This window comes from Somniosus microcephalus, unplaced genomic scaffold (genome assembly GCF_052327205.1).
Source record: "Somniosus microcephalus isolate GS21.2 unplaced genomic scaffold, FLI_Smic_1.0 unresolved_chr5, whole genome shotgun sequence".
Lineage (NCBI taxonomy): Eukaryota > Metazoa > Chordata > Chondrichthyes > Squaliformes > Somniosidae > Somniosus > Somniosus microcephalus.
In genome coordinates this window covers 24,129,218-24,201,306 of record NW_028225183.1, presented here as the reverse complement: position 1 = coordinate 24,201,306, position 72,089 = coordinate 24,129,218, and the positions used below count along the sequence as shown (strand labels likewise).

Here is a 72,089-nt window from a genome sequence, read left to right as displayed (position 1 = left end):
ATTGGAATGGAATTTCACTTTGCAATATAATTGTCAATGCAATGCATTGGAACATTGCAATGGAATATCACTTTGCAATATGATTGCCATTTGCAATGCAATAGCATATTGCAATGGAATATCACTGCAATATAATCATCAGCTGCAATTCAGTAGAATACAGCAGTGGAATATCACTTTGCAATATCATTGTCATTGCAATGCAATGGAACATTGCAATGTAATATCAGCTTGCAATATAATCATTATTTGCAATGCAAAGAACCATGCAATGAAGTATCAGTTGGCACTAAAGTAATTATTTGCAATGCAATAGCACATTTCAATGGAATTTCGCTTTGCAATATAATAGTCATTTGCAGTGCAATAGCACATTGCAATGGATTATCACTGCAACATATTTGTCACGTGTAATGCAGTAGCACATTGCAATGGAATATCACTTCGCAATATAATAGTCATTTGAAATGAAATAGCACATAGCTATGGAATATCGCTTTGCAAAATGATCATCATTTGCATTGCAATATTACATTGAAATGTAATATCAATTTGCAATATAGTATCCATTTGCAATGCAATAGAACATTGCAGTGATATATCAGTTTGCAATATAATAATGATTTGCAATGCAATAGAAAATTGCAATGAAATATCGTATTGCAACATGATCATCATTTGCAAAGCAATAGGCCTTTGCAATGGAATATCGGTTTGCAATAAAGTAGTCATTTGCTATGCAATAGACCATTGCAATATAATATCACCTTGCAATATAATAATCTGTGGCAATGCAATAGCACATTGCAACGGCATATTGCCTTGCAGTTTGATCGTCATTTGCAATGCTATGGAACATCTCAATGGATTATCACTTTGCATTTTAATAGCAACTTGCAATGCAATAACACTTAAAAATGGAATATCCGTGCAGTATAATCATCAATTGCAACGCAATAGCACATTGCAATGGAATATCACTTTGCAATATAATTGATATTTGCAATGCAATAGAACATGGCAATGGAGTATCACTTTGCCATATAATCATCATTTGCAATGCAATAGAATTTTGGAATGAAATATCATTTAGCAATATAATAGTCATTGCAAAGCAATGGAACATTGCAATGGGCTATTACTGTGTAATATAATAGTCATTGCAATGCAATAGAGCATTGTAATGGAATATTGCTTTGTAATATGATCATCATTTGCAATGCAGTAGAACATTGCAATGCAATATCACTTTGCAATATAATCATCATTTGCAATGCAATAGCACATTGCAATGGAATATCACTGCAATATAATAGTAATTTGCAATGCAATATGACATTGCAATGAACTATTGACTTGCAATATAATAGTAATTTTCAAAGCAATAACGCATTGCAAAGGAATATCGCTTTGCAATATGATCATCGTGTGCAATGCAGTAGAACATTGCAATGGATTAGTGTGTTGCAAAATAATTGTCATTTGAACATAAGAACATAAGAAATAGGAGCAGGAGTAGGCCAATCGGCCCCTTGAGCTTCCTCCGCCATTCAATAAGTTCATGACTGATCTGATCCTAACCGCCAATCCACTATCACAGAACCATCTCCTGAATCTAACAGAATTAGACACACAAAATAGGAGCAGGATCAGGGTACATGGCCCCTGGGCCCGCTCCGCTACCCAAAGGGCCATGACCGATCCGAATCTAGACTCATGTCCAAATTCCTGCCCGCTCCCAGTAACCCTTAATGCCCTTTACTTCTAGGAAACTGTCTATTTCTGTTTTAAATTTATGTAATGATGTAGCTTCTACAGCTTTTTGGGGCAGCATATTTGATGGACCTACCACCCTCTGAGTGAAGTAGTTCCTCCTCATCTCAGTTTTGAAAGAGCAGCCCCTTATTCTAAGTCTATGCCCCCTAGTTCTAGTTTCACCCATCATCGGGAACATCTTCCCCGCATCCACCCGATCCAACCCCTTCACAATCTTATATGTTTCAATATGATCGCCTCTCATTCTTCTGAACTCCAATGAGTAGAGTCCCAATCTACTCAACCTCTCCTCATATGTCCATCACCTCATCCGCGGGATTAAGCGAGTGAACCTGCTTTGTACTGACTCGACAGCAAGTATGTCCTTTCTTAATATGGACACCAAAACTGTACGCAGTATTCCAGGTGCGGTCTCACCAATAACTTGTACAACTGAAGCAATACCTCCCTATTTTTATATTCTATCCCCCTAGCAATGAAAGCCAACATTCCATTGACCTTCTTAATCACTTGCTGCACCTGCATGCTAAACTTTTGAGTTTCGTGCACCAGGACCCCCAGATCCCTTTGTACTTCAGTATTTTCCAGTTTCTTGCCATTAAGATAATAACTTGCTCTTCGATTTTTCCTGCCAAAGTGCATAACCTCACACTTTTCAGTATTGTATTCCATCTGCCAAATCTCTGCCCACTTATTTAGCCTGTCTATGTCCCCTTGCAGGTTTTTTATGTCCTCCTCAATCTCTACTTTCCCTCCCATCTTAGTATCATCTGCTAACTTTGATATGTTTCACTCGGTCCCCTCCTCCAATTCGTTAATATAGATTGTAAAGAGTTGGGCATCCAGCACTGACCCCTGCGGAACACCACTAGTTACTGATTGCCAGTCTGAGAATGAACCATTTATCCCAACTCTCTGCCTTCTGTTAGATAGCCAATCCTCTATCCATGCCAGAATATTACCCCCAATCCCATGATTTTTTATCTTAAGCAATAATATTTTGTGTGGCACCTTGTCAAATGCCTTTTGGAAGTCTAAATTCACTACGTTCACTGGTTCCCATTTATCCACCCTATATGTTACTGCCTCAAAGAACTCCAGCAAATTTGTCAAACATGACTTCCCCTTCATAAAACCATGCTGACTTTGTCCTATTAAATTATGATTATCCAAATGTCCTGTTATTGTCTCCTTAATGATGGACTCCAAAATTTTACCGACCACAGATGTTAGGTTAACCGCTCTATAGTTTCCAGCCTTCTGTCTACTGCCCTTTTTAAATAAGGGTGTTACATTAGCAGTTTTCCAGTCTGCCGGGACCTTTGCCAAGTCCAGGGAGTTTTGGAAAATTATTACCATTGCATCCACAATCCCTACCGCCACTTCCCTCAAGACCCTAGGATGTAAGCCATCAGGTCCAGGTGATTTATCCGCCTTGAGTCCCATTATTTTACCGAGTACCACTTCCTTAGCGATTTTGATCATGTTTAGCTCCTCCCCCCCCTTTAGCCCCCTCTTTGTCCAGTGTTGGGATATTCTTAGTGTCTTCTACTATAAAGACTGATACAAATTATTCATTCAGTATTTTTGCCATCTCCATATTTCCCACCATTAATTTCCCGGTCTCATCCTCTAAGGGACCAACATTTACTTTAGCCACCCTTTTACTTTTGATATAACTATAAAAATTCATACTATCTGTTTTTATATTTTTTGCTAATTTACTTTCATAATCTATATTCCCTTTCTTAATCCATCTTTTTGTTATTTTTTCTGTCTTTCAAAGTTTTCCCAATCCTCTATCCTCCCACTAGATTTGGCTACCTTATATGCCCTTGTTTTTAGTTGAATACTATCCTTAATGTCTTTACTTATCCACGGATGGCTGTCTTTTCTTTTACACCCTTTTCTTCTCAGTGGAATATGTTTTTTTTTGGAAGTTGTAAAATAACTCCTTAAATGTACACCACTGATCATGTATCGTCTTACCCTTTAATCTATTTTCCCAATCCACTCTACTCAATTCCACTCTCATACCTTCATAGTCTCCTTTATTCTAGCTTAGCATGCTTGTTTGAGATCCAACCTTCTCACCCTCTAATTGAATATGGAATTCAACCATGTTATGGTCACTCATTCCAAGGGGATCATTTACTGGGACATTTTTAATTAATCCTGTCTCATTACACAGGACCAGATCTAAGGTTGCTTGCCCCCTGGTCGGTTCAGTTACATACTGCTCAAGAAACCCATCCCTAATACACTCAATGAACTCATCCTCAAGGCAGCCCTGCCCAATTTGATTTGTCCTATTAATATGATAGTTAAAACCCCCCATAATTGCAGATGTCCACTTATTACAAGCCTCAAATGCAATAGAACATTGCAATGGAATTTTACCTTGCAATATTATATTTTTTTGCAATGCAATAGGAGGTTGCAATGGACTATCAGTTTGCAAAATAGTAGTCATTTACAATGCAACAGAACATTGTAATGGATTATCACTGCAATATAATCATCAGTTGCAATGCAATAGCACATTGCAATAGAATATCACTTTGCAATATAATAGTCATTGCATTGCAATGGAATTTTGCAAATTAATATCATTTTGCCATATAATTGTCATTTGCAATGCAATAGAGCTTTGCAATGGAATATCAGATTGCAATGAAATAGTGATTTGTAATGCGAAAGAACATTGCAATGGAATAGGACATTGCAATGGAATAACACTTAGCAACATAGTAGTCATTGGCAATGCAACTGCACATTGCAATGGAATAGCACTGCAATATCATCGTCATTTGCAATTCAATAGAGCATTGGAATGGAATTTCACTTTGCAATATAATTGTCATTGCAATGCATTGGAACATTGCAATGGAATATCAGTTTGCAATATGATCGCCATTTGCAATGCAATAGAATATTGCAATGGAATATCACTTTTCTTATAAAATTCACTGCAATGCACTGAATCATTGCATTGGAATATCAGTTTGCAATAATTAGTCATTTTCAATGCAATAGAGCATTGCAATGGAAAATCACTGCAAAATAATATCACTTTGCAATATCATTGTCATTGCAATGCAATGGAACATTGAAATGTAATATCAGCTTGCAATATAATGGTTATTTGCAATGCAAAGAACAATGCAATGAAATATCAGTTGGCACTTAAATAATTATTTGCAATGCAATAGCACATTTCAATGGAATTTCACTTCGCAATGTAATAGCCATTTGCAGCGCAATAGAACATTGCAATGGATTATCACTGCAACATATTCATCACTTGTAATGCAATAGCAGATTGCAATGGAATATTGCTTTGCAATATGATCATCATTTGCAGTGCAACAGTGCTTTGCAAAGGAAAATCACTGCGATATAATAGTCATTTGCAGTGCAGTAGCACATTGCAATGGAATATCACCTCACAATATAATAGTCATTTGAAATTAAATAGCACATAGCAATGGAATATCGCTTTGCAAAATGATCATCATTTGCATTGCAATATTACATTGCAATGGAATATCACTTTGCAATATGGTACCCATTTGCAATGCAATAGAACATTGCAATGGTATATCAGTTTGCAATATAATAATGATTTGCAATGCAATAGAACATTGCAAAGAAATATCGCATTGCAAATGATCATCATTTGCAAAGCAGTAGGACTTTGCAATGGAACATCACTTTGCAATAGAGTAGTCATTTGCAATGCAATAGAATATTGCAATATAATATCACCTTGCAATATAATAATCAGTGGCAATGCAATAGCACATTTCAATGGCATATTGCCTTGCAGTTTGATCGTCATTTGCAATGCAAGGGAACATTGCAATGGAGTATCACTTTGCATTTTAATAGCAACTTGCAATGCAATAACACTTAAAAATGGAATATCCATGCAGCATAATCATCAATTGCAATGCAATAGAGCATTGCAATGGAATATCACCTTGCAATATAACAGGCAATTGCAAAGCAATAGCACATTGCAATGGAATATCACTTTGCAATATAATTGATATTTGCAATGCAATAGAACATGGCAATGGAGTATCCCTTTGCCATATAATCATCATTTGCAATGCAATAGAATTTTGGAATGAAATATCATTTAGCAATATAATAGTCATTGCAAAGCAATGGAACATTGCAATGGGCGATTACTGTGTAATATAATAGTCATTGCAATGCAATAGAGCATTGCAATGGAATATTGGTTTGTAATATGATCATCATTTGCAATGCAATAGAACATTGCAATGCAATATCACTTTGCAATATAATCATCATTTGCAATGCAATAGCACATTGCAATGGAATATCACTGCAATATAATAGTAATTTGCAATGCAACATGACATTGCAATGGACTATTGACTTGCAATATAATAGTAATTTTCAAAGCAATAACGCATTGCAAAGGAATATCGCTTTGCAATATGATCATCGTGTGCAATGCAGTAGAACATTGCAATGGATTAGCGTGTTGCAAAATAATTGTCATTTGAACATAAGAACATAAGAAATAGGAGCAGGAGTAGGCCAATCGGCCCCTCGAGCTTGCTCCGCCATTCAATAAGTTCATGGCAGATCTGATCCTAACCGCCAATCCACTATCACAGAACCATCTCCTGAATCTAACAGAATTAGACACACAAAATAGGAGCAGGATCAGGGTACACGGCCCCTGGGCCCGCTCCGCTACCCAAAGGGCCATGACTGATCCGAATCCAGACTCATGTCGAAATTCCTGCCCGCTCCCCGTAACCCTTAATTCCCTTTACTTCTAGGAAACTGTCTATTTCTGTTTTAAATTTATGTAATGATGTAGCTTCTACAGCTTTTTGGGGCAGCATATTTCATGGACCTACCACCCTCTGAGTGAAGTAGTTCCTCCTCATCTCAGTTTTGAAAGAGCTGCCCCTTATTCTAAGTCTATGCCCCCTAGTTCTAGTTTCACACATCATTGGGAACATCTTCCCCGCATCCACCTGATCCAACCCCTTCACAATCTTATATGTTTCAATAAGGTCACCTCTCATTCTTCTGAACTCCAATGAGTAGAGTCCCAATCTACTCAACCACTCCACATATGTCGATGGACCTCATCCGCAGGATTAAGCGAGTGAACCTGCTTTGTACTGACTCGACAGCAAGTATGTCCTTTCTTAATATGGACACCAAAACTGTACACAGTATTCCAGGTGCGGTCTCACCAATACCTTGTACAACTGAAGCAATACCTCCCTATTTTTATATTCTATCCACCTAGCAATGAAAGCGAACATTCCATTGGCCTTCTTAATCACTTGCTGCACCTGCATGCTAACCTTTTGAGTTTCGTGCACCAGGACCCCCAGATCCTTTTGTACTTCAGTACTTTCCAGTTTCTTGCCATTAAGATAATAACTTGCTCTACGATATTTCCTGCCAAAGTGCATAACGTCACACTTTCCAGTATTGAATTCCATCTGCCAAATCTCTGCTCACTTATTTAGCCTGTCTATGTCCCCTTGCAGGTTTTTTATGTCCTCCTCAATCTCTACTTTCCCTCCCATCTTAGAATCATCTGCTAACTTTGATATGTTACACTCGGTCCCCTCCGCCAATTCATTAATATAGATTGTAAAGAGTTGGGGACCCAGCACTGACCCCTGCGGAACACCACTAGATACTGATTGCCAGTCTGAGAATGAACCATTTATCCCAACTCTCTGCCTTCTGTTCGATAGCCAATCCTCTATCCATGCATGGATATTACCCCCAATCCCATGATTTTTTATCTTAATCAATAATATTTTGTGTGGCACCTTGTCAAATGCCTTTTGGAAGTTTAAATTCACTACGTCCACTGGTTCCCATTTGTCCACCCTATATGTTACTGCCTTAAAGAACTCCAGCAATTTTGTCAAACATGACTTCCCCTTCATAAAACCATGCTGACTTTGTCCTATTAAATGATGATTATCCAAATGTCCTGTTACTGTCTCCTTAATGATGGACTCCAAAACTTTACCTACCACAGATGTTAGGCTAACCGCTCTATAGTTTCCAGTCTTCTGTCTACTGCCCTTTTTAAATAAGGGTGTTACATTAGCAGTTTTCCTGTCTGCCGGGACCTTTGCCAAGTCCAGGGAGTTTTGGAAAATTATTACCAATGCATCCACAATCCCTACCACCACTTCCCTCAAGACCCTAGGATGTAAGCCATCAGGTCCAGGTGATTTATCTGCCTTGAGTCCCATTATTTTACCGAGTACCACTTCCTTAGTGATTTTGATTGTGTTTAGCTCCTCCCCCCCTTTAGCCCCCTGTTTGTCCAGTGTTGGGATATTCTTAGTGTCTTCTTCTATAAAGACTGATACAAAGTATTCATTCAGTATTTTTGCTATCTCCATATTTCCCACCATTAATTTCCCGGTCTCATCCTCTAAGGGACCAACATTTACTTTAGCCACCCTTTTTCTTTTTATATAACTATTAAAATTCATACTATCTGTTTTTATATTTTTTGCTAATTTACTTTCATAATCTATATTCCCTTTCTTAATCCACCTTTTTGTTATTTTTTCTCTCTTTCAAAGTTTTCCCAATCCTCTATCCTCCCGCTAGATTTGGCTACCTTATATGCCCTTGTTCTTTGTCGAATATTATCGTTAATGTCTTTACTTAGCCACAGATGGCTGTCTTTTCTTTTACACCCTTTTCTTCTCAGTGGAATATGTTTTTTTTTGGAAGTTGTAAAATAACTCCTCAAATGAACACTACTGATCATGTATCGTCTTACCCTTTAATCTATTTTCCCAATCCACTCGACTCAATTCCGCTCTCATACCTTCATAGTCTCATTTATTCAAGCTTAGCATGCTTGTTTGAGATCCAACCTTCTCACCCTCTAATTTAATATGGAATTCAACCATGTTATGATCACTCATTCCAAGGGGATCCTTTACTGGGACATTTTTAATTAATCCTGTCTCGTTACACAGGACCAGAGCTAAGGTTGCTTGCCCCCTGGTCGGTTCAGTTACATACTGCTCAAGAAACCCATCCCTAATACACTCAATGAACTCATCCTCAAGGCAGCCCTTCCCAATTTGATTTGTCCAATTAATATGATAGTTAAAATCCCCCATAATTGTAGATGTCCCCTTATTACAAGGCTCAAATGCAATAGAACATTGCAATGGAATTTTAACTTGCAATATTATATTTTTTTGCAATGCAATAGGAGGTTGCAATGGATGATCAGTTTGCAACATAGTAGTCATTTGCAATGCAACAGAACATTGCAATGGATTATCACTGCAATATAATCGTCATTTGCAATGCAATAGCACATTGCAATAGAATATCACTTTGCAATATAATAGTCATTGCAATGCAATGGAATTTTGCAAATTAATATCATTTTGCCATATAATTGTCATTTGCAATGCAATAGAGCTTTGCAATGGACTATCAGATTGCAATGAAATAGTGATTTGTAATGCGAAAGAACATTGCAATGGAATAGGACATTGCAATGGAATAACACTTAGCAACATAGTAGTCATTGGCAATGCAACTGCACATTGCAATGGAATAGCACTGCAATATCATCGTCATTTGCAATTCAACAGAGCATTGGAATGGAATTTCACTTTACAATATAATTGTCATTGCAATGCATTGGAACATTGCAATGGAATATCAGTTTGCAATATGATCGCCATTTGCAATGCAATAGAATATTGCAATGGAATATCATTTTTCTTATAAAATTCACTGCAATGCACTGAATCATTGCATTGGAATATCAGTTTGCAATAAATAGTCATTTTCAATGCAATAGAACATTGCAATGGAATATCACTGCAATATAATCGTCACTTGCAATTCAGTAGAATACTGCAGTGGAATATCACTTTGCAATATCATTGTCATTGCAATGCAATGGAACATTGAAATGTAATATCAGCTTGCAATATAATCGTTCTTTGCAATGCAAAGAACAATGCAATGAAATATCAGTTGGCACTTAAATAATTATTTGCAATGCAATAGCACATTTCAATGGAATTTCATCTTGCAATGTAATAGTCATTTGCAGTGCAATAGAACATTGCAATGGATTATCACTGCAACATATTCGTCACTTGTAATGCAATAGCAGATTGCAATGGAATATTGCTTTGCAATATGATCATCATTTGCAATGCAATAGAGCTTTGCAAAGGAAAATCACTTTGCGATATAATAGTCATTGGCAGTGCAGTAGCATATTGCAATGGAATATCACTTCGCAATATAATAGTCATTTTAAATTAAATAGCACATAGCAATGGAATATCGCTTTGCAAAATGATCATTTGCATTGCAATATTACATTGCAATGGAATATCACTTTGCAATATGGTACCCATTTGCAATGCAATAGAACATTGCAATGGTATATCAGTTTGCAATATAATAATGATTTGCAATGCAATAGAACATTGCAATGAAATATCGCATTGCAAATGATCATCATTTGCAAAGCAGTAGGGCTTTGCAATGGAACATCGCTTTGCAATAGAGTAGTCATTTGCAATGCAATAGAATATTGCAATGTAATATCACCTTGCAATATAATAATCAGTGGCAATGCAATAGCACATTTCAATGGCATATTGCCTTGCAGTTTGATCGTCATTTGCAATGCAATGGAACATTGCAATGGAGTATCACTTTGCATTTTAATAGCAACTTGCAATGCAATAACACTTAAAAATGGAATATCCATGCAGCATAATCATCAATTGAAATGCAATAGAACATTGCAATGGAATATCACCTTGCAATATAACAGTCGTATGCAATGCAATAGCACATTGCAATGGAATATCACTTTGCAGTATAAAGGTCATTGCAATGCAATGGAAAATTGCTTTGGAATATCAGTTTGCATCATAATCATCATTTGCCCTGCAAAAAAACATTGCAATGAAATATCACTCTGCAGTATAAAAGTCAGTTGCAATGCAATAGCACATTGCAATGGACTATTTCCTTGGAATGTGATCGTCATTTGCAATGCAACTGAACATTGCAAAGGATTATCACTGCAATATATTCGGCATCTGTAATGCAATAGCACATTGCAATGGAATATTGCTTTGCAATATGATCATCATTTGCAATGCAAAAGATATTGCAATGGAGTAAAGCTTTGCAACATAGTAGTCATTTTCAATGCAACAGAACATTGCAATGAATATCACTTTGCAATATAATAGTCATTTGTAATGCAGTAGAACATTGCATTGCAATAGAACGTTGCAATGGAATATCACTTCACAATATAAAAGTCATTTGAATTGCAATAGCGAACTGCAATGGAATATCGCTTTGCAAATGATCATCATTTGCATTGCAATAGGATATTGCAATGGAATATCACTTTGCAATATAGTACTCATTTGCAATGCAAGAGAACATTGCAATGGAATATCACTCCAATATAATCTTCCTTCATTTGCAATGCAATAGGATATTGCAATGGTATATGATTTTGCAGTATAATAATCATTGCAATGCAATTGCACATTGCAATACAATATCACTTTGCAATATGATATGCATTTGCAATGCAGTAGCACATTGCACCGTACTATTAACTTCCAAAATAATAGATATTTCAAATACAGTAGAAGATTGCAGTGGAATATCATTTTGATATATAATAGTCACTTCCAATGCAATAGTACATTGCAATTGAATATCATTTTTCAATATAGTACAATTTGCAATGAAGTAGAGCATTGCAATGGAATATTAATGCAATAAAATCGTGATTTGCAAAGCAATAGAATATTGCAATGGAATATCGCTTTGTAATATGATCGTCATTTGCACTGCAATAGAATATTGAAGTGGAATATCACATTGCAATATAATAGTTATTTGCAATGCAATAGCACATTGCATTGTAATATCACTCTGCAATATGATAGTCATTTGCAATGCAATAGCACATGGAAATGAAATATCACCTTGCGATATGATCGACATTTGCAATGCAATGCAAACGATTGTGTGGCTGTTCATGGTTCCAACACCATCATCAAGTTTGTGGATGATACCACGGTAGTAGGCCAGATCGCCAACAATGATGAGTCAGCCTACAGGGAGGAGGTCCAGCATCTCGTAAAGTGGTGCGCCGATAACAACCTGGCCCTTAACATCAAGAAAACCAAAGAAAGCATTGTGGACTTCAGGATGTCTAAAGGTGGAAGTCACACCCCCATCCACATCAATGGGGCTGTGGTGGAAATGGTGGCCAGCTTTAAGTTCCTCGGAGTCCACATCACGGAAGACCTCTCCTGGTCCCTCAATATCTCCTCTCTGGTGAAGAAGGCCCAGCAGTGCCTATATTTCCTAAGGAGGCTGAAGGGATGTAACCTGTCACCCCTGATCCTCTCTAACTTTTACCGCTACACAATAGAGAGCATCCTGACGAACTGTACCACAGTATGGTATGGCAGCTGTAGCTACTATGACCGGAAAGCCCTGCAGCGGGTAGTCAAAACTGCCCAACGCATTCACGGCACCCAGCTACCGACCATAGAGCACATATACCAGAAACGCTGTTTACCGAGGTCACGGTCCATCATCAAAGACCCTACCCACCCCAGCCACAGTCTGTTCACCCTCCTGCCTTCTGGGAGATGCTACAGATGCATTCGCACCAATACGACCAGATTTAGGAACAACTTCTTTCCCAGGGCTGTCATCCTACTGAACTCCACAAATAAACTCCAAAGCCTGCACATCTGCCAATGCACTTTATTATGGTTATGTTTATGTTAATGTATTTCAAGCCAAATGTATGTTGAATGTTTAAATGCCTTAATCTAAATGTACACTCTCAGGAGCCGCAAGCCTAAATTTTGTTGTGCTGCACTTGTGCACTAACAATGACAATAAAAGTTGATTTGATTTGATTTGATAAAATTGCATTGGAATATAACTTCACAATATAATAGTCATTTGCAATGCAATAGCACATTGCAATGGAATATCACTTTGCAATATGATACTCATTTGCAATGCAATAGCACATTGAAATTGAATAGCACCTTGCAACAAGATCGTCATTTGCAATGCAATAGCACATTGCATTGTAATATCACTCTGCAATATTATAGTCATTTGCAATGCATTAGCTCATGGAAATGGAATATCACCTTGCAATATGATCAACATTTGCAATGCAATATAAAATTGCATTGGAATATATCTTTGCAATAAAATAGTCATTTGCAATTCATTAGCACATTGCAATAGAATATCACTTTGCAATATCATAGTAATTTGCAATGCAATAGCACATTGAAACGGAATATCACCTTGCAATATGATCACCATTTGCAATGCAATATAAAATTGCATTGGAACATAACTTTGCAGTATAATACTCATTTGCAATGCAATAGCTCATTGAAATGGAATAACTTCTTGCAATACGGTCGTCATTTACAATGCAATATAAAATTGCATTGGCATATAAATTTGCAATATAATAGTCATTTGAAATACAATAGCACAATGCAATCGAATATCACTTTGCAATATAATAGTCATTTGCAATGCAATAGCAGATTGCAATGGAATATCACTTTGCAATTTAATGTTCACTTGCAATGCAATAGAACATTGCAATGGAATAATAATTGGCAATTTTATAATTGCAAAATACTGTGGATGCTGGAAATCTGAAATAACAACAGAAAATGCTGGAAATACTCAGCAGGCCAGGCAGCATCCGCGGAGAGAGAAACAGAGATAACATTTCAGGTCTGGGACCATTCATCAGAACTGGAAAAAGCTGGAGATGTAACAGATATTAAGCAGGTACAGAGACAGGGGGGAGGGTTAGCAGGGGAGGAAGAAATAGAAAGAGCATCCTGTACTTGTGTAAGAGGCAGGAAAGATAAAATGTTGCAAATGGAAATGGCAAAAATCATACTGCATGAAAAATGGGGGCAGGGTTAATTATCTGAAATTGTTGAACTCAATGTTGAGTCCGGCAGGCTGCAAAGTGCCCAATCGAAAGATGAGGTGCTGTTCCTCGAGCTTACGTTGAGCTTTATTGGAACAATGCAATAGCCTGAGGACAGAGAGATCAGAGTGGGAGTGAAGCGGTGAATTGAATTAACAGGCAACCGGAAGCTCAGGTCACCCATATGGACTGAACGGAGGTGTTCTGCAAAGCGGTCGCCCAATCTGCATTTGGTCTCCCCAATGTAGAGGAGATCGCATCATGATCAGCGAATACAGTATGTTGCAAGAAGTACAAGTAAATCGCTGTTTCACCTGGAAGGGGTGTGTGGGGCCCTGGACAGTGGGAAGGGAGGAGGTAAAAGGGCATGTGCTGCAGCTCCTGCGCTTGCACGGGAAGGTGCCAGGTGAAGGAACAGGGCTGTTGGGTGTGATTGAGGAGTGGACCAGGGTGTCACGGAGGGAGTGGTCCCTTCGGAATGCTGAAAGGGGAGGTGAGGGGAAGAGGTGCTTGGTGGTGGGATCACGTTGGAGGTGGCGGAATTGGCGGAGGATGATCGGTTGAATGTGGAGGCTGGTGGGGTGAAAGCTAAGGCAAGGGGAACCCTACCGTGGTTCTGGGAGGGAGGTGCAGGGCTGAGAGCAGAAGTGCGGGAAATAGAACGGACACGGTCAAGGGCCATATAAACCATGGTAGAGGGGAATCCTCGGTTGAGGAAAAAGGAAGACATGTCAGAAGCACTAGTATGGAAGGTGGCATCGTCAGAACACATGCGGCGGAGACAGAGAAACTGGGAGAATGGAATAGAGTACTTACAGGAAGCGGGGTGGGAGGAAGTGTAGTCCAGGTAGCTGTGGGAGTCGGTGGGCTGTTAGTGGATGTTTGTTGAAAGCCGATCGCCGGAAATGGAGAGGGAGAAGTCAAGGAAGGGAAGGGAAGTGTCAGGGATGGACCATGTGAAGGTGAGGGAAGGGTGGAAATTGGAAGTAAAGTGAATTAACTTATCTAGTTCAGGGCGAGAGCAGGAAACGGCACCAATGCAGTCATCGATGTATCAGAAAAAGAGGGGAGGGAGGGGACCTGAGTAGCACTGGAACAAATTTTATACTCATTTGCAATCGAAAAGCTCATAGCAATGGAATAATGGTTCGCAATATGATCGTCATTTGCATTGCAATATGACATTGCAATGGAATAGAACATTGCAGTGAAATATTACCTCGAAAGATAATACACATTTGCAATGCAATAGCGCATTGAAATGCATAATCGACTTGAAATAACATCGTCATTTGCAGTGTACTTTAAAATTGCATTGGAATATAACTTTTGAATATACAAGTCATTTCCAATGCAACAGAACATTGCAATGGAATGTCGCTTTGCAATATGATATTCTTTTAAAATGCAATAGGACTTTGCAATGAAACATGACTTTGCAATATTGTTGTCATTTGCAATGCAATTGCACATTGCAATGGAATAGCACTGCAATATAATCGTCATTTGCAATGCAATAGAACATTGCAATGGACTATTAGCTTGCAATATAATAGTCATTTGCAATAGAATAGCACATTGCAATGGAATACTAAACTGCAACATGATTGCCATTTGAAATGCAATAGGCCATTGCAATGGAAGATCACTTTGCAACTTAGTAGACCTTTGTAATGCAACAGAAAATTGCAATGGAATATCGCTTGGCAATATAATATTCAGATGCAATACAATAGCACACTGCAAGTGAATCTTGCCTTGCAAAGTGATTGTAATTTGCAATGCAATAGAACATTGCAATTGAGTATCAATTTACAATATAATAGTCATTTGCAATGCAATAGAACATTGCAATAGCATAGGAGTTTGCAATGTAATAGTCATTTGCAATGCAATAGAAAATTGCAATGGAAAATTAACCTGCAATATTATATTCATCTGCAATGAAATAGCACATTGCAATGGAATATCCCTTAGCAATATGATCGTCATTTGCAATGCAATAGGACTTTGCAATGGAACATCACTTTGCAATACAATAGTCATTTGCAACATAATAGAACATTGCACTGGAATATTACCTCGCAATGTAATAGTTACTTGCAATGCATTAGCACATTGACATGGAATATCGCCTTGCACTTGATCATCATTTGCAATGGACAAATCATTGCAATGGAAAAGCACTTTGCAATATAATAGGAATTTGCAATGCAATAGAACATTGCAATGGAATTTGACTGCAATGTTATTGTCAATTGCAGTGTGATAGAACATTGGTATGGATTTTTAATTTGCGATACAATAGTCATTGCAATGTCATGGAACATTGCAACAGAGTATCAGTTTGCAATATAATCGTCATGTGCAAAGCAATATTACATTGCAATGGAATATATCTTCGCAATATAATAGTTATTGCAATGAAATGCAAAATTGCAATATCAGTTTGCAATATGATTGTAATTTGCAATGCAATAGTATTTTGCAATGGAACATCGCTTGGCAATATAGTAGATATTTGCAGTGCAGTAGAATTTTGCAATGGAATATCACTGCAATATAATAATAATCTGCAATGTAATACATCATTGCAGTGTAATATCACTTTGCAATAAAACAGTCATTTGCAAGGCAATTCCACATTGCAATGGAATATTACTTAGGCAATATAATAGTCATTTTCAATGCAATAGGACATTGTAGTGGATGATTAACTTGCAATATAATAGTCATTTGCAATGCAAGGGAACATTGCAATGGACTATCAACTTATAATATTTTCATTTGCAATGCAGTAGCACAATGGAATAGACTATCACTGCAACATAAACATTATCTGCAATGCAACAGAACATTGCCATGGAATATCACCTTGCAATATTTTAATCAGTTGCAATGCCACAGCACATTGCAATGGAATATTGCGTTGCAATGTGAACGTCATTTACAAAGCAATAGAACATTGCAATGGAATATCAGTTTGCAATATATTAGTAATTTGCAATGCAATAGAATATTGCAATGGAATATCGCTCTGCAATTTAATAGTAATTTGCAATGCAATGTAACATTGCAATGGAATATCACTGCAACATAATCGTCAAATTCAATGTAGTAGAACATTGCAATGGAATATCGCTTTGCAACATAATAAGTCATTTGCAATGCAATAGCACATTGCAAGATCACTTTGCAATATAATTCAATTCCAATGCAATAGCACATTGCAATAGAATATCACTTTGCAATATAATTGACATTTGCAATGCAATAGAACATTGCAATGTAATAGCACTTTGCAATATAATATTCATTTGTAATGCAAAAAGTTATTGCAAATGGAATATCACTTTGCAATATAATAGTATTTAATGTAAAATAAAATTGAAATGCAATATAGTTTTGAAATATAATAGTCATTTGCAATGCAATAGCATATTGCAATGGAATATCGCTTTGCAATATAATAGTTATTTGCAATGCAGTATAGAACATTGCAATGGAATATTGCTTTGTACTTTGATCGTCATTGGCAATGCAATACAACATTGCAATGGAATAGCACTTTCCAATATAATATTCATTTGCAATGCAATAGGCGTTGCAATGGAATGTTAACTTGCAATATTATATTCATTTGCAATGCAATAGCACATTGCAATGGAAGTGCAGTTGGCAACACAGTAGTCATTTGCAAAACAACAGAACGTTGCAATGAAATATCACTGCAAAACAATCGTCATTTTCTATGCAATAGAACATTGCAATAGAATATTTCTTTGTAACAGAATAGTCATTGCAGTGCAATGGTATATTGCAATGGAATTTTAGTTTGCAATATTAATGTATTTTGCAATTCAATAGAACATTGTAATGAAATGTCACTTTGCAGTATAACAGTCATTTGCAATGCAACTGCACATTGCAATGGAATATCACTTTCCAATAAAATAGACATTTGCAATACAATTGCACATAGCAATTGAATATCACTTTGCAATATGATCGTCATTTGCAATGCAAAAGCACATTGCAATGGAATATTGCTTGGCAATATCATCGTCATTTGCAATGCAATAGGACTTTGCAATGGAGCATCACTTAGCTATACAATAGTCATTTGCAATATAATCGAATATTGAAGTGGAATATCGCCTTGAATATCGATCCGCGCATTGTTTCAATACCTGTGTTAGAAGGCGCTGGTATAACTGTTGAGTTTGTAGTGAACACGAAGCAGGCAGGATGGTGTTGGCCAGCTTCAGCACCACTGACACTAATTCAGGACGCACGTTATCATACAATATATCCCCAGGTCGGGTGAACACCAGCCCACTAGCAGGTCCCTTTGTCATGGGGGGGCATGTCAGTGGTTCGCGCTCCGGGGAGGGTGGTGTCACGGAAGCCAGTGGGGGTGTGGGTGGGGCACCCCGGTAGCATTCAATCACAGGAGGTTACCCGGGATCCTCGTATTGTTCTGTAATCCTGAAAGTTTCACATCTCTAGGGTGTACGTACATAAGGGGTCCCAACGCCCGGCATTATTCTGGCAGCATATCCTGTCCTTCCTTCCTGTGATTTTACTGGTACAGACCCCCTTGTGTGTTTTGTGTGGACCAGTAGTCATCTCACAGAAAAACGGGGCTCCCGGCCGGTCGACGCTGAACCCCAGCACCATGGAGGGTGTTGTTTGTTGGCTGAACAGTAACCCTATCATTCCCAAGATAAGCCACCCCATCGTTATTCTATACCACCGCCATGCATAAGGAGTCCAGTTCATTTAGCATTCTCGGCACTAGCTTGTGGTAACTAACAGGCTCTCCCTCTCTCACCCTCTGTCTGCCTCCAAGCCCCTTTCGGTCTGTCCTGCTATTAGCCGTGGGCGCAAGGCTCAGAGCGATGTTAAGGCTACTGCATACCTGGCATTGCGGCAGAGGCGGTGGCGTTGTGACAGTGGCTCAATATAACTTACTTGACTTTTCGTAATTCGGTGAGGGTTAGCAGCCATCAGACGGGAATGTGTGAAGACAGGTTGCACTGCCCTCCTTCGGAGGCAGGAGGGCCTTTAAAATGGAGTGGATATCCCCTCGGGAACGTCCTCCAGTCCCGACACCAGCAGTTCCCAAAGAGCAGCTGTGTGTCGGAACCGGTCTATCTCCTCTGTGCGGGGTAGGGTAAATAAAAGATTCTGAGTTCTGTTGGGATGTATAACGAGGGGTCCGGTAGTGCTACGAAAAAAGGGAGATAATCGGAACTCTAGAGTGAAGGGGTGAGTTCCGAGGAAGGTTGGAGTCGTATAGTAGTGAGAGTTCGCAGGATCTCTGGTTAAGTCAAAAAGCTGGACTGCAGAAAGGTCGACATCCCCGGAAGTGGTGGCAGTACTGAGGTCGGGCCCGCTCATCTGTAAGAAACAGACAGGTAAAATAGCGACCCGAAGAATCGAATTAGTTCTTCGAAATCCGGCCCTGATCAAATATAGGGGAGAAAAGAGAGGTCAATACTCGTTATTATTTCCTTTTAATCATAGGGTCCCCAAGAGATGAGGAAATCTCTTCCCCGGGCTCCATCACTGGCTTGCTCTGGCTCCAGTGTCTCCATTTTTCATCCAATTTTTCCTGTAGGCAAACGGTGGATCCTGTACTTAGGAGGCACTGGAAGGGCCGATCCCACCGTGGCTCAAAGGTACCTGGAACCGGTCGCTGAACTATCACCCACTGTCCTACACGAGGGGGCGCTTCCCAAATTCCCCTTTGTCTTTTGGCATCATGTGCCTCCTGTAAGTGTTGAACCCGAAAGTGGGTGGCCTGATTTGCCTCACTGATCAAGCATAGATATGTCAGGAGAGTTGTCTGGAATTGGGAAGTGTCCCCGTACCCTGACGAGGTGCGTCATGTGGTGACACCATAGCTCGTCCTGTCATTAGTCCAAACGCGGTTAAGCCAGTGCCTTTGGCTGGCGTGGCTCGTAAGCCACAAAAAATGGCGGGGAGGACTGCGTACCATCCCTTTCTGGTCTGTAAATTGGTCTTAGTCACAGACTGAATTAAAGTGCGGCTCATCCGTTCCACCATTCCTGAGGATTGTGGATGGGATGTGGACCCGTTGTCAAACCCCCAGGAGGGCTAAAGCCTGTTTCATGGCCTTGCCGGTGAAGTGGGTTCCCTGGTCGGAATCTATCTGGTAAGGCACCCCCCCATCGGGGAATGTCTTCCATCGCTAGGATTTTCGCAGCTGCTTCGGCTATATTACTCCTAGTGGGGAAAGCCTCGGCCCAACGGTTAAAAAGATCGATGACTACAAGGACATGGTTATACCCGCCGCTGGGGGGTAGGGGTCCTGTGAAATCCATTTGTAACTGCGTCCAGGGTCCCCTGGGACACCGGGCGTGCCCCCTACGTATACATATGTGACTCCCGATTCCCGTTTGGAGGCAAGGTAGACATAGGCGCCCATACTCGTGGAACTTTCTGGCCATGCTGGGCCACCACCAGGTGTCAGCTATAATCTAATATAACTTATACCCTCCGAAATGCACGGGCTCGTGGTAAGATTGTATCAGGGCATGTTGAATCGATGTAGGAACCACGTACTGGGCCTCGTGACGCCAAAACCCACTAGTGTCCGTTGAGCTTCTGATCGGAGCGCGGATTGTCGGTGGGCGTCGTGTTAGGGACCGTGGAGCCTCACTGGATCCATCACTGCTCTACCACAGTCTAATTTGTGAGTGGCCCATGTAAGTGTGTAAGCCTCGCAAACTCTCCCCAATGGTCCTTCCTCCGCCCATGTGCACTTAACCGGGTGGAGGGCTTGGAATCTGCCTTGACCCACCAGGTATGAACTCATAGCGACAGTTGCCGGGGAAGTGGAACACTCCGATGGAGGATCACCCTTTCTCCACTAACCCCAGTTATCTGAATGCTTTGAGCTAAGGTGGGAAATTCTGTGACAGTTATCGACACCGATGCCCCCGTGCCTAAAATGGCGCAGTACTGCCGGCCTCTTAACAGTACATTTAGACACGGGCGTTTGGACTTCGATTCCCCGGCCGTGGAGACCGTCACGTCCTAGTAGCTGGCGAGGAGGGCTCGGAACGCCTCCATCTCTTGGTGAGACAAGCCTCTCTTGGTTATACCCTGGGGGGCCTAAAGCGGGCCGGTTCGATCTCTGCCCCTCTCTCCCTCCACCCTGTCGGTAACAGTCGGCCTGTTGAAGCACTGTCCGCCCGCAATTAGTAAACCATCTCTCGGCTGGTGCATTCCTTAGCCAGGTGGCCCGGTGCATTATAATTGTAACAGAGTCGAGCCTCTTGTATGACTGCTACAGGTTCTGTTTTAATGCCCGGGGCTGCTATGGTGGACCATAGTACTGATTTGTACTGGTCCAACCTCCCCCAGAACCGATTCCCATGTCCCAGGAATTTGCAACCCTCCCCCTTGCACCATTCCTCTAGCAACGTATTCATCTGAAATATCCTTCTATTTCTACTCTGACTGGCACGTGGCACTGGTAGCAATCCTGAGATTACTAACTTTGAGGTTCAATTTTTATTTACCTCCTAACTCCCTATATTCAGCTTTTTGGACCTCGTCGCGTTTTTACCTATAAAATTGTTACCTATATGCTCCACGACAATTGGCTGTTCATCCTCCCCTTCCAAAATGTTCCGCAGCCAATCTGAGACATCTTTGACCCTTGCACCAGGGAGGCAACATACCATCCCGGAGTCACGTTTGAGGCCACAGAAACGCCTCTCTATTCGCCTTAAATTAGAATCCCCCATTAATATAGCTCTACCCCTCTTTTTGCTCCCGTCCTGTGCAGCAGAACCATCTGTGCCAGGAAGTTGGCTGCTGCTTCCTTCCCCTAATAAGCCATCCTCCCCAACAATATCCAAAGCGGTATATCTCTTTGAGAAGGGGCTGGTCACAGGGGACATCTGCACTAACTGCATGCGCCTACTACTCTGCCTGGAAGTCACCCATTCTCTTCCTGCCTGTGCAGCCTTTACCCGCGGTGTGATCAACTCCCTAAACGCTGAACTGTGGAACGCTGCACTTGGAATATTGGTGTAAGGGAAGTAAAAAATCCCGGCTGCCTGGCAGGAGACTGATCGCTGAAGCGATTGTTCCCATTGGAAGCAGGAAGGCAGCAGTAGTATGCTCACCACCGTTCATTTCACGGAATCAAAGGCTCTATTTTTATACAATAGATAATAGAGTATATTTGCACTCCTAATCACAAGTTCATCAGATAAATGGAATGAAAAACAAATCTGACCCTCATCCTGAACACAGGTTCCAGCTCACCACCTGTTTATAGTGAATGGATCTTCTCTTATCGTTGTCTTATTGTAACGTTCACTGTCTGGATCGGACAGGTTGAGAATATATTCTTGTTATACTAATCAGATTGGGCCGGAGCAGCAGGTGAGCTCCGCTGTTCAACAGGGAAGTTTGGAAGGGCGAACGAGGAAGCGGCTGTGAGATGTTGGGTGCAAGAGTGGCAGCAAGCGTGGCGCGGTCGATAGATTATAAGGACTGGAAAAAAGGTTTAACCTGGGCCTCAGATTCTGGAACGCCTAAAACAACATTTTGCCGAAAAGGAAGCTGTGAGAAACAACATTTGGAAATGCTGGGAATTGAACCCAGGACCTCATACGTGCGAAGCATGCGCTCAACCACTAAACTACATCCAGAACTGATGCTTTGTTGTAATGTAGTAGAGAAGACCTGGCTGCCTTTTCTTTCTTATCTTCCTTTGTTTTCTATGTCTGTGCTGAAGAAGGAGCACCTGATGCAACTGTGGGTGAAGAGAAGAATTCTGGCCTCGTCACTCCAGGAAAAATGGAATGTGAAATGAGATGGAAGTCTTTGGTAATTATTTGGCCTATTGCTTCTCGGAAAAATGTAGACTGAGAGTAGAGCTCATGTAGGCATTTGACATTAAGGAGAGGTTAAAATCATAGACTGTCATGCCTTTGAAAGTGATGTCCAATTTCATCTCACACCCCAGCGTTCTTCCAACGAGCCTGCAGATTAATTCCATTCAAAAACATGTCCAATTTCCTTTTGAAGTTGCTTCGAATCTGACTCCACTACCTTTTTAGGTAATATGTTCCTGCACTTAACAAGCGTCTGTGCGCCAAAATATATTACATCTATGACCTCTGGTTACCATTCCACTTGTCAGAGGAAATAGTTTTCCTACTTTTCTATCAAATCACCTCAAGTTTTTGAATATCTCTATTAAGCCTCCCCTTTACCGTATCTGCTTTAAGGAGAACAATCCAAGTTTCCCCAATCACTCCACATAACTAAATCCCTTAACCTTGGTACCATTCTAGGAATCTCCTCTGCATCCTCTCCAAGGCCTTGCCATCCTTCCCAAAATATATGCCGGTAATTCAGCAAATTACTCCCGCTGAGTGTAACCAGTGTTTTAGGAAGATTTAGCGTAACTTCTTTACTTTTTTCACTATTCCTCTATTGATAAAGCCAACTTCCCATAAGCTTTCATTCATATTGCCTCTCCTCATTCGTCCTAACAAATTATACTACGCCACACCTTTCTGCCTTAACTTCCATCTGCCATGTGTTTTCCCAACATTCTTGAAGGCGATCAGAGAGTAAGCACCTATAACACCAGAGTGCAACGCATTACTGCTCTCTGGAACAGTAACACCGCTAAAATCCAGTCTATTACTCCCTCTGTGTCAGTTTGAGAATATATTCTTGATATATTAATCGGAATGGAGCGCAGGAGGTGCTGTTCAGCCGGTAAGTTTGGAAGGGGGAACAGGGAAGCGGCGGTGAGATGGTGGCAGCAAGGAGCAACAAAATGATAAAAGTGGTGGAATCTGAGTAAGTGAGATGCAGCACGCGTGGAGACGTGAGAGTGAACAGAAATGATGGCATCGAAAGTTTAAGAAGTGAAATAGATATTGGTAAAACTAGCCAGTCTGCACAATATAACGCTTTTTGTGAACCAACACAATTTAAAAATGCCGCAATAACTGGCAGCGGTGGGATTCGAAGCCTCGCCTCAGAAAAAATCAGAGCTTAAAATCCATTTCGTTACACCATTCGGCCACGCTATTAGAGAGACTGTATTAGCGTCTGAAACTAGTAACTGGTGATTCAAAAGTGGCATTGTGTTTCAAAGGGTAACAAAGGAAATTCAAGTAGTCGACGGCAAACTCTCTTCTGATATTGCAACACACTAGATCAGACGAAACTACTTGTTCACAGGGCAACACCCATAAATAGATGGATGTTTGAACACACCAATTGCAAATTTAATTCAAAATTGATCCCGAAAGCAACAGTACGAACAAAACTAGAGATATCTGGTCATTTACACGTTGTTGCCTTTCGGAGCTTGCTGTGCGCAAAATGGCTGCGGCTTTTCCTGCATTACAACAGGAATTACACTTTAACGTACTTCTTTGGCTGTGCAGCGCTTTGGGCCGTGTTCAGGTCGTGAATGGCGCTAAAGTAATATAAGTTTGAGCAGAGCGTGCGAGCCTGAGGGGAAACAGTGAAAGAGGACAACAAATGAAAGTGGGAGAACCGGCGGCAGAGAGTCAGCGAGAGCGGACAGAACGAGCCTGAGGGAAGAAAGAACCAACGGTAGAAAGCAAGAAAAATAATCAATTCCATATGGAAATATTTGAGAATTTTGCCAATTGTGGGAATAACTTTCCGACTAAAGGCGTCATCTTTTCATCTTTGCTCAAATGCTCTCTCTGAACTGAACTATTCCGGCCGCATTGAGCCTGAAATTTACCATAATTAGAAGAGGAGAGAATAATATGGGATATTTGACCTCCTAATCACAATTTCCGCAGACTAATGGAATTTAATCCAGTATGATCCACTGCGCCACTCTGCTAGCGGTTGGTGCAGGAGCCTGGCTGGTGTTTAGGGTCCGATGCTCCACAGTGCTGTGTGTTAGCGAGACAAAAAACAGTATCCAGGCTGTGTTGAAAGGTATAGCCTGGCCCGCAAACAGCCCAGAGACCCGGATCCCGCAGCAACTGTGTTGGCAGCCTCACATGGCTGCACAATATCACAAGGACATTCAGAATTACACCACCCACAATGGGACAGACACAGACAACCAGCAAGGGTCTTGTTAGCCACACAGAGGGAGCGACAGAGATAGACATCGAAGAAACCAGAAGGAGAGAGAGACAAACAGACTGAATAACATGAGGGGGAGACCGAGACTGAGGGAAAGACCGAGACTGCGAGAGAAACAGAGAGGGATGTAGACAGACAGGGAAACGGAGACTGAGATGAAGAGGAAGTCTTGCATGAAGGTGCTTTCTGCTGTGTAAAGAAATTCCCTGTTGTGTAACGGTTTTCCCTGTTGTTTAGAGATGTTGTCTGCTTTGTAAAGATGTCCGCTATTGAGTAATATGTTTCCTGTTATGTAAAGGTTCTCCGTATTGTGTAACGGTGTTCCCTCTTGTGTGAAGCTATTCCCTGTTGTGTAAAGGCAAGAGCACCATCTGGTGCTGGAGAGGCGGCGCTGCAGGAATGCGTGGAGAGAAAGAGGAAAGGCAAGGCTGCTGCAAGTATGCAGCATTTGCAACTTATGTTGGTGCATATAAATTGATTCGAAATTTGGGTTGCAGGTTATTGTGTTTATTGCAAGAAGGAAGTTGCTGTAAGTAAAGCGTAAAGTGCGATAAAAATACCTGCCGCACTGAGCCTGAAATTTACCATAATTATAAGAGGAGAGAGCAATAGGGAATATTTGCCCTCCTAATCACAAGTGTTTCAGACTAATGGTATGAAAAACACATCTGACTAACATCCTGAACACAGAGTCCTGATCCCCCCAAGTTTTTTTACATTGAAGAATGGATCATCTTTTAACCATTTCTTAATGTAATGTCTGGATAGGTTAGATTGAAAGAATATATTCGTGTTATATTAAGCGGATTGGCGCACAGGAGCAAATGGGAGGTGCTGCTGAACGTTTTGAAGGGCGAACGGGGAAATGACAGAGAGATGGTGGGTGTGAGAGTGACAGCAATGGGGGGCGCGGTCGATTGATTGCAAGAAATGGAAGAAACACAAATGTAAAAGTGCTGTATATCTGAATAAGTGAGGTGTGGAGAAGAGTGAGAAAACTGCCTGATTTCAGTTTCTTGGGTGACGGTGTATCTAGTGTTCGCTGCTGGGCTCAGGCCAATTATGGACCAGAGGAAATTCTTCAAATCGCATCTGCCTTCTAACAACCACTAAAAGACAGTCATGAAGAAATGACATGATACGAACAAACCTCCCTGCCTGCATGGTTAACTAGTCTGGATGAAGCAGCGAAATTTATAAAAGCCACAATATCGAGCAGCGGTGGGATTTGAACCCATGTTTCCGCAGGAACAAAAACCTGAATCCAGCTCCTTTAACCGCTCGCCTAGGCTACCACAGAAACTAACCGCGGTTTTGAAACTAGTAACTGATGATTGAACTGTGTCTTTGTCTTGATAAATAAAGGGGAAATAAAAGGAATTTAAATTAGTAGACGGCAAAATCTCTTCTGATGCAACCCACTAGATCAGAAGAAGCAACGTGTTCACCGGGCAACACTAATACATAGATGTTTGTTGGAGCACAAAGATTGTAAATTTAACTCATAACTTATCCCAAAATCAACAGCACGAATAAAACAGTTGCGCTGATCATTATCACATTGCTGCTTGTGGGAGATTTTTTGTGCAAATTGGCTGCGGCGTTTCCAAAATTGCAAAATAAAAACACTTCAAAATACTTCATTGGTTGTAAAGCGCTGTGGGTCGTCCTGAGGTGGAGAAAGGCGCTAAGGGAATACAAGTCTGAGAAAAGCGTGCGAGCCTGAGGAAAACAGTGCAAGAGGACAAAAAATAAACTGTGGAGAACCGACGGTAGAGAGTCAGTGAGAGCAGAGAAAGAGAGCCTAAGGGAAGAAAGAAAGAACGGTAGCCAATTGTGGTATTAAAATTCTGAGGATAGGCGGCACATTTTGAGCTTCCTGCTAGCTCTCTCTCAACTGACTTATTCCTGCCGCATTGAGCCTGAAATTTAGCATAATTATAAGAGCAGAGAATAATAGGGGATATTTGCCCTACAAATCGCACGTTCTCAGACTAATGGAATAGAAACACATATGACACTCATCCTGAACACAGAGCCCATCTCAACACCTAATTATACAGAAGGGATCTTCTCTGATCCTTGCCTGAATATAACTTTCACTGTCTGGATAGGTTAATTTGAAATAAAGTATTATTGTTATATTGTATCAGGGCGTCCAGAGGCGCTGAGGGCGAGGGTCTACCAATGAGAATGTCATCTACTTATTGAAGACAGGCAGGATCTTGCATTTGGGTATCTGCCAATGCCGGCTGGAGAGCCTTTTCCAGGCTCTCGTGAAAAATAGTAGGGGCATTGTGAAATCCCTGAGGCAAACAGGTCCATGTATATTGAATGGACCGTACAGTGAAAGTGAAACACTCTTGGGATCCAGGAGCCAACGGACATGTCCTAAATCCGTTTCGGATGTCCAGCGCCGAATATGGACAGGGCTGGGTGGAGGCCGTTATAAAAAAGTGGCAGGGATTCCCCACTAAGGCATGGAGCTTGTGCGTGACCCGATTTAGAGCCGTATAATCAATGGTCATTCTCCGGGATCCATCTGGTTTCTGCACTGGCCATACCGGGGAGCTGGTCTTTGTCACCATACCGGTTTGTAATAAGTCTGCTATTATTGGCTCAACTGCCCGTTAAGCTTCTGATCGGAGGGGGTCCCGAACTTCACTCTGCCACAGATCTAATTTGTGGTTGGCCCATGTGAGATGGTAAGTCTCGCAAACTCTCCCACATGGCCTTATCTCCACCCATGTGAGAGAAGAAGTCGCACAGACTCGCCCATCATGGCCCTTTCTCTGCTTATGTGAGAAGGTAAGTCGGCGGGATTCGAACATGCGCGGGGAAGTCCCAGCGGATTTATGAGTCAATCGCCTGAACCACTCGGGCATGAGAACGCTGACGGTGGATTGGACCCACGCAGCTTCTCATTTGCTGCAAAATAGGTGCCTCTGCTGTGAGCGCTCTGCCATATAATCACTTGGGAGGCTGTGGAATAATTCCAATTGCAAAGAATTTTTCGTCTGTCCCTGTGGCGCAATGGGCCAGCGCGTTCGCTTGTTAACTAGAAAGGTTGGTGGTTCGAGCCCACCCAGGAACAACAGCGCCTTTTAATTTTTGCAAACATATCTATTGTAGAAAAATGGAGTCTTTGATTCCGTGAAATGGACAGTGGTGAGCATACTGCTGCTCCCTTCCTGCTTCCAATGGGAACAATCGCTTCAGCGATCAGTCTTCTGCCAGGCAGACTGGATATTCTACTTCGGTTACACCAATATTCCAAGTGCAGCGTTCTTGCCATGAAAATCAAGTTGGAAATTCGGCCACAGTAGATCATCCATTCTGAAAACACTTTTATACACTTTCCACAGTTTTACACTTACATGGACGAGAATGGAAAGCTTGAAGCAATAACAATTGCCAGACAACTTCAGCTTCCTTGCATCGCCCCACACCCTGATCATGTGTCAACAACCATTCAATCTCTTACAGTGGCGAGAGAACACCCCCATTTGAGTGTGTCCAATCAGGGCCTGAGGATTGAGCTGCTCCGTCACAATCAGCTCCAGTACGTTGGAGGACTCGGTTGTGAGCGGATGACTTCTTCCTGTCGCTGGGGCCGCGACCGAAAAGCGAGCAGCCCCTGCAATCTCTTGTTTTCAGCCAAATGCTAGAGGTATGAATTTGTAATCACAAAATCTTTGACAACTGATTTGGCTGCTGTATTTGAATGTGTTTTAGTGACTCGCACCGGCCTTGTGCTTTTCTTTTTGCGTACGGTTTGCATTGTGTGATCGCTTAACGTTTTGAAACTGAAATTTAATGCAATGTCTGATTCAAATTGTTGCTCCATATGGCGTTCGGTCAAATGAAGGCAATTCGACACTACGAACGGGATTTAAATCGCGTTTCCTCTGGTGTGCTGCTTTTGCTCTTTACAGGGCCGCGTGCGTGTCAGGGAATGTGGTTGGAGTAAAGATCTGCGGCTGCATTGTATTTCCTGCTGGTTGTCCATCCAGTTAAACATTGTTTTCTGTGGTGAAATGAAATCAGCAGACTCGACGAAGGAAGAACATGTAAATTCTTTCCAGGCTTGACTTAGCCGATGCTTAGAGGTTGTTTACCCTTGCTGTGGAGTCCTGAACTAGGGGTCAAAGTTTCAGAATAAGGGGCCGGCCATTTAGGATTGAGATGAGGAGAAATTGCTTCATTCTAAGGGTTGAGTGTCTTTGGAATCTTCTACCGCAGTGGGCTGTGGAAGTCTGAGTACATTCCTAACAGAGATGGATTTTTCATTACGGAAATCAAGGTATATGGGGCTAGGTCGGTAATTTTCAGTTGAGGTAGAGGATCAGCCATGATCTTATTGAATGGCGGAGCAGGATCGAGTGCCGCATTGGCCAAATCCTGCTCCTCTTTCTTATGTTGTAAAGAACCGATTTTGGCCGGCGGGGTTGAGAACTGTGGTTGGTCTGGCTTAGTTCATTAATAATCATCGCAGTAGGTAGTAGGATGAACTGGATAATGGCTGCGCGGACGACGTGCATTTTCTTCAATGGGTTGCAAAATAAATATTTTCGACGGTTAAAATTGCTTTCACGGTTTCAAGAGAATTAAACAATGTAGTATTTCTCTTGTGGCCCAGGCCTCTGATGATGCCTTTATGTAATAATGGGGTGAAGTGCTTGTTTAACTTTCTGCTTGAATCGTTGTTTGATTGTAGCTTTGAATGTGTCTCAGGAACCGAAAGGCAGCGGTTAAAATGCAGTAAAAACGGGTCACTTGGGAAGAGGTCCTCATTTCCGTAGTCGGCAGCATTCGAATCTGCAGAGGGAAACCCCAATGGATTTTAAATCCATCGCATTAACCACTCGGCCTCGACTACCCCGATAGTCGATTGGACCCAAGCACCTTCTCATTTGCTGCAAAATCGGTGCCTCTGCTGTGAATGCTCTGTTACATAAGCACTTGGGTTCCTGTGAAGTAATTCCAATTCCAATTGCAAAGCGCTTTTGATCTGTCTCTGTTGCGCAATAAGCCAGTGCGTTCGGCCGTTAATTAAAAGATTGGTGGCTCGAGCCCATCCAGAGACGTGACCAGGTTTTACTTTTTACAAATATATCTATTGTATAAAAATGGAGTCTTTGATTCCGTGAAAGGAACAGTGGTGAGCATACTGCTGCTGCCTTCCTGCTTCCAATGGGAACAATCGCTTCATCGATCCGTCTTCTGCCAGGCAGCCTGGATATTCTACTTCCCTTATACCAATATTCCAAGTGCAGATTTCTTGCCATGAAAATCCAGCAGGAATATCGGCCACAGTAGATAATCCATCCTGAAAACCCTTTTGTATACTTTCCTCAGTTTTACACTTACATGGATTAGAACGGAAACCTTGAAACAATAACAATTGCCAGACAACTTCAGCTTCCTTGCATCGCTCCGCACCCTGATCACGTGGCAACAACCAACCAATCACATACAGCGGCGCAAGAACGCCCCCATTTGAATGTGTCCAATCAGGTCCTGAGGATTGAGCGCTCGGTTAGCGTCAGCTCCAGCATGTTGAAGGACTCGGTTTTGAGCGGATGATTTGTTCCTATCGCCGGCGCTGCGGCCGAGAAGCGAGCAGCCCCTGCAATCTCTTCTTTTCAGCCAAATTCTAGAGGTATGAATTTCTAATCACAAAATCTTCGAAGCGAGCTGATTTGGTTGCTATGTTTGAATGCAGTTTAGTGACTGTCACGGGCCTTGTCCTTTTCCTTTTGCGTGCGGTTTTCAGTGTGTGATCGCTTAACGTTTTGAGACTGAAATGAAGTGCAATGTTTGATTCAAATTGTTGCTTCATATGGCGTTCGGCCAAATTGAGGCAATTAGACACTACGGACGGGAGTCTAATCGCCTTTTCTCTCGTGTGCTGCTTTTGTCCCTTTATACGGCCGCGTGCGTGTCAGAGAATGTGGGAGGAGAAGAAATCTGTGGCAGCTTGTCCATCCAGTTAAACATTGTTTTCTGTGGTGACATGAAATCAGCAGACTGTACGAAGGAAGAACATATATATTCTTTCAGGGCTTGACTGTGCGGATGCTGACAGGCTGTTTACCTTTTTTTTTATTTATTTCATTGATGGGATGTGGGCGTCGCTGGTCGGCTAGGCCTGCATTTAGTGCCAATCCCTAATTGCCCTTGAGAAGATGGTGGTGAGCCGCCTTCTTGAACAGCTGCAGTCCTTATGGTGTAGGTACAACCAAAATGCTGTTAGGAAGGGAGTTCCAGGATTTTGCCCAGCGACAGTGAAGGAACGGTGATACAGGTCCAAGTCAGGATGGTGTGTGGCTTGGAGGGGAGCTTGTAGGTGGTGATCTTTCCATGTGTCTGCTGCCCTTGTCCTTCTAAGTGGCAGAGGTCGCGGGTTTGGAAGGTGCTGTTGAAGGAGCTTTGGCGTGTTGCTGCAGTGCATCTTGTAGATGGTACACACTGCAGCCACAGTGCGCCGGTGGTGGAGGGGATGAATTTTGAAGGTGGTGGATGGAGTGCCAATCAAGCGGGCTGCGTTATCCTGAATGGTGTCGAGCTTCTTGAGTGTTGTTGGAGCTGCACTCATCCAGGCAAGTGGAGAGTATTCCATCACACTCCTGACTTGTGCCTTGCAGATGGTGGAAAGGTTTTGGGGAGTCAGAAGGTGAGACATCGACGCAGAATTCCCAGCCTCTAGCCTGCTCTTGCAGCCACAGTATTTATATGGCTGGTCCAGTTCAGCTTCTGATCAATGGTAACCCCCAGGATGTTGATAGTGGGGGGATTCAGCAATGGTAATGCCATTGAATGTCAAGGGGAGATGGTTAGAGTCTCGCTTTTTGGAGATGGTCATTGCCTGGCACTTGTGTGGTGCGAATGTTACTTGCCACTTGTCAGCCCAAGTCTGAATTTTGTCCAGGTCTTGCTGCATATGGACACGGACTGCATCAGTATCTGACGAGTCTCGAATGGTGCTGAACAGTGTGCAATCATCAGCGAACATCCCCACTTCTGAACTTATGATGGAGGGAAGGTCATTGATTAAAAAGCTGAAGTTGGTTGGGCCTAGGTCACTGCCCGGAGGAACACCTGCAGTGATGTCATGTGATTGAGATGAATGACCTCCAACAACCATAGCCAACTTCCTTTGTGTTAGGTAAGATTCCAACCAATGGAGAGTTTTCCCCATGATTCCCATTGACTTCAGTTTAGCTAGGGCTCCTTGATGCTACACTTGATCAAATGCTGCCTTGATGTCAAGGGCAGTCACTCTCATCTTACCTCTTGAGTTCAGCTCTTTTGTCCATGTTTGGACCAAGGCTGTAATGAGGTCAGGAGCTGAGTGGCCCTGGCGGAACCCAAACTGGGCGTCAGTTAGCAGGTTATTGCTGAGTAAGTGCCGCTTGATAGCACTTTCGATGACACCTTCCATCACTTTGCTGATGATTGAGAGTAGACTGATGGGATGATAATTGGCCGGGTCGAATTTGTCCTGCTTTTTGTAGACAGGACATACTTGGGCAATTTTCCACATTGCCGGGTAGATGCCAGTGTTGTAGCTGTACTGGAACAGATTGGCTAGGGGCGCAGCTAGTTCTGGAGCACAAGTCTTCAGTACTATTGCCGGAATGTTGTCAGGGCCCATAGCCTTTGCAGTATCCAGTGTCTTCAGCCGTTTCTTGACATCACGTGGAGTGGATTGAATGGGCTGAAGACTGGCATCTGTGATGCTGGGGACCTAAGTAGGAGGCCGAGTTGGATCGTCCACTCAGCACTTCTGGCTGAAGATAGTTGCAAATGCTTCAGCCTTATCTTTTGCACTCACGTGCTGTGCTCCACCATCATTGAGGATGGGGATATTTTTGGAGCCTCCTCCTCCTGTTAACTGTTTAATTTTCCACCACCACTCACGACTGGATGTGGTAAGACTGTGGAGCTTTGACTTGTTCCGAAGGTTGTGAGATCGCTTAGCTCTGTCTATCGCATGTTGCTTCCGTTGTTGGGCATGCAGGTAGTCCAGTGTTGTAGCCTCACCAGGTTGCAACCTCATTTTTCGGTGTGCCTGGTGATTTTCCCGGCATGCTCTCCTGCACTCTTCGTTAAACCAGGGTTGATCTCCCGGCTTGATGGTAATGGTAGAGTGAGGGATATTCCGGGCCATGAGGTTACAGATTGTGGTTGACTGCAATTCTGCTGCTGCTGATGGCCAACAGCGCCTCATGGATGCCCAGTTTTGAGTTGCCGGATCTGTTCGAAATCTGTCCCATTTAGCACGGTGGTAGTGCCACACAACACGGTGGAGGGTATCTTCAACATGATGACGGGGCTTCGTCTCCACAAGGAGTCTGCGGTGGTCACTTCCACCAATGTTGTCATGGACAGATGCATCTGCAACAGGTTGATTGGTGAGGACGAGATCAAGTAGCTTTTTCCCTCTTGTTGGTTCCCTCACCACCTGTCGCAGACCCAGTCTGGCAGCTATATCCATTAGGATTCGGCCAGCTCAGTCAGTTGAGGTGCTACCGAGCCACTCTTGGTGATGGACTTTGAAGTCCCCCACGCAGAGGATATTTTGTGCCCTTGCCACTCTCAAAGCTTCTTCCAATTGGTGTTCAACATGAAGGAGTACTGATTCATCAGCTGAGGGAGGGTGTTAGGCGGTAATTAGCAGGAGGTTTCCTTGCCCATGTTTGACTTGATGCCATGAGACCTCATGGGGTCCTGAGTCAATGTTGCGGTCTCCCAGGGCTACTCCCTCCCGACTGTATACCACTGTGCCACCACCTCTGGTGGGTCTGTCCTGCCAGTGGGACAGGCATACCCAGCGATGGTGATGGTGGTGTCTGGGACATTGGTTTTAAGGTAAAATTCGGTAATTATGACTATGTCAGGCTGTTGCTTGACTAGTCTGTGGGACAGCTCTCCCAATTTTGGCACAAGCCCCCAGATGTTGGTAAGGAAGACTTTGCAGGGTCGACAGGGGTGGGTTTGCCATTGTTATTGTCGTTTCCGGTGCCGAAGTCGATGCCGGGTGGTCCAACCGGTTTTATTCTTATTCTTTTCTTGTAGCAGTTGTTTACAGCTGAGTGGCTTGCTAGGCCATTTCAGAAGGCATTAAGAGTCAACCACATTGCTGTGGGTCTGGAGTCACATGTGGGCCAGACCAGGTAAGGACAGCAGATTTCCTTCCCTAAAGGACATTATTGAACCAGATGGGTTTTTGCAACAATCGACAATGGTATCATGGTCGCCATTACTAAGTCTAACATTTTAATTCCAGAATTAAATTTAAATTCCTCCAGCTGCCGTGGGATTTGAACCCATATGCCTCAAAGCATTTGATCGAGTTTCATGGCTTACAAATCTAGTGACATAACCACGACGGCACCGATATTTCATCGCAATCCTGTATATTTCATTGCAAATTACTACGATATTGTTTAGTGCTATTCCATTCTAATGTCCTATTGCAATGCTAATGACTGTTATATTGAAAAATGATATTCCACTAAAATTTTCTATTGCATTGCAAATGACTGCGATATTATTAATTGGCATTCCATTGCCATGTCCTATTGCACTGCAAATGAATATTATATTGCAAATTGATATTCCATCGCAATGCTCTATTTCATTACAAATGACTACGGTATTTTTAAGTGGTATTCCATTCGAATGTCCTATTGCATTGCTGATGACTGTTATATTGCAAAATGATATCCCATTGCAATGTTCTATTGCACTGCAAATGACTATTATATTGCTAAGTGATATTCCATTACAATGTGCTGTTGAATTGCAATGCTGATTTTATTGAAAAATCGATATTGCATTGTAATGTTCTCTTGCACTGCAAATGACTATTACGTTGCAAAGTGATATTCCACTGCTATGTTCTATTGCATTACAAATGACTACGATATTTTTAAGTGGTATTCCATTGTAATGTGCTATTTCATTGCTAATAACTGCTATACTTCAAAATGATATTCCATTGCAATGTTCTATTGCATTGCAAATGACTATATTATTCCAAAATGATATTCCATTGCAATGTGCTACTGCATTTTAAATGACAATTATATTGCTAAGTGATATTCCATTGCAATATGCTACTGCATTGCAAATGACTACGATATATTAAGTTGTATTCCATTGTAATGTCCTATTCCATTGCTAATGACTGTTATATTGCAAAATGATATTCCATTGCAATGTTCTACTGCACTACAAATGACTTTATATTCAAAATTAATATTCCATTGCATTGTGCCATTGCTTTTCAAATGATTATTACATTGCTAAGTGATATTCCATTGCAATATGCTTTTGCATTGCAAATGACATTTAAATTGCAAAGAGATATACCATTGCAATGTTCTATTGCATTTCAAATGACGGTTAAATTGCAAAGCGATATTCCATTGCAGTAATCTATTGCATTGCAAATTACTATGATATTGCAAAGTGATATTCCATTGCTATGTCCTATTGCTTTTAAAATGACAGTTGTATTGCAAAATCTTATTACATTCCAATGTGCTATTGCATTGCAAATGACTATTATATAGCAAAGATATATTCCATCATAATATACTATTGCATTGCAAATGACGTTTATATTGCAAAGCAATATTCCATTACAATGTTCAATTGCATTGCAAATGACTACGATATATTAATGGCCCAGAAATTCGGGTCAGAGGTTTCCCGCGGGTGCAAGCCCCCGATGTGCACTTACCTTGTGTGCCGGCTGTTGAGCTGCGGGTCCCCATGGAATTCCGATCCTGGGCCTGGTCCAGCAGCCGGTGCGCAGGGCTTGCGTATCCCAGGGTCGCAGTTAGTTCGATGCATCCCCTGGGATCACGTGGGCCATGGGCAGCCAATCGGAGCAGGTAATGCTTCATTCATAATCTGACAGGAAGAACTGTCAAGACTTATAAATACTATGCTGCCAAAATAGCACTAAACATTCAAATACATTTTTAAAAAACATCTCATTTTTTAAATAAACTATAAATTACATGAAATAAATATTTTAAACAATAATTTAAATTTTTGAAAAAAGTAATTTTATATTCTAACGGAGCTAAATATAAACTTACCTTCCGTTAAAGTATTTAAAAATAATAAACCTGTGGAAAAAGGTTTAATTATAATTTTTCATCACTTACCTGTTAAAAAGCAGGCCTTATGCCACCTTTTTACATTTTTAAATCCTGCAGGTTTTCGATCCAGGGAAAACGTGTAAAAAAACGTAAGTTTGATGCGCACGCGCAGCCTCCCCCGCGCACGCATTCGACCTCTGAACCCCTTCCTTCAGAGGAATGGAAGTGCCGGGTTCCCGTGCATGCTCAGTGCATGCAGGAAACTGGCACTTTCATCGGGCCTACGGGTGAGTACCCTGTGCGTACTCACTCGTGGAGACCCGAATTTCTGGGCCATTAAGTGGTATTCCATTGTAATGTCCTATTGCATTGCTAATGACTGTTATATTTCAAAATGATATTCCATTGCAATGTTCTATTGCATTGCAAATGAATATGATATTCCATTGCAATTTGCAATTGCATTTCAAATGACTATTACATTGCTAAGTGATATTCCATTGCAATGTGCTTTTACATTGCAAATGACTATTATATTGCAAAGAGAGATTCCATTGCAATGTTCTATTGCATTGCAAATGACGATTATATTACAAAGCGATATTCCATTGCAATGTGCTATTGCATTGCACATGACGATTATATTGCAAAGAGATATCCCATTACATTCTTCTATTGAATTGCATATGACTATCATAATGCAAAGAGATATTCTATTGCAATATTCTATTGCATTGCAAATGACTATTATATTGCAAAATGATATTCCATTGCTATATGCTATAGCATTGCAAATGATTACGATATTTTAAAGTGGTATTCCATTGTAATATTCTATTGCTTTGCTAATGATTGTTATATTGCAGTGTGATATTCAATTGCATTGTGCTTTAGCATTGTAAATGACTATTATATTGCAATGTGATATTCCATTGCAAGGTTCCACTGCATTGCAAATTACTATTATATTCCAAAATGATATTCCATTGCAATGTGACTATTATAAGAACATAAGAAGAACATAAGAAAAAGGAGCAGGAGTAGGCCAATCGGCCCCTCGAGCCTGCTCCGCCATTCAATAAGATCATGGCTGATCTGATCCTAACCGCCAATCCACTATCACAGAAACATCTCCTGAATCTAACAGAATTAGACACATGAATTAGGATCCAGATCAGGCTACACGGCCCATGGGCCCGCTCCGCTACCCACAGGGCCATGACCGATCCGAACCTAGACTCATGTCCAAATTCCTGCCCGCTCCCCGTAACCCTTAATTCCCTTTACTTCTAGGAAACTGTCTATTTCTGTTTTAAATTTATGTAATGATGTAGCTTCTACAGCTTTTTGGGGCAGCATATTCCATGGACCTACCACCCTCTGAGTGAAGTAGTTCCTCCTCATCTCAGTTTTGAAAGAGCAGCCCCTTATTCTAAGACTATGCCCCCTAGTTCTAGTTTCACCCATCATCGGGAACATCCTCCCCGCATCCACCCGATCCAACCCCGTCACAATCTTATATGTTTCAATAAGATCGCTTCTCATTCTTCTGAAATCCAATGAGTAGAGTCCCAATCTACTCAACCTCTCCTCATATGTCCATCCCCTCATCCCCGGGATTAACCGAGTGAACCTTCTTTGTACTGACTCGAGTGCAAGTATGTCCTTTCTTAAGTATGGACACCAAAACTGTACGCAGTGTTCCAGGTGCGGTCTCACCAATACCTTGTACAACTGAAGCAATACCTCCCTATTTTTATATTCTATCCCCCTAGCAATGAAAGCCAACATTCCATTGGCCTTCTTAATCACTTGCTGTACCTGCATACTAAACTTTTGAGTTTCGTGCACCAGGACCCCCAGATCCCTTTGTACTTCAGTACTTTCCAGTTTCTTGCCATTAAGATAATAACTTGCTCTACGATTTTTCCTGCCAAAGTACAAAACCTCACACTTTCCAGTATTGTATTCCATCTGCCAAATCTCTGCCCACTTACTTAGCCTGTCTATGTCCCCTTGCAGGTTTTTTATGTCCTCCTGACTCACTACTTTCCCTCCCATCTTAGTATCATCTGCAAATTTTATATGTTACACTCGGTCCCCTCCACCAAATCGTTAATATAGATTGTAAAGAGTTGGGGACCCAGCACTGGCCCCTGCAGAACACCACTAGTTACTGATTGCCAGTCTGAGAATGAACCATTTATCCCAACTCTCTGCCTTCTGTTAGATAGCCAATCCTCTATCCATGGCAGAATATTACCCCCAATCCCGTAATTTTTTATCTTAAGCAATAATGTTTTGTGTGGCATCTTGTCAAATACCTTTTGGAAGACTAAATACACTACGTCCACTGGTTCCCCTTTATCCACCCTATATGTTACTTCCTCAAAGAACTCCAGCAAATTTGTCAAACATGACTTCCCCTTCATCAAACCATGCTGACTTTGTCCAATTAAATTATGATTATCCAAATGTCCTGTTACTGTCTCCTTAATAATGGACTCCAAAATTTTACCTACCACAGATGTTAGGCTAACCGGTCTATAGATTCCAGCCTTCTGTCTACTGCCCTTTTTAAATAAGAGTGTTACATTAGCAGTTTTCCAGTCTGCCGGGACCTTTGCCGAGTCCAGGGAGTTTTGGAAAATTATTACCAATGCATCCACAATCCCTACTGCCACTTCCCTCAAGACCCTCGGATGTAAGCCATCAGGTCCAGGTGATTTATCCACCTTGAGTCCCATTATTTTACCGAGTACCACTTCCTTAGTGATTTTGATCGTGTTTAGCTCCTCCCCCCTTTAGCCCCCTGTTTGTCCAGTGTTGGGATATTCTTAGTGTCCTCTACTGTAAAGACTGATATAAAATATTCATTCAGTGTTTTTGCCATCTCCATATTTCCCACCATTAATTTCCCGGTCTCATGCTCTAAGGGACCAACATTTACTTTAGCCACCCTTTTTCTTTTTATATAACTATAAAAACTCTTACTATCTGTTATTATATTTTTTGCTAATTTACATTCACAATCTATCTTCCCTTTCTTAATCAATCTTTTTGTTATTTTTTGCTGTCTTTTAAAGTTTTCCCAATCCTCTATCCTCCCACTAGATTTGGCTACCTTATATGCCCTTGTTTTTAGTCGAATACTATCCTTAATTTCGTTACTTAGCCACGGATGGCTGTCTTTTCTTTTACTCCCTTTTCTTCTCAGTGGAATATATATTTTTTGGAAGTTGTAAAATAACTCCTTAAATGTACACCACTGATCATGTAGCGTCTTACCCTTTAATCTATTTTCCCAATCCACTCTACTCAACTCCGCTCTCATACCTTCATAATCTCCTTTATTCAAGCTGAGCACGCTTGTTTGAGATCCATCCTTTTCACCCTCTAATTGAATATGGAATTCAACCATGTTATGGTCACTCATTCCAAGGGGATCCTTTACTAGGACATTTTTATTTAATCCTGTCTCGTTTCACAGGACCAGATCTAAGGTTGCCTGCCCCCTGGTCGGTTCAGTTACATACTGCTCAAGAAACCCATCCCTAATACACTCAATGAACTCATCCTCAAGGCAGCCCTGCCCAATTTGATTTGTCCAATTAATATGATAGTTAAAATACCTCATAATTATAAATGTTCCCTTATTACAAGCCTCAACTATTTCCTGATTGATACTCTGTCCAACAGAGTTGCAAATGTTCGGAGGCCTATAGACTACGCCCACTAGCGCTTTTTTCCCCCTATTATTCCTTATCTCCACCCAAACTGTTTCATTATCCTGATCTTCTGACCCAATATCATTTCTCTGTATTACAGTGATTCCTTCCTTTATTAACATAGCCACCCCACCTCCCCTCCCTTCCTGCCTGTCCTTCCTGATCGTTAAATAACCTGGTATGTTTAGTTCCCAGGCATTGTCACCTGCAGCCATTTTTCTGTAATGGCCACAAGATCATACCCATATGTAGTCATTTGTGCCATTAACTCGTCTATTTTGTTACGAATGCTACGTGCATTCAGATAGAGAACTTTCAAATATGTTTTGTGACACTTAGTTCCTGCTTTTGCCCTTTTTATTACCTTACCTTTTACTCCATACCTTCTGCCCCTTCCTGACACGCTCTGGTTTTTAATTTCCCCACTGCTACCTAAGTCTATGACCTTCTCTGTTGTCATTTTTATTATTTGCTCTCTAGGAACCTCCCCCCCACTAGTTAGTTTAAAGCCCTCTCTACAGCCGTAGTTATATGATCCGCCAGGACTCTAGTCCCAGCACTGGCCAAGTGAAGCCCATCCCAATGGAACAGTTCCCTCCTGCCCCAGTACTAGTGCCAGTGTCCCAGGAAGCAAAACCCATTTCTCCCACACCAGTCTTTGAGCCACGCATTTAAATCTCTAATTTTATTTGTCCTAGCCAAATTCGCTCGTGGCTCAGGTAATAAGAGATTATTACCCTTGTGGTTCTGCTTTTTAATTTGGCCCCTAGCTGCTCAAACTCCCTCAGCAGAACCTCCTTCCTTTTCCTATCTATGTCGTTGGTATCAACATGGACCACGACAACTGGATCCTCCCCCTCCCACTCCTAGTTTCTCTCCAGTCCAGAGGAGATGTCCTTAACCCTGGCACCGGGCATTCAACACAGCCTTCGGGACTCTCGCTCTCGGCTGCAAAGAACTCAATATACAGCAAAGATATATTACATCCTAATATTCTATTGCATTGCAACTTATGATTATATTGCAAAGTGATATTCCATTACAATGTGCTATTGCATTGCAAATGGGGGTTATACTGCAAAGCGATATTACATTACAATGTGATATTGCATTGCAAATGACTATTACATTATAACGGGAATTTCCATTGCAATATTCTATTGCATTGAAATGGACTATTATATTCCAAAATGAAATTCCATTTCAACGTTCTATTGCTTTTCAAATGACAATTATATTGCTAAGTGGTATTCCATTGCAATATTCTATTGCATTGCATATGACGGTTATATTGCAAAGCGATATTCCATTGCAATGTGCTATTGCATTGCAAATGATGATCATATTGAGTAGCGATAATCCATTACAATGTGCTATTGCATTGCAGATGACTATGATATTGCCAACAGATATTCCGTTCCAATATTTTTTGCATTGCAAATGACTATTGTATTGCAAAATGAAATTCTATTGCAACGTGCTATTGCATTGCAAATGATTACGATATCTTAAAATGGTATTGCATTATAATCACAGAAACCCCACAATGCAAATAGAGGCCATTTCGGCCCATCAAGCCACATCCCACCCGATTCCCATAACCCCTACACCAACACATATCCCACCCTATTCCTGTATATTTTAATCTTCCTAACACTAATGGTCAATTTATCATGGCCAATCAATCTAATCCACACATCTTTGGATTGTGGGAAGAAACCAGAGCACCGGATAAAACCCCACACAAACATGGGGAGAATGTGCAAACCCCACACAGGCAGTCATCCGAGGCAGGATTCGAACCCGGGTCCCTCGCACTGTGAGGCAACAGTGCTAACGACTATGCCACTTTGCTGTCCTATTGCATTGCTAATGATTCTTATATTGCAGTGTGATATTTCATTGCAAGGTTCTATTGCGTTGCAAATGACTATTGTATACTGGGGATACTCTCAGGACTCTCGGGAGCCGCAAGCCTACATTTCGTTGTACTGCACTTGTGCACTAACAATGACAATAAAATGACAATAAAAGTTGATTTGATTTTGATTTGATTTGATTTGAAAATGATATTCCATTGTAACGTGGTATTGCATTGCAAATGACTTTTATGTAGCAAATATATATTCCGTCCTAATAATCTATTGCCTTGCAAATTAGGATTATATTGCAAAGTGATATTCCATTACAATGTGCTATTGCATTGCAAATGATTATTATTTTATAACGGGATTTTCCATTGCAATGTTCTACTGCTTGCCAATGACTTTATTTTCCAAAATGATATTCCATTGCAATGTGCTATTGCATTTCAAATGAAAATTATATTGCTAAGTGATATTCCATTGCAATGTGCTATTGCATTGCAAATGACTATCATTTTGTTAAGTGGTATTCCATTGTAATGTCCTATTGCATTGCAAATGATTGTTATATTGCATAATGATAGTCCATTGCAATGTACTACTGCATTGAAGATGACTAGTGTATTGCAAAGTGATAAACTATCGCAATGAAATATTGCATTACAAATGACTACGATATTTTTATGTGGTGTTGTGTATGTACCTTTAAGAGAAGAACTGATTTATACTGCAATACCGGCAGTGACCACACCTGTATAAAAAGCCATAGCAGGCTTCTGTACGTCAGTCTTAAGTTTACCCTCTGTTCAGTAAATACCTGTTTCATTGTTCTTCTGCAGTCCGTGTATTATTGATACTCGGACACTACAAGTGGTGTTCCATTGTAATGTCCTATTTCATTGCAAATGATTGATATATTGCAAAATGATAGTCCATTCTAATGTCCTGTTGCATTGATAATGACAGTTATAGTAAATTGATTATCCATTTCAATGTTCTATTGCATTGCAAATGACTACGATATTGTTAAGTGGTGTTCCATTGTAATGTGCTATTTCATTGCTAATGACTGTTATATTGCAAAATGATTTTCCATTGCAATGTTCCATTGCACGGCAAATGACTATTATATTCCATTGCAAAGTGCTGTTGCATCGCAAATGATGATTTTATTGCAAAGCGATATTCCATTGCAATGTTCTATTGCATTGCAAATGATTACAATATTTTTGAGTGGTATTCCATTGTAATGTCCTGCTGCATTTCTAATGATTGTTGCATTGTAAAATGAGATTCCATTATAAGGTTCTGTTGCATGGCAAATTACAATTATATTGCAAAGTGATATGCCAGTGCAATGTGCTATTGCATTGCAAATGTCTATCATATTGCAAAGTGATATTCCATCTCTATGTTCTATTGCATTGCAAATGTCTATTACAATAAAATTGATGTTCCATTGTAATGTCTTGCTGCATTGCAAAGGATTACGTGATTGTTATGTGACGAACATAGAGCAAAGTCAGATTCCATTGCAAAGGCAGACTCCACTCCAAAACACTATTATATTGCCAAGGGATATTCAATTGCATTGTTCTGTTGCATCGCAAATGACAATTATATTCAAAATGATGTTTCATTGCAATGTTCTGTTGCATTGCAAGCGACTATTATATTGCAAGGTGATATTACATTGCTTTCTGCTATTGCACCTCAAATGAATAATATATTACGAAGGAATATTCCATTGCAAAGTGCAATTTCATTGCAAATGACTATTGTAATGCAAAGCCTGCTTCCATTGCAAAGGAAGTTTCCACTACAAAGCACTATTACATTGCAAAATGATATTCCATTGCAATGTTCTATTGCATTGCAAATGACTACGATATTGTTACGTGTTATTCCATTGTAATGTCCTATTGCATTGCGAATGACCGTCATATTGCAAAATGATATTCCATTGCAATGTTCTGTACCACTGCAAATGACTTTTATATTGCAAAGTGATATTCCATTGCAATGTGCTATTGCGTTGCAAATAATGATTCTATGGCTGAAATAAAGAATAGATTTGCCTTTCTAATCTAGGCTTTATTAACTTAAAAATCTGGTCGCACATCTTCAACACCCAGTCCCAACTAAAGGCTGGAAAGAACTGAATTTAAGATGGCCACCACAAATCACATGACATCAACTACCAATGAGATTACAGCATATATCCCAAGGCAGGAAACAAATAACCAATCACAATACTTCTTACTAAACATAAAGAATAATCATCACATTCACCCCCCTTTTAAAAAATACTCCAACCTAAATAACCTTCACAATTTATAATTAATTATTTACAACTAAAACTATGCACAGACAAAATAAAACTATTCAACATGACACAATACTAAGTGAGCAACAACAAATAATAACATTGCACATAAGTTTTAAGTATCTCTCAACTAAAACAATATAATATAATATTTCAACAATTTTAAAACATTACTATCAATTTAAAAGTCCATTTTCAATCGGTCGACCGGATATCTTGTTCGTGTCGACCTTCTTAACCTTGGTGAAATTCCTTGCCCTCCCACACCAGGAGACACAGAAGTATCTCCTGCAGGAATGCTATCCATATCCCGATTTTCAACGGTTTCCGGATTAGAAATCCCATCAGGAGGTAAACTGGGACGGTCATGAACATCCATCGAGGGCTGACTAATAGAAGTATAATTATCTGCAGTCGGATTGGAAATATTCGTAGTATCTGTAACAGCATCCACATTATCTGAATCATGACTATTGTTAATATCCTCAGAAGAGGGCTGGCCACCACAAGGAGCCAAGTCTTTAATTGAAACGGTACTTTCTTTCCCATCTTGGAATCGAATATGAGCATATTGGGAATTTGCCTCCAACAGCTCCACCTCCTCCACTAAAGGATCATATTTTGACAATCTAACATGGCGTCGAAGCAGCACAGGTCCCTGCATAGTAAGCCATGAAGGTACCGAATATCCTGTAGTAGATCTCCGTGGATAGTTAAAGAGCCTTTGATGGGGGGTCACATTAGTACCCGTTGAAAGCAATGATCTAATGGAATGCAGGGCGTCAGGCAGTACCATTTCCCACTGTGTATTCTTAAGGTTCCGGGATGTCAAAGCCAACATAACTGCCTTCCAGATCACCCCATTGTATCATTCGCACTGTCCATTACCCTGGGGATTATACGGGGTAGTTCTGCTAGTAGAAATTCCCCGACTCTGGAGGAATTCCTTCAACTGGGAAGACATAAAAGAACTTCCCTGATCCGAATGGATATACGCAGGCATCCCAAAGATGACAAAAAGTTGAGTCAGACATTTGATAACTGTAGCAGCTGATACATCTGCGCAAGGAAAAGCAAAAGGGAACCTTGAAAACTCATCCACAACAGTAAATATATATCGGTTTTGAGTAGTTGAAGGAAGAGGCCCCTTGAAATCGACGCTCAAACGTTCAAAAGGAGAAGTAGCCTTTATAAGATGAGCTCGTTGAGGCTTAAAGAAATTCGGTTTACACTGAGCACAGATAGAACATGATGAAGTCATCCGCTTGACGTCTTCAACTGAAAAGGGCAAATTATTACTGCGTACGAAGTGTATCATCCTCGTAACCCCAGGATGGCTAAAGGCATTGTGAAGATTAATAAGCGTATCTCCGTGAATCACAGAACAATAAGCCCTCGACAGCGCATCAGCAGCAACATTATCCTTCCCCGAACGATAAACTATATCAAAATGGTAACATGCCAACTCAATCCTCCACCTCATTATTTTATCATTCTTAATCTTTCCAAAATGTTTGACATCAAACATAAAGGACACAGACTTTTGATCAGTTACCAACGTAAAATGTCGCCCCGATAAATAATGTCTCCATTTACGCAGTGCTTCTACTATTGCATACGCCTCTTTCTCTATTGAAGAATGCCTTTTTTCACTATTGCTCAAGGTACGTGAGAAAAAGGCCACAGGTCTTCCATTTTGGTTCAGAGTGTGGTAAACCACTGTTTGTATTCCACTGTGTACATGCCTGGACATGCCTCGGCTGACTCCTCCCACAAGTCCTAGTATAAAGGTGACTGCTCCCCAGCCCTTTGTATTCTGGACCGGTCGCCCACTCGAGGCAGACCTTCATTCTTTTGTTAATAAAAGCCTTTAGTTACTCTCTTAACTCTCAGTCTTTTATGAGTAATTGATAGCGCCTCAATTTTATTAACAACATTTTTATAATGGAGAAGATCCTTACACCAGCATGCCTGGACTTAGATCACCGGGAGGCGGACTCATCCACCAAGTTTACTCACTGGCTTAAGTGTTTCGAAAAATTCCTGACCGCCTCCGCAGCAATCAAATCGGACGAGGACAAACTGGATGTCCTGACCTCCAAAGTGAACCACCGAGTGTACTCGGTCATCCAAGACGCGACCTCGTACGTGGACGCTATCAAGCTCCTCAAGGACCAGTACACGCGCCCAGTGAACGAAGTGTACGCCAGGCACCTTCTGGGGAGTCGTAAACAACAACCTGGGGAATCGACCGTGGAATACCTTCAGGCACTGTCTGTGCTTGGCCAGGCCTATGGTTGTAAGGATGTAAAAGCCGCCGTGTACACAGAGGAACTTATCCAGGATGCTTTTGTAGTGGGCCACAGATCCAATTACACCCAACAGCGACTGTTGGAGCAGAGTGACCTCGACCTCAACAAGGCCTCTGAACTCGCACTATCATTGGATGCAGCCTACCGGGGCATGGATGCCTACTCCTCTGCACCATGGACGCCGCGGGGAATGACAGCCTGGGACACGGTAGGACCGCCTCATAGCGCCGTGCCACCACAGCCACACCCCAGCAACGGCCCAACTACCGCAGCAGTGTCCCAAAGCCAGACAGCAGTGCCCCAAGGCCAGAAATGCTACTTCTGTGGCCAGGCAAAACACCCCAGAGCACGCTGCCTGGCGAAAAATGCGATCTGCTCGGGCTGCGGGAAGAAGGGACACTACGCTAGCGTCTGCAGGGCCAAAGCCACCCTGAACCCCAGCAGCACCGTGTGTGGGCCATGCGGGCCGCCATCTTGGGCCTCCCCGGCCATGTGCGAACCACCGGTACAGCAGCCATTTTGGACGCCTCCAGCCACATGGGGATCATGGACGCCGCCATCTTGGATGACAGCCGGAGCGCAGCAGGCCCCCAACACCGCCTCATCTGATACACCGACCGCTACGCTGGCATCCGTTACACTGGACCAAGCGAGACCGCACCAGCTGGCCAGTTCCACAATGGACATTAAGGTAAATGGTCACGATACAATGTGCCTTTTTGACTCTGGGAGCACGGAGAGCTTCATCCACCCCGACACGGTGCGGCATTGCTCTCTCCCAGTCCTGCCTGCGCACCAGCGGAATTCTATGGCCTCCGAGTCCCAGTCGGCGGACATCGGCGGCTACTGCGTGGTGACACTCGTAGTAGATGGGACTGTGTACGATCATTTTAAACTTCTGGTCCTGCCCGACCTCTGCGCTGCCGTCCTGCTGGGGTTAGATTTTCAGTGCCACCTTAAAAGTGTTACGATAGCGTACGGTGGACCCCTACCCCCACTCACAGTCCGCAGCCACCAGCTTCCAAATTGCCCGCCGCGCACCAGGTGCAACCTCTCCACACTCAGAGTCAACCCCCCCCACTGTTTGCTAACCTCACCCCCGACTGTAAGCCCATCGCCACAAAGAGCGGGCGATACAGTGCCGGGGACAGGGTTTTCATTAAACCCAAAGTGGAGCGGCGCCTGAAGGAAGGGATTATTGAGGGCAGCACCAGCCCTGGCGAGCCCAGGTCGTGGTCGTTAAGACCGGCGAGAAGCAGCGCCTGGCCATCGACTACAGCCAGACAATAAATCGCTACACCCTGCTGGACGCCTACCCACTCCCCCGCATAGCTGATATGGTCAACCAGATCGCGCAGTACCGCGTCTTCTCGACCATTGACCTGAAATCAGCGTACCACCAGCTCCCTATCCGCCCTGAGGACCGCCAGTATACTGCCTTTGAGGCAAACGGCCGCCTCAATCACTTCCTTAGGGTTCCCTTTGGCGTCACCAACGGGGTCTCCGTCTTCCAAAGGGAGATGGACCGGATGGTAGATCAAAATGCGCTGCAGGCCACTTTCCCATATCTGGACAATGTGACCATCTGCGGCCGTGACTTGCAGGACCATGACGCAAACCTCGAAAAATTCCTCCACACCGCCCAACCCCTGAACCTGACATATAATAAGGAGAAGTGCATATTCTGCACAAACCACCTCGCCATCCTTGGCTGTGTTGTGGAACACGGAGTCATCGGCCCCGACCCCAACCGGATGCGTCCCCTTATGGAACTCCCACTGCCCCACTGCCTCAAGGCCCTGAAGAGGTGCCTAGGGTTTTTCTCCTATTACGCCCAGTGGGTCCCCTACTATGTGGACAAGGCCCGTCCGCTAATCAAGTCCACCTCTTTTCCCTTGACGGCAGAGGCCCGCTTAGCCTTCCACCGTATCAAGGAGGACATTGCCAAAGCCACCATGCACGCAGTGGACGAATCCATCCCCTTGCAGGTGGAAAGCGACGCGTCCGACTTTGCCCTGGCCGCTACCCTCAATCAGGCAGGGAGACCCGTGGCCTTCTTTTCACGAACCCTCCAAGGCCCGGAGACCAGACACTCCGCTGTTGAGAAGGAGGCCCAGGCGATTGTGGAGGCTGCGCGTCATTGGAGGCACTACCTGGCCGGAAAACGATTTACCCTGCTCACTGACCAGCGTTCATTTGCTTTCATGTTTAACAACAAGCAGAGGGGCAAAATCAAAAATGACAAGATCTTGAGGTGGAGAATCGAACTTTCCACCTACAATTACGAGATCTTGTACCAGCCCGGGAAGCTCAATGAACCCCCGGATGCGCTATCGCGTGGCACCTGCGCCAGCGCGCAGATCGATAGACTGCGGGCCCTTCACAATGACCTCTGCCACCCGGGGGTCACCAAGTTCTTCCACTTCATCAAGGCCCGCAACCTGCCTTACTCTATTGAGGAGGTCAGGACCATGACCAGGAACTGCCAAGTCTGCGCTGAGTGCAAACCGCACCTTTATAGACCAGACAGGGCCCACCTGATAAAAGCCACTCGCCCCTTCGAGCGCCTGAGCGTTGATTTTTAAGGGCCTCTCCCCTCCTCCGACCGCAATGTGTACTTCCTCAATATTATTGATGAGTACTCCCGTTTCCCGTTCGCCATCCCCTGCCCGGACATGACCAGTGCCACGGTCACTAAATGTCTGAACGACCTCTTCAACCTGTTCGGTTTCCCCAGCTATATCCATAGCGACCGGGGCTCATCGTTTATGAGCGACGTACTCCGTCAGTACCTGCTGACTAGGGGTATTGCCACAAGCAGGACCACCAGTTACAACCCCCGGGGGAACGGACAGGTGGAAAGAGAAAATGCGACAGTTTGGAAGGCCGCCCTGCTAGCCTTAAAGTCTAGGGGCCTTCCAACCTCCCGCTGGCAGGATGTGCTCCCCGATGCGCTCCACTCTATTCGGTCACTGCTCTGCACTGCCACTAACGCCACCCCTCAGGAGAAAATGTTTGTCTTCCCAAGGAAGTCCACATCGGGGACATCGCTACCGCCATGGCTGACGTCCCCAGGGCCGGTCCTACTGAGAAGACACGTGAGGGCCCATAAAACGGAACCCCTGGTCGAGAGGGTCGACCTCCTCCACGCCAACCCCCAGTATGCTTACATTGCATACCCGGACGGGCGGGAGGACAAAGTCTCCATAAGAGACCTTGCACCCTCGGGGGACGCAGTAACCCACTACTCACTACCACCGCCCCCCACGATCCGATATCCAGCCCCAGCAGACGGCAGGCCTGGGCCCCGCGACCCGCTCGACATCTACGAGGACGACACGCCGGTGCCACAGCCTACGCAGGACTCGACGCCGGAAGCTCCACTACCCCTGCCGTCGCCACGCCGATCACAGCGGCAGACAAGACCTCCGGAGAGACTCCAATACACTAACTTTAATACACTTCACCCCGCCGGACTCAATTTTAAACAAGGGGCGAATGTGGTAAACCACTGTTTGTATTCCACTGTGTACATGCCTGGTCATGCCTCGGCTGACTCCTCCCACAAGTCCTAGTATAAAGGTGACTGCTCCCCAGCCCTTTGTATTCTGGACCGGTCGACCACTCGAGGCAGACCTTCATTCTTTTGTTAATAAAAGCCTTTAGTTACTCTCTTAACTCTCAGTCTTTTATGAGTAATTGATAGCGCATCACAGAATAGCCCCAATTGCAAAATCAGAAGCATGTGTCTCTATCACAAAAGGAACCTGCTCATCAATAGAATGCACAACTGCTCCAAGGATATCCTTTTAAAAATTATCAAAACACGTCCTGGCCTCCCATGATAGAGGATATGTCGTAACCCGAATAAGAGGCCGGATCTTCTGTGAAAAATTTGCAATCCAATTAGAATAGTAAGAAAACAGTCCAACAACTCGTTGCAAAGCCTTAGAATTAGTAGGACAAGGTAAATCAATCAATGGTCGCAGACGTTCTGGGTCTGGTTTAATCTTGTTTCCCGAGATAATGTACCCCAGTAGATTTACCTCAGTGGTCGAAAAGGTACACTTCTCTTTATTGAAAGTTAAACCAACTTTTTCCGCAGCTTGAAGGAATCTTTCTAAATTAGAATCATGCTCCACCCTTCATTTGCCACACACCGTGATGTCATCTAAATATGAAAAGGTGTCAGAGAGAGAGTTATCACTTATAAAAGCATCCATTGCCCGTTGAAAACAAGCAACACCATTAGAAACATCAAATGATATTCGGCAAAACTGATACAGCTTTCCACCAGCCTCAAAGGCCGGATATGGTTGATCCTTCTTAACAATAGGAATCTGATGATAAGCACTCTTTAGGTCAATAGTGCTAAAAACCTTATACTGAGATACTTTATTGATAAGCTCATCAAACTTAGGCAAAGGGTACGCATCTAATTGAGTATACCTATTAATAGTTTGGGAATAGTCTATCACCATTCGTTTCTTATGTCTCTCGTTAGTCGTGACAACTACCTGTGCCCGCCAAGGCGAACAACTACGTTCAATGATTCCTTCCAATAAGAGACGTTGAACTTCAGAATTAGTAAATTCTCTATCCTGACTGCTATACCTTCTTGACTTGGTCGCAATTGGCTTACAATCCGGCGTCAAATTGGAAAAAAGTGATAATGGAGAAATGGATAAAGAGGTTAATCCACAAATAGATAAAGGTGGCTTAGTCCCTCCAAATGAAAGACTGAGACTCTCGTGTAACTGAAGCACATCATGACCAATCAAAATATCTGCACAGAGATTAGGCAAAACAGATAGGCGTACATCAGTATACGTATTACCTAGAAGAATCAATTTCACAAGGCAACAACCAGCTACTTGTGAAGTGAGAGTCGTCTGAGCCATACACACCTGATAGGAAACAGGCGAAATTTTCAAATGCTTCTCCTTTGCAAACTGAAGACTTATAAAACTCTCAGTACTGCCCGTATCTATAAGAGCCTTCACTTCCAACCCATTAACTTGGGCCGTAACTATAGCTTTGTTTAGGCCATGAGCAAATGCAGCAGAAATTGATGCAATAAACGCCCTATCTAAAGGCTGAATAGTCACAGAGGAGGTAATTGAACCTGATGATTTACACACACGTGCGTAATGACCTCTCTTGCTGCATTTACTACACACAGCCTCCCGAGCAGGACAATTCAGACGAGGGTGCCGGACGTTCCCACAAAAATAACACTTCTGAATCCTAGAGGCAACAGCCGCTGAAGTAGAAACTGTTTCAGAATCTAGTAAACCACTCCTATTAAGTTCACATAATTCCTTTTCATCCGGAACTGCCGAAACCACAGTCACAGGCTGATTAAAAAGAGCAAAAGAATCCGAACTTCTCTGAGCCACATCCAATGTAGAAGCTTGCTCAAAAGCACTCTTAAGATCAAAAGTCTTATTTTCTAACAACCGCTGATGAATTGATCTAGACAGTAATCCATTAATAAAAGCATCCCGTACCGATTCTTCCTTATATTCTTCAGCCGTCACGGCCTTACAATTACAGTTAACACTAAGGCACCGAAGTGCTTGTAAATAAGTATCCAAAGATTCTCCCACCTGCTGTCTGCGGGCAGATAGAAGGTGACGTGCAAATACCTCATTCTTTGGTTTAACAAAAATCTTTTCCAATGTAGAAATAGCCACTTCGTAAGTTTTACAGTCCAAACTATACTTATACACATCCGGAGCAATGTAGTTGATCAGCATATTCAGCTTATTTAGAGACTCTTGATCCAACAGGCCCAAAAAGTTTTTAAATGTACAATACCAATGTTTCCATTTATCATCCACTCCTGCAGAATTAGGGTCAGCATTGAATCGTTCTGTTTGAAGATATCGCTCCATTCTGACATAAAGTTAATAAATTGAAATAAAGAATAGATTTGCCTATCTAATCTAGGCTTTATTAACTGAAAAATCCGGAAGCACATCTTCAACACCCAGTCCCAACGAAAGGCTGGAAAGAACTGAATTTAAGATGGCCACCACAAATTACATGACATCAGCTACCAATGAGATTACAGCATATATCCCAAGGCAGGAAACAAACAACCAATCACAATACTTCTAACTAAACATAAAGAATAATCACCACAAAGGCAAAGCGATATTCCATTGCAATGTTCTATTGCATTGCAAATGACTACGATATTTTAAAGGGGTATTCCATTGTAATGTCGTATTGCATTGCTAATGATTGTATATTGCAAAATGATATTCCATTGCAATGTTCTGTTGCACTGCAAAAGATTATTATTTTAGAAAGTGATATTCCAGTTTAAAGTGCTATTGCACTGCAAATGTCTATTACATTGCAAAGTGACATACCATCTCAATGTACTAATGCATTGCAGAAAAGATACAAAAAGCTAATTGAAAAGTGATACTTATATCTGTAGGATTACAATATAAGAGGGTGAAATGATTCCACAGCGATACAAAGCACTGGTTAGACCACAGCTGCGGTACTGTGTTCAATTCTTGGCATCACAGCTTAGGAATGCAGTATTCGGCTTAAAAAGTGAAGCGTAGATTTACCAGAAGGAGACATAGAGTCCAAGGGACAAATTACAACGTGGATATTGCACAAACTCGGGTTTTTTTCCCTGGAATTTAGAAGCTTAAGTGGTGATTTGATTGAAGTATTCACGATATTAAGTGGAAATGCTAGTGTAGATAGCGAGAAGCTATTTCTGATGATTGACCCATCTGGGAGTAGGGGCCATAGCCTCAACATTAGATCCAAGCCTTTCAGGAGAGAAGTTTGCGTTACAGAAATTTGTAACATACTGCCGCAAACAGCAATTAAAGCTGGGCCAATCGTCAATTTTAAACTTGAGATTGAGAGATGTTTGTTAACCAAAGGTATTAAGGGATCCGGAGCAAAGGAATGTAAACGGATATCGATCGATGATTTAATTAAATGGCAGAAATGCTCCAGGCAGTAAAGGGCCTGCTCCTGTTGTTATAGGATCAAAGCACGACTGTAAAGTTCAGTATTGCGATTTGAAAGCAGCACCCGAACAGGGACTTGAATACTGGACCCTCAGATTAAAAGGCTGAAGCTCTACCGACTGAGCTATCCGGGCTCTTGCAATCCAAAGCTCAAAAAATACTTTCATTGGCTGCAGTGCATCGTTGCATCTCCGACAAATTCAATTTACTTGTCGAAAATCCAGCCTGCACAGCACATTTCTGCCACAAATCCAGACTGACTGCCTCAGAACACCATCACTTCAGAAATATTAACCCATCCACAAAAGACATGCTCGTTAGCAGCGGCGTCAGATGTGACAAGTGCCGTCCCTCAGATATCTGTATTAGATCATCAAATTTTCTCCGTATTTATGATTGACTTGGGTGGAGCAATGCAGCACTGTAGATCGTATTTTGAAGATCGCACTAAGTTAGATGGTCCGCTCGTAGTGCAGTTGGGAAATGGAGGTAACCAAATGGACAGAGACAGACACAGTAAGCCGGCAAAACAAAGGCAAATCGAGCTCACTGTACGCAAGTGTGACACCACCCACTTTGGAACAAAGTAAGATAGTTCTGATTATTTTCTAAATAAAGGGAAGCTATTAACTGTTGAGGAGCAATGAGGTTTATGAGTCCCAGTTCACAAATTATTATTAGCTTGTTGACATGGAGCAAAAGACATTTGATAAAGTCCCGCAGATGGGACATTGGGCTAAATTTGAAACGCATGTAATTGAAGGCAAATTATTGACCTCTTTAGGAAATTGGTGGCACGACAGGTGACAAAGTTTACAGATGATGATCAGTTACATTTAATGGCGAAATATGACGAGTGGTGTCTCTGATTGATCACTTTTGGGAACTCAACTAATCACCGATTTCATTAACGACTTACTTGATGGGATTGAGAGCCACACATCCAAGTTTGAGGATGACAAAAACGACAGGCGGCATTATAATCAGTTGAGATGGAAGCAAGAAATTTGACCAGATATTCATAGATTAAGTGAATGTGTAATTTTCTGGCAAATTGATTTAAATATTAGCAAGTGTGACGTGATCCACTACCGATCTTTATAGGATTATTTAGAATACACTCCTTATAATGTTAAGCTGGAAACAGCTGAGATCCAAATAGACTTGTGTCCCTGTACACATATCATTAAATGGTCATGGACAGGTACAGAAAAGGCTCAAAAAGCTAATTGAAACGTGATACTTATATCTGTCGGATTACAATATAAGAGGGTGAAATGATGCCACAGCTACACGAAGCACTGGTTAGGCCACAGCTGCGGTACTGTTTTCAATTCTCGGCATCACAGCTTGGGAATGTATTATTAGGCTTAAAAAGTGAAGGAGACATAGCGTCCAAGAGACAAATTACAACGGGATATTGCACAAACTCGGGTTTTTTTCCTGGAATTTAGAAGCTTAAGTGATGATTTGATTGAAGTATTCACGATATAAAGAGGAAATGCTAGTGTAGACAGCGAGAAGCTATTTCTGATGATTGACCCATCTGGGAGAAGGGGCCATAGCCTCAACATTAGATCCAAGCGTTTCAGGAGAGAAGTTTGTGTGCCAGAAATTTGTAACACACTTCCGGAAACAGCAATTAAAGCTGGGCCAATTGTCAATTTTAAACTTGAGATTGAGAGATGTTTGTTAACCAAAGGTATTAAGGGATCTGGAGCAAAGGAATGCAAACGGATATCGATCGATGATTTAATTAAATACCAGAAAGAGTCCAGGCCTGAAATGGCCTGCTCCTGCTGTTATTTTCTTTGTTAAATGATCAAAGTGCGAATGTAAAGTTGAGTATCGCGATTTAAAAGCAGCGCCCAGAACAGGTACTTGAACTCTGGACCCTCACATTAAAAGTCTGATGCACTACCGACTGAGCTATCCGGACTCTTGCAACTCATAGCTCACAAAAGTACTTTCATTGGCTGCAGTGCATCATTGCTTCTCCGACAAATTCAATTTACTTGTCCATAATCCAAACTGCACAGCACATTTCTCCCACAAATCCAGATTGACTGCCTCAGACCACCATCACTTCAGAAATATTAACCCTCCCACAAAGGACACGCTCGTTAGCAGCGGAGTCATATGTGACAAGTGCCGTCCCCCAGATATCTGTATTAGATCATCAACTGTTCACCGAATTTATGACTGACTTGGATGGAGCACTGTAGATCATATTTTGAAAATCGCACGAAGTTAGACGGTCCGCTCGTAGTGCAGTTGGGAAATGGAGGTAACCAAATGGACAGAGACAGACACAGTAAGCCGGCAAAACAAAGGCAAATCGAGTTCAATGTACGCAAGTGTGACACCAGCCACTTTGGAACAAACTAAGATAGTTCTGAATATTTTCTAAATAATGGGAAGCTATTAACTGTTGAGGAGCAAAGAGGTTTATGAGTCCCAGTTCACAAATTATTATTAGCTTGTAGACATGGAGCAAAGACATTTGATAAAGTCCCGCATATGGGACGTTGGGCTAAATTTGAAATGCATGTAATTGAAGGCAAATTATTAACCTGGTTAGGAAATATAAGGCACGGCAGGAGACAAAGTTTGCAGATGATGATCAGGTACATTAATTGGCAGAATATGACGAGTCGTGTCTCTGATTGATCACTTTTGGGAACTCAACTAATCACCGATTTCATTAACGACTTACTTGATGGGATTGAGAGCAACACATCCAAGTTTAAGGATGACAAAGAAGATGGGCGGCATGATAATCAGTTGAGATGGAAGCAAGAAATTTGACCAGATATTCATAGATTAAGTGAATGTGCAATTTTCTGGCAAATTGATTTAAATATTAGCAAGTCTGACGTGATCCACTACCGATCTGTATAGGAGTATTTAGAATACACTCCTTATAATGTTAAGCTGAAAACAGTTGAGATCCAAATAGACTTGTGTCCCTGTACATATATCATTAAATGGTCATGGACAGGTACAGAAAAGATTCAAAAAGCTAATTGAAAAGTGATACTTATATCTGTAGGATTACAATATAAGAGGGTGAAATGATGCCACAGCTATGGAAAGCACTGGTTAGGCCACAGCTGCGGTACTGTTTTCAATTCTCGGCATCACAGCTTGGGAATGTATTATTAATCTTAAAAAGTGAAGGAGACATAGAGTCCAAGGGACAAATTACAACGGGATATTGCACAAACTCGGGTTTTTTTCCTGGAATTTAGAAGCTTAAGTGGTGATTTGATTGAAGTATTCACGATATTAAGAGGAAATGCTGGTGTAGATAGCGAGAAGCTATTTCTGATGATTGACCCATCTGGGAGAAGGGGCCATAGCCTCAACATTAGATCCAAGCGTTTCAGGAGAGTAGTTTGTGTGACAGAAATTTGTAACACACTTCCGCAAACAGCAATTAAAGCTGGGCCAATTGTCAATTTTAAACTTGAGATTGAGAGTTGTTCGTTAACCAAAGGTATTAAGGAATCTGGAGCAAAGGAATGCAAACGGATATCGATCGATGATTTAATTAAATGGCAGAAAGGCTCCAGGCATGAAATGGCCTGCTGCTGTGGTTATTTTCTTTGTTAAATGATCAAAGTGCGAATGTAAAGTTGAGTATCGCGATTTAAAAGCAGTGCCTAGAACAGGTACTTGAACTCTGGACCCTGACATTAAAAGTCTGATGCACTACCGACTGAGCAATCCGGGCTCTTGCAAGTCAAAGCTCACAAAAGTACTTTCATTGGCTGCAGTGCATCATTGCATCTCCGACAAATTCAATTTACTTGTCCGTAATCCAACCTGTGCAGCACATTTCTCCCACAAGTCCGGATTGACTGCCTCAGACCACCATCACTTCAGAAATATTAACCCACCCACAAAAGACACGCTCGTTAGCAGCGGAGTCAGATGTGACAAGTGCCGTCCCCCAGATATCTGTATTAGATCATCAACTGTTCACCGTATTTATGACTGACTTGGATGGAGCACTGTACATCATATTTTGAAGACCGCACTAAGTTAGACGGTCCGCTTGTAGTGCAGTTGGGAAATGGAGGTAACCAAACGGACAGAGACAGTAAGCCGGCAAAACAAAGGCAAATCGAGTTCAATGTACGCAAGTGTGACACCAGCCACTTTGGAACAAAGTAAGATAGTTCTGAGTATTTTCTAAATAATGGGAAGCTATTAACTGTTGAGGAGCAAAGAGGTTTATGAGTCCCAGTTCACAAATTATTATTTGCTTGTAGACATGGAGCAAAGACATTTGAAAAAGTCCCGCATATGGGACATTGGGCTAAATTTGAAACGCATGTAATTGAAGGCAAATTATTAACCTGGTTAGGAAATTGGTGGCACGGCAGGAGACAAAGTTTGCAGATGATGATCAGGTACATTAATGGGCAGATTATGACGAGTGGTGTCTCTGATTGATCACTTTTGGGAACTCAACTAATCACCGATTTCATTAACGACTTACTTGATGGGATTGAGAGCCACACATCCAAGTTTGAGGATGACAAAAAAGGTAGGCGGCATTATAATCAGTTGAGATGGAAGCAAGACATTTGACCAGATATTCATAGATTAAGTGAATGTGTAATTTTCTGGCAAATTGATTTAAATATTAGCAAGTGTGACGTGATCCACTACCGATCTTTATAGGAGTATTTAGAATACACTCCTTATAATGTTAAGCTGGAAACAGTTGATATCCAAATAGACTTGTGTCCCTGTACATATATCATTAAATGGTCATGGACAGGTACAGAAATGAATCAAAAAGCTAATTGAAAAGTGATACTTATATCTGTAGGATTACAATATAAGAGGGTGAAATGATGCCACAGCTATACAAAGCACTGGTTAGGCCACAGCTGCGGTACTGTGTTCAATTCTCGGCATCACAGCTTGGGAATGTATTATTAGGCTTAAAAAGTGAAGGAGACATAGAGTCCAAGGGACAAATTACAACGGGATATTGCACAAACTCGGTTTTTTTTCCTGGAATTTAGAAGCTGAAGTGGTGATTTGATTGAGGTATTCACGATATTAAGAGGAAATGCTAGTGTAGATAGCGAGAAGCTATCTCTGATGATTGACCCATCTGGGAGAAGGGGCCACAGCCTCAACATTAGATCCAAGCGTTTCAGGAGAGAAGTTTGTGTGACAGAAATTTGTAACACACTTCCGCAAACAGCAATTAAAGCTGGGCCAATTGTCAATTTTAAACTTGAGATTGAGAGATGTTTGTTAACCAAAGGTATTAAGGGATCTGGAGCAAAGGAATGCAAACGGATATCGATCGATGATGTAATTAAATGGCAGAAAGGCTCCAGGCATGAAATGGCCTGCTGCTGTTGTTATTTTCTTTGTTAAATGATCAAAGTGCGAATGTAAAGTTGAGTATCGCGATTTAAAAGCAGCGCCCGAACAGGGACTTGAACCCTGGACCCTCAGATTAAAAGTCTGATGCTCTACCGACTGAGCTATCCGGGCTCTTGCAATGCCAAGCTCACAAAAGTACTTTCATTGGCTGCAGTGCATCATTGCATCTCCCACAAATTCAATTTAATTGTCCATAATCCAGCCTGCACAGCACATTTTTCCCACAAATTCATGATTGACTGCCTCAGACCACCATCACTTCAGAAATATTAACCCACCCACAAAAGACATGCTCGTTAGCAGCGGAGTCAGATGTGACAAGTGCCGTCCCCCAGATATCTGTATTAGATCATCAACTGCTCACCGTATTTATGACTGACTTGGATGGAGCAATGTACATCATATTTTGAAGATCGCACTAATTTAGACGGTCCGCTTGTAGTGCAGTTGGGAAATGGAGGTAACCAAACGGACAGAGACAGACACAGTAAGCCGGCAAAACAAAGGCAAATCGAGTTCAATGTACGCAAGTGTGACACCAGCCACTTTGGAACAAAGTAAGATAGTTCTGAGTATTTTCTAAATAATGGGAAGCTATTAACTGTTGAGGAGCAAAGAGGTTTATGAGTCCCAGTTCACAAATTATTATTTGCTTGTAGACATGGAGCAAAGACATTTGAAAAAGTCCCGCATATGGGACATTGGGCTAAATTTGAAACGCATGTAATTGAAGGCAAATTATTAACCTGGTTAGGAAATTGGTGGCACGGCAGGGGACAAAGTTTGCAGATGATGATCAGGTACATTAATTGGCAGATTATGACGAGTGGTGTCTCTGATTGATCACTTTTGGGAACTCAACTAATCACCGATTTCATTAACGACTTACTTGATGGGATTGAGAGCCACACATCCAAGTTTGAGGATGACAAAAAAGATAGGCGGCATTATAATCAGTTGAGATGGAAGCAAGACATTTGACCAGATATTCATAGATTAAGTGAATGTGTAATTTTCTGGCAAATTGATTTAAATATTAGCAAGTGTGACGTGATCCAACACCGATCTTTATAGGAGTATTTAGAATACACTCCTTATAATGTTAAGCTGGAAACAGTTGATATCCAAATAGACTTGTGTCCCTGTACATATATCATTAAATGGTCATGGACAGGTACAGAAATGAATCAAAAAGCTAATTGAAAAGTGATACTTATATCTGTAGGATTACAATATAAGAGGGTGAAATGATGCCACAGCTACACAAAGCACTGGTTAGGCCACAGCTGCGGTACTGTGTTCAATTCTCGGCATCACAGCTTGGGAATGTATTATTAGGCTTAAAAAGCGAAGGAGACATAGAGTCCAAGGGACAAATTACAACGGGATATTGCACAAACTCGGTTTTTTTTCCTGGAATTTAGAAGCTGAAGTGGTGATTTGATTGAAGTATTCACGATATTAAGAGGAAATGCTAGTGTAGATAGCGAGAAGCTATCTCTGATGATTGACCCATCTGGGAGAAGGGGCCACAGCCTCAACATTAGATCCAAGCGTTTCAGGAGAGAAGTTTGTGTGACAGAAATTTGTAACACACTTCCGCAAACAGCAATTAAAGCTGGGCCAATTGTCAATTTTAAACTTGAGATTGAGAGATGTTTGTTAACCAAAGGTATTAAGGGATCTGGAGCAAAGGAATGCAAACGGATATCGATCGATGATGTAATTAAATGGCAGAACGGCTCCAGGCATGAAATGGCCTGCTGCTGTTGTTATTTTCTTCGTTAAATGATCAAAGTGCGAATGTAAAGTTGAGTATCGCGATTTAAAAGCAGCGCCCGGACAGGGACTTGAACCCTGGACCCTCAGATTAAAAGTCTGATGTTCTACCGACTGAGCTATCCGGGCTCTTGCCATGCCAACCTCACAAAAGTACTTTCATTGGCTGCAGTGCATCATTGCATCTCCCACAAATTCAATTTACTTGTCCATAATCCAGCCTGCACAGCACATTTTTCCCACAAATTCATGATTGACTGCCTCAGACCACCATCACTTCAGAAATATTAACCCACCCACAAAAGACATGCTCGTTAGCAGCGGAGTCAGATGTGACAAGTGCCGTCCCCCAGATATCTGTATTAGATCATCAACTGCTCACCGTATTTATGACTGACTTGGATGGAGAAATGGAGCACTGTCCATCATATTTTGAAGATCGCACTAATTTAGACGGTCCGCTTGTAGTGCAGTTGGGAAATGGAGGTAACCAAACGGACAGAGACAGACACAGTAAGCCGGCAAAACAAAGGCAAATCGAGTTCAATGTACGCAAGTGTGACACCAGCCACTTTGGAACAAAGTAAGATAGTTCTGAGTATTTTCTAAATAATGGGAAGCTATTAACTGTTGAGGAGCAAAGAGGTTTATGAGTCCCAGTTCACAAATTATTATTTGCTTGTAGACATGGAGCAAAGACATTTGAAAAAGTCCCGCATATGGGACATTGGGCTAAATTTGAAACGCATGTAATTGAAGGCAAATTATTAACCTGGTTAGGAAATTGGTGGCACGGCAGGAGACAAAGTTTGCAGATGATGATCAGGTACATTAATTGGCAGATTATGACGAGTGGTGTCTCTGATTGATCACTTTTGGGAACTCAACTAATCACCGATTTCATTAACGACTTACTTGATGGGATTGAGAGCCACACATCCAAGTTTGAGGATGACAAAAAAGATAGGCGGCATTATAATCAGTTGAGATGGAAGCAAGACATTTGACCAGATATTCATAGATTAAGTGAATGTGTAATTTTCTGGCAAATTGATTTAAATATTAGCAAGTGTGACGTGATCCAACACCGATCTTTATAGGAGTATTTAGAATACACTCCTTATAATGTTAAGCTGGAAACAGTTGATATCCAAATAGACTTGTGTCCCTGTACATATATCATTAAATGGTCATGGACAGGTACAGAAATGAATCAAAAAGCTAATTGAAAAGTGATACTTATATCTGTAGGATTACAATATAAGAGGGTGAAATGATGCCACAGCTATACAAAGCACTGGTTAGGCCACAGCTGCGGTACTGTGTTCAATTCTCGGCATCACAGCTTGGGAATGTATTATTAGGCTTAAAAAGTGAAGGAGACATAGAGTCCAAGGGACAAATTACAACGGGATATTGCACAAACTCGGTTTTTTTTCCTGGAATTTAGAAGCTGAAGTGGTGATTTGATTGAGGTATTCACGATATTAAGAGGAAATGCTAGTGTAGATAGCGAGAAGCTATCTCTGATGATTGACCCATCTGGGAGAAGGGGCCACAGCCTCAACATTAGATCCAAGCGTTTCAGGAGAGAAGTTTGTGTGACAGAAATTTGTAACACACTTCCGCAAACAGCAATTAAAGCTGGGCCAATTGTCAATTTTAAACTTGAGATTGAGAGATGTTTGTTAACCAAAGGTATTAAGGGATCTGGAGCAAAGGAATGCAAACGGATATCGATCGATGATGTAATTAAATGGCAGAAAGGCTCCAGGCATGAAATGGCCTGCTGCTGTTGTTATTTTCTTTGTTAAATGATCAAAGTGCGAATGTAAAGTTGAGTATCGCGATTTAAAAGCAGCGCCCGAACAGGGACTTGAACCCTGGACCCTCAGATTAAAAGTCTGATGCTCTACCGACTGAGCTATCCGGGCTCTTGCAATGCCAAGCTCACAAAAGTACTTTCATTGGCTGCAGTGCATCATTGCATCTCCCACAAATTCAATTTAATTGTCCATAATCCAGCCTGCACAGCACATTTTTCCCACAAATTCATGATTGACTGCCTCAGACCACCATCACTTCAGAAATATTAACCCACCCACAAAAGACATGCTCGTTAGCAGCGGAGTCAGATGTGACAAGTGCCGTCCCCCAGATATCTGTATTAGATCATCAACTGCTCACCGTATTTATGACTGACTTGGATGGAGCAATGTACATCATATTTTGAAGATCGCACTAATTTAGACGGTCCGCTTGTAGTGCAGTTGGGAAATGGAGGTAACCAAACGGACAGAGACAGACACAGTAAGCCGGCAAAACAAAGGCAAATCGAGTTCAATGTACGCAAGTGTGACACCAGCCACTTTGGAACAAAGTAAGATAGTTCTGAGTATTTTCTAAATAATGGGAAGCTATTAACTGTTGAGGAGCAAAGAGGTTTATGAGTCCCAGTTCACAAATTATTATTTGCTTGTAGACATGGAGCAAAGACATTTGAAAAAGTCCCGCATATGGGACATTGGGCTAAATTTGAAACGCATGTAATTGAAGGCAAATTATTAACCTGGTTAGGAAATTGGTGGCACGGCAGGGGACAAAGTTTGCAGATGATGATCAGGTACATTAATTGGCAGATTATGACGAGTGGTGTCTCTGATTGATCACTTTTGGGAACTCAACTAATCACCGATTTCATTAACGACTTACTTGATGGGATTGAGAGCCACACATCCAAGTTTGAGGATGACAAAAAAGATAGGCGGCATTATAATCAGTTGAGATGGAAGCAAGACATTTGACCAGATATTCATAGATTAAGTGAATGTGTAATTTTCTGGCAAATTGATTTAAATATTAGCAAGTGTGACGTGATCCAACACCGATCTTTATAGGAGTATTTAGAATACACTCCTTATAATGTTAAGCTGGAAACAGTTGATATCCAAATAGACTTGTGTCCCTGTACATATATCATTAAATGGTCATGGACAGGTACAGAAATGAATCAAAAAGCTAATTGAAAAGTGATACTTATATCTGTAGGATTACAATATAAGAGGGTGAAATGATGCCACAGCTACACAAAGCACTGGTTAGGCCACAGCTGCGGTACTGTGTTCAATTCTCGGCATCACAGCTTGGGAATGTATTATTAGGCTTAAAAAGTGAAGGAGACATAGAGTCCAAGGGACAAATTACAACGGGATATTGCACAAACTCGGTTTTTTTTCCTGGAATTTAGAAGCTGAAGTGGTGATTTGATTGAAGTATTCACGATATTAAGAGGAAATGCTAGTGTAGATAGCGAGAAGCTATCTCTGATGATTGACCCATCTGGGAGAAGGGGCCACAGCCTCAACATTAGATCCAAGCGTTTCAGGAGAGAAGTTTGTGTGACAGAAATTTGTAACACACTTCCGCAAACAGCAATTAAAGCTGGGCCAATTGTCAATTTTAAACTTGAGATTGAGAGATGTTTGTTAACCAAAGGTATTAAGGGATCTGGAGCAAAGGAATGCAAACGGATATCGATCGATGATGTAATTAAATGGCAGAACGGCTCCAGGCATGAAATGGCCTGCTGCTGTTGTTATTTTCTTCGTTAAATGATCAAAGTGCGAATGTAAAGTTGAGTATCGCGATTTAAAAGCAGCGCCCGGACAGGGACTTGAACCCTGGACCCTCAGATTAAAAGTCTGATGCTCTACCGACTGAGCTATCCGGGCTCTTGCCATGCCAACCTCACAAAAGTACTTTCATTGGCTGCAGTGCATCATTGCATCTCCCACAAATTCAATTTACTTGTCCATAATCCAGCCTGCACAGCACATTTTTCCCACAAATTCATGATTGACTGCCTCAGACCACCATCACTTCAGAAATATTAACCCACCCACAAAAGACATGCTCGTTAGCAGCGGAGTCAGATGTGACAAGTGCCGTCCCCCAGATATCTGTATTAGATCATCAACTGCTCACCGTATTTATGACTGACTTGGATGGAGCAATGGAGCACTGTCCATCATATTTTGAAGATCGCACTAATTTAGACGGTCCGCTTGTAGTGCAGTTGGGAAATGGAGGTAACCAAACGGACAGAGACAGACACAGTAAGCCGGCAAAACAAAGGCAAATCGAGTTCAATGTACGCAAGTGTGACACCAGCCACTTTGGAACAAAGTAAGATAGTTCTGAGTATTTTCTAAATAATGGGAAGCTATTAACTGTTGAGGAGCAAAGAGGTTTATGAGTCCCAGTTCACAAATTATTATTTGCTTGTAGACATGGAGCAAAGACATTTGAAAAAGTCCCGCATATGGGACATTGGGCTAAATTTGAAACGCATGTAATTGAAGGCAAATTATTAACCTGGTTAGGAAATTGGTGGCACGGCAGGAGACAAAGTTTGCAGATGATGATCAGGTACATTAATTGGCAGATTATGACGAGTGGTGTCTCTGATTGATCACTTTTGGGAACTCAACTAATCACCGATTTCATTAACGACTTACTTGATGGGATTGAGAGCCACACATCCAAGTTTGAGGATGACAAAAAAGATAGGCGGCATTATAATCAGTTGAGATGGAAGCAAGACATTTGACCAGATATTCATAGATTAAGTGAATGTGTAATTTTCTGGCAAATTGATTTAAATATTAGCAAGTGTGACGTGATCCAACACCGATCTTTATAGGAGTATTTAGAATACACTCCTTATAATGTTAAGCTGGAAACAGTTGATATCCAAATAGACTTGTGTCCCTGTACATATATCATTAAATGGTCATGGACAGGTACAGAAATGAATCAAAAAGCTAATTGAAAAGTGATACTTATATCTGTAGGATTACAATATAAGAGGGTGAAATGATGCCACAGCTATACAAAGCACTGGTTAGGCCACAGCTGCGGTACTGTGTTCAATTCTCGGCATCACAGCTTGGGAATGTATTATTAGGCTTAAAAAGTGAAGGAGACATAGAGTCCAAGGGACAAATTACAACGGGATATTGCACAAACTCGGTTTTTTTTCCTGGAATTTAGAAGCTGAAGTGGTGATTTGATTGAAGTATTCACGATATTAAGAGGAAATGCTAGTGTAGATAGCGAGAAGCTATTTCTGATGATTGACCCATCGGGGAGAAGGGGCCACAGCCTCAACATTAGATCCAAGCGTTTCAGGAGAGAAGTTTGTGTGACAGAAATTTGTAACACACTTCCGCAAACAGCAATTAAAGCTGGGCCAATTGTCAATTTTAAACTTGAGATTGAGAGATGTTTGTTAACCAAAGGTATTAAGGGATCTGGAGCAAAGGAATGCAAACGGATATCGATCGATGATGTAATTAAATGGCAGAACGGCTCCAGGCATGAAATGGCCTGCTGCTGTTGTTATTTTCTTCGTTAAATGATCAAAGTGCGAATGTAAAGTTGAGTATCGCGATTTAAAAGCAGCGCCCGGACAGGGACTTGAACCCTGGACCCTCAGATTAAAAGTCTGATGCTCTACCGACTGAGCTATCCGGGCTCTTGCCATGCCAACCTCACAAAAGTACTTTCATTGGCTGCAGTGCATCATTGCATCTCCCACAAATTCAATTTACTTGTCCATAATCCAGCCTGCACAGCACATTTTTCCCACAAATTCATGATTGACTGCCTCAGACCACCATCACTTCAGAAATATTAACCCACCCACAAAAGACATGCTCGTTAGCAGCGGAGTCAGATGTGACAAGTGCCGTCCCCCAGATATCTGTATTAGATCATCAACTGCTCACCGTATTTATGACTGACTTGGATGGAGCAATGGAGCACTGTCCATCATATTTTGAAGATCGCACTAATTTAGACGGTCCGCTTGTAGTGCAGTTGGGAAATGGAGGTAACCAAACGGACAGAGACAGACACAGTAAGCCGGCAAAACAAAGGCAAATCGAGTTCAATGTACGCAAGTGTGACACCAGCCACTTTGGAACAAAGTAAGATAGTTCTGAGTATTTTCTAAATAATGGGAAGCTATTAACTGTTGAGGAGCAAAGAGGTTTATGAGTCCCAGTTCACAAATTATTATTTGCTTGTAGACATGGAGCAAAGACATTTGAAAAAGTCCCGCATATGGGACATTGGGCTAAATTTGAAACGCATGTAATTGAAGGCAAATTATTAACCTGGTTAGGAAATTGGTGGCACGGCAGGAGACAAAGTTTGCAGATGATGATCAGGTACATTAATTGGCAGATTATGACGAGTGGTGTCTCTGATTGATCACTTTTGGGAACTCAACTAATCACCGATTTCATTAACGACTTACTTGATGGGATTGAGAGCCACACATCCAAGTTTGAGGATGACAAAAAAGATAGGCGGCATTATAATCAGTTGAGATGGAAGCAAGACATTTGACCAGATATTCATAGATTAAGTGAATGTGTAATTTTCTGGCAAATTGATTTAAATATTAGCAAGTGTGACGTGATCCAACACCGATCTTTATAGGAGTATTTAGAATACACTCCTTATAATGTTAAGCTGGAAACAGTTGATATCCAAATAGACTTGTGTCCCTGTACATATATCATTAAATGGTCATGGACAGGTACAGAAATGAATCAAAAAGCTAATTGAAAAGTGATACTTATATCTGTAGGATTACAATATAAGAGGGTGAAATGATGCCACAGCTATACAAAGCACTGGTTAGGCCACAGCTGCGGTACTGTGTTCAATTCTCGGCATCACAGCTTGGGAATGTATTATTAGGCTTAAAAAGTGAAGGAGACATAGAGTCCAAGGGACAAATTACAACGGGATATTGCACAAACTCGGTTTTTTTTCCTGGAATTTAGAAGCTGAAGTGGTGATTTGATTGAAGTATTCACGATATTAAGAGGAAATGCTAGTGTAGATAGCGAGAAGCTATTTCTGATGATTGACCCATCGGGGAGAAGGGGCCACAGCCTCAACATTAGATCCAAGCGTTTCAGGAGAGAAGTTTGTGTGACAGAAATTTGTAACACACTTCCGCAAACAGCAATTAAAGCTGGGCCAATTGTCAATTTTAAACTTGAGATTGAGAGATGTTTGTTAACCAAAGGTATTAAGGGATCTGGAGCAAAGGAATGCAAACGGATATCGATCGATGATGTAATTAAATGGCAGAAAGGCTCCATGCATGAAATGGCCTGCTGCTGTTGTTATTTTCTTTGTTAAATGATCAAAGTGCGAATGTAAAGTTGAGTATCGCGATTTAAAAGCAGCGCCCGAACAGGGACTTGAACCCTGGACCCTCAGATTAAAAGTCTGATGCTCTACCGACTGAGCTATCCGGGCTCTTGCAATGCCAAGCTCACAAAAGTACTTTCATTGGCTGCAGTGCATCATTGCATCTCCCACAAATTCAATTTATTTGTCCATAATCCAGCCTGCACAGCACATTTTTCCCACAAATTCATGATTGACTGCCTCAGACCACCATCACTTCAGAAATATTAACCCACCCACAAAAGACATGCTCGTTAGCAGCGGAGTCAGATGTGACAAGTGCCTCCCCCAGATATCTGTATTAGATCATCAACTGCTCACCGTATTTATGACTGACTTGGATGGAGCACTGTACATCATATTTTGAAGATCGCACTAAGTTAGACGGTCCGCTTGTAGCGCAGTTGGGAAATGGAGTTAACCAAACGGACAGAGACAGTAAGCCGGTAAAACAAAGGCAAATCGAGCAAGTGTGACACCAGCCACTTTGGAACAAAGTAAGATAGTTCTGAGTATTTTCTAAATAATGGGAAGCTATTAACTGTTGAGGAGCAAAGAGGTTTATGAGTCCCAGTTCACAAATTATTATTTGCTTGTAGACATGGAGCAAAGACATTTGAAAAAGTCCCGCATATGGGACATTGGGCTAAATTTGAAACGCATGTAATTGAAGGCAAATTATTAACCTGGTTAGGAAATTGGTGGCACGGCAGGAGACAAAGTTTGCAGATGATGATCAGGTACATTAATTGGCAGATTATGACGAGTGGTGTCTCTGATTGATCACTTTTGGGAACTCAACTAATCACCGATTTCATTAACGACTTACTTGATGGGATTGAGAGCCACACATCCAAGTTTGAGGATGACAAAAAAGATAGGCGGCATTATAATCAGTTGAGATGGAAGCAAGACATTTGACCAGATATTCATAGATTAAGTGAATGTGTAATTTTCTGGCAAATTGATTTAAATATTAGCAAGTGTGACGTGATCCAACACCGATCTTTATAGGAGTATTTAGAATACACTCCTTATAATGTTAAGCTGGAAACAGTTGATATCCAAATAAGACTTGTGTCACTGTACATATATCATTAAATGGTCATGGACAGGTACAGAAATGAATCAAAAAGCTAATTGAAAAGTGATACTTATATCTGTAGGATTACAATATAAGAGGGTGAAATGATGCCACAGCTATACAAAGCACTGGTTAGGCCACAGCTGCGGTACTGTGTTCAATTCTCGGCATCACAGCTTGGGAATGTATTATTAGGCTTAAAAAGTGAAGGAGACATAGAGTCCAAGGGACAAATTACAACGGGATATTGCACAAACTCGGTTTTTTTTCCTGGAATTTAGAAGCTGAAGTGGTGATTTGATTGAAGTATTCACGATATTAAGAGGAAATGCTAGTGTAGATAGCGAGAAGCTATCTCTGATGATTGACTCATCTGGGAGAAGGGGCCACAGCCTCAACATTAGATCCAAGCGTTTCAGGAGAGAAGTTTGTGTGACAGAAATTTGTAACACACTTCCGCAAACAGCAATTAAAGCTGGGCCAATTGTCAATTTTAAACTTGAGATTGAGAGATGTTTGTTAACCAAAGGTATTAAGGGATCTGGAGCAAAGGAATGCAAACGGATATCGATCGATGATGTAATTAATGGCAGAAAGGCTCCAGGCATGAAATGGCCTGCTGCTGTTGTTATTTTCTTTGTTAAATGATCAAAGTGCGAATGTAAAGTTGAGTATCGCGATTTAAAAGCAGCGCCCGAACAGGGACTTGAACCCTGGACCCTCAGATTAAAAGTCTGATGCTCTACCGACTGAGCTATCCGGGCTCTTGCAAGGCCAAGCTCACAAAAGTACTTTCATTGGCTGCAGTGCATCATTGCATCTCCCACAAATTCAATTTAATTGTCCATAATCCAGCCTGCACAGCACATTTTTCCCACAAATTCATGATTGACTGCCTCAGACCACCATCACTTCAGAAATATTAACCCACCCACAAAAGACATGCTCGTTAGCAGCGGAGTCAGATGTGACAAGTGCCGTCCCCCAGATATCTGTATTAGATCATCAACTGCTCACCGTATTTATGACTGACTTGGATGGAGCAATGTACATCATATTTTGAAGTTCGCACTAATTTAGACGGTCCGCTTGTAGTGCAGTTGGGAAATGGAGGTAACCAAACGGACAGAGACAGACACAGTAAGCCGGCAAAACAAAGGCAAATCGAGTTCAATGTACGCAAGTGTGACACCAGCCACTTTGGAACAAAGTAAGATAGTTCTGAGTATTTTCTAAATAATGGGAAGCTATTAACTGTTGAGGAGCAAAGAGGTTTATGAGTCCCAGTTCACAAATTATTATTTGCTTGTAGACATGGAGCAAAGACATTTGAAAAAGTCCCGCATATGGGACATTGGGCTAAATTTGAAACGCATGTAATTGAAGGCAAATTATTAACCTGGTTAGGAAATTGGTGGCACGGCAGGGGACAAAGTTTGCAGATGATGATCAGGTACATTAATTGGCAGATTATGACGAGTGGTGTCTCTGATTGATCACTTTTGGGAACTCAACTAATCACCGATTTCATTAACGACTTACTTGATGGGATTGAGAGCCACACATCCAAGTTTGAGGATGACAAAAAAGATAGGCGGCATTATAATCAGTTGAGATGGAAGCAAGACATTTGACCAGATATTCATAGATTAAGTGAATGTGTAATTTTCTGGCAAATTGATTTAAATATTAGCAAGTGTGACGTGATCCAACACCGATCTTTATAGGAGTATTTAGAATACACTCCTTATAATGTTAAGCTGGAAACAGTTGATATCCAAATAGACTTGTGTCCCTGTACATATATCATTAAATGGTCATGGACAGGTACAGAAATGAATCAAAAAGCTAATTGAAAAGTGATACTTATATCTGTAGGATTACAATATAAGAGGGTGAAATGATGCCACAGCTACACAAAGCACTGGTTAGGCCACAGCTGCGGTACTGTGTTCAATTCTCGGCATCACAGCTTGGGAATGTATTATTAGGCTTAAAAAGTGAAGGAGACATAGAGTCCAAGGGACAAATTACAACGGGATATTGCACAAACTCGGTTTTTTTTCCTGGAATTTAGAAGCTGAAGTGGTGATTTGATTGAAGTATTCACGATATTAAGAGGAAATGCTAGTGTAGATAGCGAGAAGCTATCTCTGATGATTGACCCATCTGGGAGAAGGGGCCACAGCCTCAACATTAGATCCAAGCGTTTCAGGAGAGAAGTTTGTGTGACAGAAATTTGTAACACACTTCCGCAAACAGCAATTAAAGCTGGGCCAATTGTCAATTTTAAACTTGAGATTGAGAGATGTTTGTTAACCAAAGGTATTAAGGGATCTGGAGCAAAGGAATGCAAACGGATATCGATCGATGATGTAATTAAATGGCAGAACGGCTCCAGGCATGAAATGGCCTGCTGCTGTTGTTATTTTCTTCGTTAAATGATCAAAGTGCGAATGTAAAGTTGAGCATCGCGATTTAAAAGCAGCGCCCGAACAGGGACTTGAACCCTAGACCCTCAGATTAAAAGTCTGATGCTCTACCGACTGAGCTATCCAGGCTCTTGCCATGCCAACCTCACAAAAGTACTTTCATTGGCTGCAGTGCATCATTGCATCTCCCACAAATTCAATTTACTTGTCCATAATCCAGCCTGCACAGCACATTTTTCCCACAAATTCATGATTGACTGCCTCAGACCACCATCACTTCAGAAATATTAACCCACCCACAAAAGACATGCTCGTTAGCAGCGGAGTCAGATGTGACAAGTGCCGTCCCCCAGATATCTGTATTAGATCATCAACTGCTCACCGTATTTATGACTGACTTGGATGGAGCAATGGAGCACTGTACATCATATTTTGAAGATCGCACTAATTTAGACGGTCCGCTTGTAGTGCAGTTGGGAAATGGAGGTAACCAAACGGACAGAGACAGACACAGTAAGCCGGCAAAACAAAGGCAAATCGAGTTCAATGTACGCAAGTGTGACACCAGCCACTTTGGAACAAAGTAAGATAGTTCTGAGTATTTTCTAAATAATGGGAAGCTATTAACTGTTGAGGAGCAAAGAGGTTTATGAGTCCCAGTTCACAAATTATTATTTGCTTGTAGACATGGAGCAAAGACATTTGAAAAAGTCCCGCATATGGGACATTGGGCTAAATTTGAAACGCATGTAATTGAAGGCAAATTATTAACCTGG

At 41.8% G+C, this 72,089-nt stretch overlaps 8 non-coding genes across 8 annotated transcripts; all 8 read right to left on the bottom strand.

The window, feature by feature from the left end:
* Positions 1 to 58,784: 58,784 nt before the first annotated feature.
* Positions 58,785 to 58,857, bottom strand: trnak-uuu (transfer RNA lysine (anticodon UUU)). Its single transcript has one exon. It is a non-coding gene; the product is annotated as a tRNA-Lys (tRNA).
* Positions 58,858 to 60,581: 1,724 nt separating this feature from the next.
* Positions 60,582 to 60,654, bottom strand: trnak-uuu (transfer RNA lysine (anticodon UUU)). The gene has a single exon. It is a non-coding gene; the product is annotated as a tRNA-Lys (tRNA).
* A 1,732-nt stretch (positions 60,655 to 62,386) lies between these two features.
* Positions 62,387 to 62,459, bottom strand: trnak-uuu (transfer RNA lysine (anticodon UUU)). Its single transcript has one exon. It is a non-coding gene; the product is annotated as a tRNA-Lys (tRNA).
* A 1,724-nt stretch (positions 62,460 to 64,183) lies between these two features.
* Positions 64,184 to 64,256, bottom strand: trnak-uuu (transfer RNA lysine (anticodon UUU)). The gene has a single exon. It is a non-coding gene; the product is annotated as a tRNA-Lys (tRNA).
* A 1,732-nt stretch (positions 64,257 to 65,988) lies between these two features.
* Positions 65,989 to 66,061, bottom strand: trnak-uuu (transfer RNA lysine (anticodon UUU)). Its single transcript has one exon. It is a non-coding gene; the product is annotated as a tRNA-Lys (tRNA).
* A 1,732-nt stretch (positions 66,062 to 67,793) lies between these two features.
* On the bottom strand, positions 67,794 to 67,866 carry trnak-uuu (transfer RNA lysine (anticodon UUU)). Its single transcript has one exon. It is a non-coding gene; the product is annotated as a tRNA-Lys (tRNA).
* A 1,706-nt stretch (positions 67,867 to 69,572) lies between these two features.
* On the bottom strand, positions 69,573 to 69,645 carry trnak-uuu (transfer RNA lysine (anticodon UUU)). The gene has a single exon. It is a non-coding gene; the product is annotated as a tRNA-Lys (tRNA).
* Positions 69,646 to 71,369: 1,724 nt separating this feature from the next.
* On the bottom strand, positions 71,370 to 71,442 carry trnak-uuu (transfer RNA lysine (anticodon UUU)). The gene has a single exon. It is a non-coding gene; the product is annotated as a tRNA-Lys (tRNA).
* Positions 71,443 to 72,089: the final 647 nt, after the last annotated feature.